The 58,574-nt window shown below is 43.9% G+C and overlaps 2 protein-coding genes across 4 annotated transcripts; both read left to right on the top strand.

Annotated features, from left to right (window-relative positions):
* The first annotated feature begins 3,490 nt into the window (after positions 1-3,490).
* Positions 3,491-37,742, top strand: grb2a (growth factor receptor-bound protein 2a). 2 transcript variants are annotated; one of them, XM_066704342.1, is made up of 7 exons: positions 3,494-3,646; positions 3,742-4,170; positions 5,614-5,926; positions 30,266-30,363; positions 33,977-34,099; positions 34,917-35,085; positions 35,528-37,742. In XM_066704342.1, the coding sequence occupies exons 3-7, from the start codon at positions 5,849-5,851 to the stop codon at positions 35,711-35,713; spliced, it is 654 nt and encodes a 217-aa protein (XP_066560439.1). In that variant the 5' UTR covers positions 3,494-3,646; positions 3,742-4,170; positions 5,614-5,848; the 3' UTR covers positions 35,714-37,742. The 2 variants fall into 2 exon arrangements, with proteins under 2 accessions (XP_066560438.1, XP_066560439.1); XM_066704341.1 differs by lacking the exon at positions 3,742-4,170 and having other exon boundaries at positions 3,491-3,646.
* A 3,912-nt stretch (positions 37,743-41,654) lies between these two features.
* On the top strand, positions 41,655-48,669 carry slc25a19 (solute carrier family 25 member 19). Of its 2 annotated transcripts, none has more exons than XM_066704339.1 (7): positions 41,655-41,864; positions 42,394-42,536; positions 43,355-43,510; positions 43,965-44,135; positions 44,343-44,526; positions 46,873-47,003; positions 47,288-48,669. In XM_066704339.1, exons 2-7 carry the CDS (start codon positions 42,405-42,407, stop codon positions 47,504-47,506), a joined length of 993 nt encoding a protein of 330 aa, XP_066560436.1. In that variant the 5' UTR covers positions 41,655-41,864; positions 42,394-42,404; the 3' UTR covers positions 47,507-48,669. The 2 variants fall into 2 exon arrangements, with proteins under 2 accessions (XP_066560436.1, XP_066560437.1); XM_066704340.1 differs by having other exon boundaries at positions 41,656-41,708.
* Positions 48,670-58,574: the final 9,905 nt, after the last annotated feature.

Raw genomic sequence — 58,574 nt, 5'->3', positions numbered from 1 at the left:
CAATACGATTCTACCTGTTTGGTTTCTGGAGGAGTAATTCCTGGGGGCGAGGGACGAGTTTTCAGATGCCATGTTGTCAAGAGAGAGGTGCGATTCAGGGTAACGCCATGGGCTGCACCAACAGGTCGTCTAAATAATACAAATAAAAACAAGAGCAACAATGATAATGATAACAATATCACCAACAACAATAATAGCAATCACAACAATATTAATAAATGAAACTATACACAGATTATCTTAAAATATGTATTTTATGAAGTCTTCACTTTTGCTGAAAATTATAAGGAAGGATTACTTGATTTCTTAGCAGACACCCTTATCCATTATATGACATTAGATGAGATTAAACAGTATTTCCACATTTTGGTTTTCATTTCTAACTTCAGAAACTGGGCTGTCTGCACCATACATCTTAGACATATAGCCATGGATCGATACTGCGGTGTTTGGGTATGCTCACCTTTTGCCTCCGATGTGTGCAGTAGAAGCAGATGTCAGAGCACAGCTGCTCTCAAAGTAGCGATCTCTCGCATTGCCTCTTCAGTGCACTGTCCTGCAGCAAGACTCGCAGACTTTTCTTGTGCAATTCGTTCTCAGAGCTCCTTGTATGCACTGCTCTTTTCCCGCCCTCTCTCCCTCTCTCATTACCCACCCCAACTCATCTTGTATCCCTAGCACTGCTGTCGAGGATGCATTCAGCACTACATATCCATATTTTAGCAAATGCAAAACTGCGGAACCTGCTAAGGTACCACCCTAAGTGGCCACTAGAGAATATCTCCTTAATCCGAGACTTCAACCCACTTCACGGGGTGCCCTGCATTCACAGCATAATGGCTCGATAGTCCGCAATCACTGTGTCTCATTTTGCAATTAGCTAGCAATCGATCTTCTGTTGTTTGGTCATTTCATGAAATGGTCTTTCTAATTGGAAGTGCGACAGAAAGCGTGATTACATGAAGACGATTTCATACGAAGCGATCAATAGAGTTCAAATCAATCAATAGTGTTTTTGTGACATATCTGCTTCCACACCACACATCAGAGGTAAAAGGTGAGCATACCCAAACACCGCAGTATCGATCCATGGCTATATGTCTATGATTTATGGTGCTGACAGCCCAGGTTCTGAAGTGGAAATAGGTATTAATCTCACCTATAGAGGCTCAGTATTTCATTAATACAACTATAACAACAACTATGTAATTTCATTAAATTCAATCTGCTATTTATTACCTGTATCTTCTTTAGAATTTTAAGCAAAAGTGAAGACTTTATTAAATATGTATTTAAAGATAATCTGTTTATTGTTTAATTTATATGACTTTAGACGTGGTGTTTAATGCGGTGGACATTCTCCTTTGTTGCTCTTTGAGTTATTATCAGAGTATTGGTCAGCTTTTTAAGTGTGTAAGTGTGTGTGTGTGTGTGTGTGTGTGTGTGTGTGTTGGGTTGGGGTTGGGAGACGGGATGACATTTTTAGACATTTTTCAAAGGCTTAAATCATACTGAACTATTCTTTCCGTAGAAAATACGGACATCAGCACAATACCTTTGTTTTGCGTGAGGCTGGCGAAACTCCTGTCTGATGCAGAATAAAGTACATGTTGGAGAAGTGCACGGTTTCTGCTTTTTGTTGTCAAAGCACACCGGTCATTTCTAATGTTGCAGAAGTTGACAGTCAGGTTGAAAATCAATTACAAGGACAAAGTGTTGAAGCTTGGTAGCATTCAGTAGACGGCAGGCAGTCTGCAAGAAGAACGAATCAAGGTATCGTAATGAAACTAGTCTTGTCATCCACAGCTTTGTACGCTAGGTGGAAGTAGAGGACAGCTAATATGGACCCAGATCGGTCCTGCATGTGAATGGTGTTTAAAGAGGATGGGTCAATACCTTATACTACAGTCTACAATATAGTACAGTACAATGAAATATACAGTACAGAAATTACAGGACAGTGCAGCATATATATATATATATATATATATATATATATATATATATATATATATATATATATATACATATACATGAGTCTACTTCCCACAATATTTTTCAAAGGTATTAACAACATAACTTTCAAGACATCCTGGACATTGATCAACCAAGAGAACAAGCAGGATTCACAAGTGGATATAACACGACGGTTCATATACAGTTCTGGAAATTAAGTCAGAGTGGTCTCTTAATTTTTTCCAGAGCTGTATATGTATTACAAGAAGTAGTGGAAAGATGTAGAGAATATGAGCTTCCACTGTGCCTGAGAAAGGATTTGATTCAATATATACAGATTCAGGCATCGGGGGTCTAATTTTTGGAAGTCTATATAAATCTTATTAAATACATCGGCAACATTGCCACATCAACAATCCAACTCTTCCAATGCACAGAACAGATCAAGGTCTGCAAAGGAGTACGCCAAGAAAACACAATCACTCCAGAACTCTTCACAGGAACATTTGAAGTGTTCAAGACTTTGTACTGGGAAGAAAAACACATTAGAATAAACAGAGCTTACTTGAACAAAACTATCTGATCAATGCATAATTCCATGGCCATGAGAGATGGTCACTAAATGCAAAAATGATACACAAACTGGAAACAACACAAAGAAGTATGGAAAGATGTATATGTGAATAACAAAAAGAAACAGAAAAACAAATAAACAAATCAGAGAACAAACAAAAGCATGTGACATCATTGAAAGAGTAAAAATGTTAAAATGGCAATGGGCCGGGCACATGGCAAGAAGAACAGACCAGAAATGGACAAAAGAAACTATCAAACGGATCCCAAGAGATGAGAAAAAAGCACACATTGTAGATAGGAAGATTAAATAAGAAGCATTGCTGACGCAATGTGGAAATGAGATGCTGTACATTAAAACAAGTGGAAACATCTTGGGGTAGCCTTCTTCCAGCAGTGGATCAATATTGGCTGCTGCTGCTGATGATGATGATATATAGCGTATATAATGACATCTGTTTTTTTTATATATTTTTTTAATATATATAAATATATACACACACAATACTAATAATAATATGATTGGTTATGATTTAAGCGTGCTAGACTTATAACCGTGATAGACTTATTTCTATATATTGAACTATATTTTGTTTTGGAGTATAACTATTTTATATTGTATACATCTATACAAGATGCAACCTTTGCTCTGTGTAACGTCTGTATAGCATTTTGTTGAATGTGAGTCAGCCTAGACAAAGGCAACTACAAGAAGAAGCATAGGAAAACGACAATGAAGAAGATGGGCCTGAATATAACAGCAGATCATGTAAAAAGAGAAAAAACGTAATCTATTTTAAAAAAAAAACGTGTCTATGTGGCCCTAGACGAACACAAAACACGTGGAGGAGGTGTGACAATCGCGGCCCCCACGACCCTCCGCAACAGGCCGGGCCGAAGCATCGCGAGAGTTCGCCAGAGCCGTGCGAGAGGCTGCCGCACAGCGCATCTGGAAGGAAGCGGAAATAAATAGTGGATTTTTTTTTAGGCTGAGGAAAGAAAAAAAAAAGGGGGGGGATACATCTTAATAATCTCTTCATATAAAGTGTCCATTTCACGGCAGGAGGAAGGTAAACTTGCACCACGGCGCTGGACTGACCCGGAGAAGCCTGAGGGGGTGAGTTTGTGTGCTCGCTTTAGAAGAAAAGAGGGCTTTTCTTTTCTCTCTCTCTCTTTTTTAATAAAGTGTTTTCTTCGCTTTTCGCCCGTGAGGCCTGACGGCTCCTGCTCGACGAGGAAACCGACCCGAGGATCCGAGTGCAGGGGGGGAAGTTGACGAAACGGTACTGTGGGCTGGGGTCACATGGCGGACGGTGGCCGACACTGGTCCGATCCGGGTCCATTAGCGGACGGACGTGAAAAGGCGAGGGAGCGTGTTTAGGGAGCTGTACAACGCGGTTCAGTGACACAGGACAGGCGACTACACGGTAACTGGCTGCTCCTCCATTGGACCCTGTCCTGCACCGGTTTTACCGCAGAAGAGGGGTAAACCCGTAGGCTGTCCCGGCGCTGTTAACTCGCTTTATACTGGACTGAGCGCCACTGTCACGCCAGAAAACGCTTAGGATTCAGAGAACAGACCCCGTCGAAGAACAATCTGGAACAAACACTGCGAATCAAAGTGGCATGCTTTGTTGTCAGGTAAACACCACATATCTGTGATTATTTCAGTGCGTTTAACATATGCACACACACATGCTAAGAAGTATATTGACTAATTGATCCTGGCACAGAGGCGGACGAATTGGATGTTTTTTCCGTGTGATTGAAATGCGACCAGCTATGTAGGCTACTCTCGGAGAGGAGTGGGTTATTAAATGTGCCTCGATCGACCCTTCCCTTGGTACCAGTTCTTGTATTTATTAATTTAAAACGGCAGCTTGGTTTTAAGATCTAACGTTGCATTACGTGGATCATGTAGCTACTTGAATTGAAGCCACGTGTATTTTCAGTAAAGAAAATAGTGTTAAATAATAACAATAAAACACATTTGCATTTTAGACACGCTTTGTAATGTATTCATTTTCCATATAGATCGGTGTAGAAATAAAGCAAAGTGGGTACGTTTGCTTAAGATTGATATATGCTTGTATTGTTGACGTGAAGCGTAGTAATAAGGCAAATATTATTATATGCACACTTTATTTGACTGACTGCGCAAGGCTAAATGCATTACCATTACGTTTTCAAATTGACGACACTGAAAAAGACAGTACAGTATAACTTGTATGGAATTGTTCATCCGCCATAACCAGGAGGTATGAGCCGGTGTTGTCCGTTTGTTGCCTGTGATATACAGCTTTCACATCATCTTTAACTGAGAAATGTACTGTACGGGCGCACAAACGACTAGCAGGGTTCATTAATGTCATATTTGTAGTAAGATATGATATGGAGCATTAGCCTACATGTGGAATTGATGTGCAAACTTTGTCGTGCTAGTTCATACGCTGTGTGCTGGATTGTTTTTTTTTATTGTGAGGACATAGAAAAGCACGCCTTTTATGTGACCTGTCCATCTTCCCTTAAATAATAATACTAATGCATGCCATGGAGCACAAAACGTTAAAGTAAACGGGTAACTGGCATTGAATTGAGTCCCCGTTATTGCAACTTTAGTGCTACACAGCGCCAGCAGCAGACGGTGATCGATGCCATACATGATAAATATGGCAACAGCTTCGTTTACCCAGCGCCGAGCGGGGATTGGCTACTTCCGCGAAGGCAATCCTAACGTTTCATTGGCGCTGTCGAGCTGCTGGCCACCGATTGGATGACACGGCCAGACTCGGCGTCCCATTGGTTGTGTACGCTTACGTAGGCGCTTATTGGCAGCCGTCCTTTTCCTGTCTCTGATTGGATGTTCGGGCCAGGGTCGTCCTGTGATTGGCTGGGGGAAGTGTCAGCCAGATGGTTTCCTTCCTCTTTTGGGAAGCATTTGCCTTCAGTGCAAGTAGGATCTCCAGGGCGCGGCTCCATCAAACACTTTAAACCCAGCACCTTGTGATTATAATCCCTGTGACGCCGATGACACGGTCGCCATCCCCAGCCCGCCGGTCACCGATTTACCTTTTTCCTTTGCAGGTACGCGGCCGCAACCTGTATGTGAGGACCTAACCCCGGAGGAGCGGGTCAGCCGGGAGGAGAGGCTCGGAGCGAGTGCACCCACGATTGTTTCTCCCCCTTTCTCTTGCTGATTATCCCCGCACCGGCGTTTCGACAGGAGGAATAATCGACTCGATACAGCGGCATCGATAGACTACCTGTCCGATACTGTAACACACAGGTGGCAGAGACTCCCCCTCCCCTCCCCCCCAGCATGGAGGCCGTTGCCAAATACGATTTCAAAGCCACTGCCGACGACGAGCTAAGTTTTAAACGGGGAGATGTCCTAAAGGTAATGGCTGTCTTCTTAATATTGTCCCGTTGTTTGCGACAGATCTGTGTAATCATGTGCCGAGTTCTTAGTCAGGGAGAAATCTGTTGCATGTTGAACCAGATTCAGGGTATGCTTGGCTCTCATCCCCCCTGAGGTTTTTCACACTTTATTTTGGGATTTGTCCTGTTAAAATTTCCATTACACATCCTCTCATACTGTCTTGCTGCTAAAGTCATTTATTGTGTTGCAGTCTCTCTATCCCCTGTGCCACACAGGGCTTTCTTTGGATTGTTTTCTGTATGAAACGTGATGACAAAACACAAACTGGGATGGACACACACACCACTGTGTCCCATTGTCTGTCTTCAATGTCTTATTCTTCACATACAGAAGACATTTTCTTTTTTTAAGATTTTTTTTAGACGCACTCATTGGTCTGTTTGTGCTTCTAGGAGTCACTTTTCAAAATATTTATAAAACAACTTATCTCTGTATATACAACAGTAATTCTCAGTTTCAGGAAGGAAACCCACAAAGCAGTGGCCCAGGATAGGTAATTGCACTGCATTTTTTAACTGATGAGTGCATGGTCAGTAGCCTTGCTAAATTATATATAAATGCAATTTATTTTTATCAACATCTAAGATTTCAGAGACTGTCCAATTTAGCAGCATTTTGCAATGAAATGTATTCACAGTATTGTATGAAATATCAGTTTTTCTCCCCTAAGCTTTACTGTGCTTATAGAATGTAACTTGATAACGAGCTTAATCAATCTCGATCAACCTATGGTATCCTTAAATGTGAATTTCAAAATCTTTTGATCACACAATTTGCTTCTGCTTATGATTTTTTAAATTATATATTCACTTTCATGGAATGTAAATGATTGTTCTTTTAATTTATTAATTAATACAGACAACCTGTATTATATTGAGCCATTTCTTTAAATGAAGTGCTGGAAAAATCTGCTACTTTTCACAGCCTGTTTTATCAAAAACAAATGAATTCAGACATTCTCAAGCGATCATGCATTATTGTCCCGATTGATCACATGGAATAACATCACCCAGTAGCTAACTGTCCGTGTAATTCTTGTGGGTGGGGGTACATTTTCATCATTGATCTTTGCTGATACAGAAATATGTTTTTGCAGGAAGTGATGTCAAGAACATGTTGTATTTCTTAGCAGTATGTGCTCGACCTGTGTTGCAATTTACAGGTCAGAGTTGTTTCAGGTTTCCCCTACAAAACAGTTACGGGGAAATGTTTGTCATATGATTTCAAGGAACGTTGTTTAGATGTGACCAGTTAAATATCTAGCAAAACACTGGCTTTGCCTTCCAACAAAACTACAGTTTTATCCAGTTATATTCAGCGGTGCTTGTCACCTCCCCTTGTAATGTATTCGGCCTACATCCAGAGTAATGTTTGAACAGAAGAGGAAATGCAGGCAGGCCATGTTGCCTCTGCTGAAAGTGCCATTCAAAGCAACAATGTCTTCATTCACTTTGATCTCTTACTGTAAGCAATGTAATTTTCCCTGAGTGCTGTGTGTGGGGACAGATCGAACAGGATTGCCCTAAGATTGTGGCCAACTGAGTTCAAGCACAGGGCAATTTCTCCTGCACTTCTGAGACCTCTCCTTGCCTCTGATACCCGATTTAAGGCAATGTGAACTTCGAACCTGTGTAACATGGCTACAGTGACAGTCTGTGTAGACCACTATTTATTCTGCTCAACTGTGAGTCCAAAGCCCCGGCTTTTCTCATTAATAAATACAAATAAAACCACTCTCCTTCCCGTCTCTGAAGCGGTAGGCAGGACAGGATATTAAGATGCTGCTCGTGGGTGCTTAGGACAATTTTGACGCAAGCACTGGGGATTTGGACGTAATCATCTTAGTCTCTATTCCTAGACGTCAGTGGAAACTCGATAGGCATTTTTATATATATATAATTTTTTTTTTTTTTTTTGGTCCATCTGTTTGTTTTCACATACTGCAGAGTTTATTTGTACAATCTTGGACGGTCGAGGGTTAGAAAAGCCATGGCCACGTCTCCCTGATCCACCTGTGAATGCCTCTGGTTTTATTTTGATCACAACAAAGCCTTGTGGAGACATTACACAGGCCGGTCATGTACCTTGTATGTGTAGGACACTGGTCAAGAAGGAGGAGGTGTTTCTGCATCTCTTAAAGGTGTAAACCTCATTGCTGCTGCATGTTAGTGTGGGGTTGTTGTGAATTCATTGTGTGGGGTTGCTGATGATTTTGAAACCTGCACGGCTGTGTCCTCTTCAGAGGAATAGTCATTCTGGCAGAGGGCAGGGTAGAAGGCTTGCCAGTTTGCTCTGCATTTCTCAATATCTGGGTGATGACCATCTTCCATGGAAAGAGATTTGGGGAAGTGCCTCAGTCACATTATAATATTATGAGAATGCTTTTCTCTGCTCAGTGTAGTTTTTAAAGTGGCGAACCGCTTCTCAAACCTGAAGTGGATCAAAAGCAAATCTTACTTCTGTCTCCTATTACTACAGAGGGTCTTGACAATTGAAGAATAGATCCAAACAGCGCTGTTATTATGTGGAGCAATGTGTATTGTCCCGGGGGGGGGGGGGGTGTTGTAGCAGTCCAGGTTACTTGGTTTGCCTGATTATCATGTTGGTGTGTGGACATGAAGGACTCTGGGGTTAGGCCCGATACGCTTCCCTGTTCTCTTGAAGCCCACCATGATGTGAATTATTTTCATGTTCGGAGACAGGATGGTGATTAACGCGCCATAATTATCGCCAGTGGTTCCTGTCGTGGGACTTCTGGCTGTGAAATCCGCTTTAATGTGCCAGCCTACAGCCACCTGCAGCCAAGACCGAGGTGTGAATTTGGGTAACCTGCATGTCTTACCCCTCCTCTGGGTCTCCAGGACTGAAACTATGAGCCCAACATAAATATTAATCAGTGAGCGCAGTGCTAACAGCTTGATTGTAATACTCTAAGCCTGCAGCGCTGTGATACTTAAAATTTAATTCCTGCAGGAGTTACATAACAAGCAGTCTGGACAGACGTGTACAGGCCTTAGAAATCATCTGCCCCTCAAGGTTGTTGAGATCATAAGACAATATAATTCAAAAACATTTAGGTTAGATTGTTCTGTTTTCTCTCTCTAAAAGTCATTTCCTAATTTAATTGAAATGGCAGGGTTGTGGGCTGAGGCCCTGATTCGTCTGTTCAGACGCCACGTTTCGGAGCCATTATCAACTGCTTCGCTGCATTAGTCTTGCTCCCTGATCAGAAGAAATACCATGATTTGGGCATATGAAACCATGCCATGGTAAAGCTTTGTATTTAAAGGGGAGGGAAGTGCAGATGTATATCCTACGTGTGACTATTGCATATCCTCCGAAAGCTTTGTGATGCTCGCATGTGATTTCCTGAGTCTTGTCTGTCTTCCGGGGACTTATAACTATCTGATATCTGTTGTAATTGAAGGTGGCTGGTGTATACATGATATTAAAATTGCAGAACTAATTCTAGTGAATTGTGTGGGTGTAATTTTTTCAGGATTAAAAGCAAGATATATATATTTTTTTTTTATCCTTGACGTCGATCTAGTTTTTTTTCTTATCTTGAAGTAACTGAATTAATGTGATTTTTATTTTTAGAAAGTTTAAAAAAGGGAAGAGTCCAAAAAAGATTTAATCTCAAGGGCCACTGACATGGAGGGCAGAGTTTACAGTGGAATAAATTGCAAAATATATTGGAGTTCCTGTGAATTCTGAATAGCAGAAAAGAAAAAAACAAATGATAGTGTTAATTTCCGTCCATTTCATGATGTGCGTACATCTGAAAGTTGAGCTCGATATGAAATGTAGAACAAAGTCGATGGCTGCAGATTTGGTTCATAGCCTGAGTAAAGAGGAACCAATTCTACAGCTGATTCAGGGTGCTGCATTTATCAACCTTAAAATGTGTTTTTACTTGAAGCATCCACCCTTAAAGCGCTCGGGAGATGTTTCCAGGAACTGAAGTCATCGCGCTGCAATTCAGCTGAATCGGGTCTGGTTTTAAACCGAGAGAAAATGTTAACAGAGCAGTGCTGTGAAACCTGTCATTTGTTTTACTGGAGCCACTTGAACGTTTCCTGTAAGATTACTTAGTCGGAATGTAACATTTCTGTAACGCAATAATAAATGACACGCATGCCTTGCATCTTCCTGTAATTTACTTTTGATTTAACTTTGATGCTGTGGAGTGAACATTTAAGGCAAAATTATATTTATGTTGTTATGGGATATATATGTGTGTGTGTGTGTGTGTGTGTGTGTGTGTGTATATATATATATATATATATATATATATATATATATATATATATATATATATATATATATATATATATATATATATACACACACACAAGTTTGAAAATAGCTGGCGTTACAATAGTTTTAATAAATCTTAAATGCGGGGTGCCTTATTCCAGGGATTTTATATTGAACAATTATCCGTATTATATTAGGATGGTACAGCAGCTCCCGTCTAAAAACAATCCATATTCACCGATGTCTCAAATTATTTATTAGAGAAAAAGTGAACCATCATAATGCTTACGCGTTTCGACTTATCTTCCTCAGAGCACATATATACATATACACAGCATGATTTACTGTCACATAACAACAGTAACACAAGTAATAGTAATCACGCAACACATGCGCTGTAAAGGGTACAGATTCAGGAAGATTTAGCACAGCCGGGTTTTTAGTGGCGCATTAACATTTGCTAGACAGGGACATTTCTTTCTGACTGTCGCATCTTGATTCTACTTACAAGTACAGCACGTTGTTAATACAAAATAGTTATAATAATAATAATTGAACCACTTCACCATCTTAATAAAAAGAAAATGATACTTTCTGCATGTGTTTGCATTGCTTTCCAATTTATTAAAATGCAAACAAAGGTTATTATTAATTTTATACAAATGATATCAGTCTAAATTAGAGTGGGTGGGGGTGCTTGCAGATCGAGTTCAGCCCGGCGACGAGAGCGGGGCGCAGCGTGTGCGCTTGTGCATTAAAGCATCTCTTGGTTGTGTTGGTTATTCTGTGTCACTTCACTCTCCTCCATGTCTGTCTGTGTTTCTGATGCTCATTTCTTGCTGCATCCGACACGTGTGGAAGAACCGGGAAGAACGCAAAGCGTCCTAATGACGAAAACTACTGCCGTAAAGACTGCAATTTGCAACACAACGATCTAGCATAATATGAAACGATAGACGTTTTTCTATCGTCATACGATATATATCGTCATATCGCACAGCCCTACCGTGGATGTATTCAAGGTCAGACTGGTGCAAATTGCTCTGCGCTCAGTTTCACGTCAAGACAAATGTATACATAAATGCATGGAATTATTCCATGAGCATGGCTTGTGCTAGCAATCACTCTGAAAGAGGCACCAGGCCAAGATGAACCCTAACCTGATTAGTAAAGGAAGTCCTTCAAACTGAAATTGCTGTAGATCACTGTTGAGGAAGGCATCTGCTCAGGTGGCCAGTGTCAGGTGATCGTATGTGTGAACACGGGGTTGCGTGTAGTGGCAAGTTTACCATATTTGATACGTGTTATCAGTGCACGATTACAACATTGCTGAGCATGAGTCTGTAGAAGAAAGAACATACTGGCTGGCTGGGGGGGGGGGGGTGGTGAAGTCATCTCCTTCTGAAGCTGAACATAATGCTGTTTTGGGCTATGTGACCAAGGGAGGTCTTCTGTCCCCTTGTCATGGTGTGGTGGTGTTCTCTACAATGGTCAGGTGACCACCAGTGTCGCATGCCCCAGAAAAATAAATGTTCCAGTGTATGATTCCATCTCTTTTCCTAAATTTGCTATTCAATCGGTTATTTAGTGCCCAGAATAGGATGGATGGATGGATGATATGTAAGTTTGGACTGGTTAGGGAAGGCAGGATTAAAACTGACCACCGCTTCTGCTCCCGAAGCTTAAAGGAGCTGATGGCTCAGTAGGCTGATACAAGATCCCATCCTTTTCCGTCTCGGACCTAATTTTCGCTGCACCTCTCTGCTGAAAGTTGCAGACAAAGGGATGTGCTCACAGGCCCAATGCATTCAACAGGCCTTTCAGATCATGAATGTATTGGTTACAAGCATGGCTCTGAAACCTACTCTGGCTCCATAATCTACAGGACGTTTATTTTCTTCCTGGTCTAATTATTATCAGTGCCGTAGCCCCATTCTCACGTACAGGCTAGAATTTCCTGGAAACCATTCCTTTAGCAAGGATATGGCCTTTTTTGTTTGTCTTTCTCCCTCTCCCTCTCTTACATCATCATACAGCCATTATCTCCATCCACAGAGAGTGTGTTGATTGTGCTGTGGTGTGTGGAGAGGGGAGAGTCGATACAACAGAAACCTGTTCTGAAGCTCTCTATAAACTGCTTATCTGCAGTACTTGTTCACATGTCTTTGTTGTGTTGGAGCACTGTGGCGGGGATCTGGCCACGAATATGACATTGTGCTCCTTGTCCAGCAGTCCCGTAGTTGTCTGCGTCTCTCAGTGACTCAGGCTGACATTGTGGCAAATGGGGGAGTTTCCACTGACACTATTTTTGGAATTCAATGAAATGTAGGTGTAGGTGATGTAGACACCTGTTTGTTTCCTTCAATGTCATTGTTTTATATAGTATTGTCTCTTAAGCAAGCTTGATTTGACTTGTTTAATTCATTTGACTGCCTTTTTTTGTGTCTGGCAGTGGTGGTGCTAACTTCGTCATGTTCAATCCTGTGCCTCGGCTTCTGCAAGGTGACTTGTTTGAGACCAAATATATATTGCTCTTCTCCACCCCACATAGCCTTCACATAAGATCCTGTGAAAAAGAGAACCAAATCATAGCATTCAAAATAATAATTTGCATGGCATATGACCTTTTTAGTATAATTTATTTTTTGTTCTTGGGCCCCCTGCACTCTATATTACTCCAGACAGCTGATGTAAAACGTAAAATAAAATGGAATGGCTATCGCTTTTTTTTGCCTTGTGAATACACATCCTTGCGGTTATGAGAAACGAGACGATTTGTACGCTGTGGGGGACCGAGGAAATCGTTGTCGCTTCAAGCTGAGTGCTGTGACAGATTTTGTGCTGCTGTACTAAACCTTTATACGCTTCTGTCAGTTTCCCTCAACTCAAGATCAGCTCCAGTCTACTGAGGCTTCTGCTCCACCGTCGGCTGCAGAATCGAGCCGACTGAACGCGCTAGCATAGAGGGAGGATGACGCTGCCTCTTCGCGAGGAAGGTTTTGGCATCGTGGTTGGAAAGAGGTTTAACTTCAAAGTCCACAGACTCTTTTTGAAGTATATAAAATAAACCTACCGTAATCAACTATGCTCCTTGTGTCCTCTATCTTGGCTGTTAAGTTAAATAATTCTGATGTTTGTTAGAATGCCGTGACAACTGACTATTCGGTTTCCAAACACTTTGGTGCAAATGTGTGTCTTCCCCCACCCCCATGTATGTTTTTTTTTTGTTTTTGTTTTATAGCTTTACTTGCTTAATTTGACTGCCTTTTTTGTGTCTGGCAAGGAGATGGAGCATGGGGGATATAGCAGCTGCTCGGGTTCCTGCAAAAAGGCCATGGATCTTTAACTAGCACTTCATGTTTTAACAAGGGAGCTTCGGGGCTAAACATTTATGAATACAGATATGTGCTGGCTGTGGTCTTAAATTGGCCCAGATGACATTTTTGAAGCTGCGCTCATTTATATATATATATATAATTTTTGTGGGCAGCACTGAAAGCAAAAAAGAAAAAGAACATACATTGGGGGGAAAAAATTAAATCTGGATTCATGTTATTACCCCAGCCTGTGTGTATGGGGATGGGGGGCTAGGACCGAGAGGCGTTTCGCCCGTATCAACTGTAAATGTGTCCGTAGATTTGTGCTAATTCTGAGCTGCGATTCTTATTGTTCTATTAACACTCCAGAGATTAATTGTCTTTTTCAGGCCTGATTCCCTTTTGTGTCTCTGCTTGCCTCTGTGGGTTGGCCTTTGTTCCCGAATGGTTAAGGGCATTTCTCTGGTGTGTGGAGGAGGGGAGTGCCTCACAATGAGAACCCTAATGAATGCAGTCGTACCGGCAGCAGCAGCAGCCCTGTCTCATCTCCATCCACGACTTTAGCCCTGCAGATGGAAACCCATATTTTCCAATTGGCTCGGATATTTGGAGGCATTAGCTAAATCGCAACTGAAAGCCAGAACTGGAGAACAAACAATGCTTATCATTTTCAAGTTAACCTGACACTTTGTCCCCCCTGCCCCATAATCTTTATGATCTGAGTATTAATCTGAGAAGAACCTCTTGTATGGGAGCTATTGACAAATCTGGCCAAGGCTTTGAACGCCTTATTTGTATTATATTTTTGGGCTATAATCTTTCTGGACCAATATATGTTTTAGAAAAGTTCTCTAATATTGTTGATATCAATATTGTTTGTAAACTGTACTGGGCAGTTTATTGTGCAACTGAGACAAGTGAGGAGTTCAGTTTCGGTCATGACAACGCATAGTGCTTCCTAAAAACCACAATAACAACAAAAACCTTGTACAAAATGTAGCAGTGATTGTTTAGAAAGGCCTTCATAACCTGTTTGGGAATTACCCTAATTTATGCTGTACTTCATCTTTGCTTTCTTGACTTGGTTTGGAAATTGTGGAAGACCCCTCTGCTTTCTCCCCCAAGACCTTCCGTTATTTTCATTAAGTCCCAGAAATACTTAATATATAGTCATCTTCTGGTTCCATATACCTCCCCTCCCCCCAAGCCCTGATGTGCATGTTAACATTTGTCACTTTGCTTTGCATCTGTGCAGTCGGGAGTGTTGTCTGTTTAGGATCTTTCAAAACATCAGCGCAGTCCACAAGGAAGAAGGGAGCCCCTTTCCTGACATATTAAACAATGAGGGGGGAAAGGACAGGCCAGAACTGATGAAGAATAGAACAAAATAATGAACAGACTTATTTTCAATTAGAGAGATTTGTAATTCTGCAATTTACTACAGAGCCATGTCAACAATCCAGCTTTGGCCCAGATTCTTTTGTCAAATGTCTGTCCCTTTTTAAGCGTGCCAGAGCACATATTTTATGGATTAATTTCCGCCACTGGACTCAGCGTCTCATTTCTGGAGACAGTGTGACCATGTGGTATGACCGATCCCAGCCCTGACACCACAAACCGGGCAGGAAACCAGACTTCACACTGGCCTTCAAATAGATACTATAGTCTCCTCTGGTAGTTGTAGGGTATACGTGCAGTTTTTACTCAGCCTTTCACAGATGTTTGAAAGTTATTTTCCTGCCAAATATCCCCCTAACTAAATATAATTGGTTGACTAGTCACCCTCCATGTATATCTGTCAGTTGAGACCTCGGGTTCAGGCCCGCTGTTTCACAGAGGAAAAAATGTAACCAGGGTTCGCAGTAAATATTTTAAGTAGTTCTTCAAAAGCTCCACAACACCATCCTGCTAGTTTTTGTTCCGTTTCCTTTAGGTGTTATCTTTTTAGTTATCATTGATTTATTTCTCCTGTTTGTTCTTCTATTTCCTGTAATATGTGCCGCTGCTATGTCTTTGTGCTGTCTGTCCTCTCCCCCCCCTCTTCCCCTGGTGGTGGTGGTATAAGAAAAGGGGAACAGGAGACCTTGTTTCAGATTTAACCCCTTCTATTCTGGATATAATTTTTGAATACTTTAAGTCTGGGTTACTACAGAAAATCTGATGGGGAGAATTTCTGAATTGGGCTACTGGTGCCAATATTGCAAACCAGTGTCTTAAAACAGCCCCTGCAGTACCCCCTGTTAAACTCTCAAGCTAAGCACTGTTGTGAATCTAAAAAAACTAACATGCAACAGCTGAAGTTAGTATTATTTTTGTCACATATCCCTCAGTCTTGTATCCTTGCAAGTTTTAACAAACTTCTTGGAAGAAGTAATAAACTGAACAAGCAAATACATCCACACTCCATGGGAAATCTGCATTTCTAACAGCAAACTTTTCACTCTAAATGGACTGAATAGGGATGGGAGTACTCCTTTAAATTTAGATTGGGACTACGGTTTCACCAAAAGGAAGAACAATCTCAACGCGTACAGCGAAAAGTAATACAAAACCTTCTTGGTTTACATCTGTGGTTGCCAAAAACACAAAGCATTCGATCTCATCTTATTAGAGACTCTCACTTTCAAAACAGTTTATCCATCGCAAGATTTTAATTGTGAATTCTTCTAGTTCACACAGCTTCTTTGTTTAATATGTTTATAGAGATGGATAGTGTGTTCAATAAAGATAAATTGAGGAGAGATTTGAAAGGTTTTTTTTGACATGCTAATTCAAGCCTGACCGAAGTCATTGAAAGGTCTGTCTGACAAACCACAGTGCTGTGTTGTATCTTAATTTCTTTGATCTTGACCACAAACTTGTGATGCGCAGTTCTTGGGGAAGATTTGGAGTGGACGAGAAAAGTACACTGTTGTCACTGGGGATAGCTCTTCCTTCAGTACTTTTACCTTTCTATATTAGCCTTTGTTGATGCTTTTAATAGTTTTAACTGTTGATGAGGACCGTAATAATTGATATCTCCTTTTTGTACTACACTGATGAGCGGTAACAGAAACGCAAATGTTTAAATCTACAAACTTAAACCCATGTTCAGGTATTGTGACATGCTTGGCCAAAGAGAGCTCTTCTAACTGTCCCACAGGTGGATGTGTGTAGTGCCTAGAGATCCATACGGTTAAATCTCCACCTCTAGGTCATTGTCAGTTTGCAAGATGCAGGAGGTTACAAGAGAGTGCGGTGTTGAAGCAGACTTGCAAGTTGAGTACAGTCATCCTCTGTATTTTGATTTCTGTGCTTTGAAATAGTTCTATTGGTTTCAAAGTGTGTGTGCGTCTGCGTGCAGCTTATCAGCACCGTGCATGCACCACACAGCATGCACTCCTACCTTCCTGTTTTCTTTGAACTTCAGATAATTTGCAAGATGTTAGAACAGTGCGAGAACTAGTGCAGAGAAGTCTGGAAGTACGGCAGAGGGTTTCAGAGATTGCTGCTGTCGAACCTGTTTCAGACCGGCAAAAAGTAAACTGTCACCACCCAGGCTGTCAACTGTGTATGCGCAATGGCTGGCTTGGCCCTGGCTTCAGTTAGGCCTATTTAAAAACAAGGTACCACGCTGTTTTGGCCAATGTTTTGGCACTGCAGATATGTTGGTTAATCGCAAATCAAGGCCACCAGATCATCCAGTTTCTGTTTCAGGCAATTCAGCCATTGCATTTGGCAACACTCCGCTTCTGATGTTCTCAGTATCAGTGACGTCCGTTGCAGATTCTGAGAACTTGGTGGTGAAGGAATGTGGAAGAAATGAAGAGAACCAAGTAGTTTTGAAAGATTTGTGAAATGTTACTTAATCGCACTGAGAAGAGGAACTGGGCAAGGCAGAGGTCGATTAAAGTGATGATTCTGTCTGGTACATTTACATGGAATCAAGGGATTGGTTGTTTCCTGAAAAGAAGCCAGTTGAAGTGAGGAGTCTAAATGTGGAAAGGGTTTCTGCTTACATTTGAATGAACAAAATAACTTTGCAAAATTGTGCTCCTCGCAAACTACGGTTCCTGGTCTTATGAATAGGATTCACAAATTCATAAATGTAGCAAAGAACATCTTTAAAAGCATGTGCATTCATTATCCCTTATGATAAATTTATAATAATCTATGTTCAGTTGAAGCCCTTATGTATATTAATTATGTCTACTCATTAGGTCAGTGATGTGTAGTTGTGGTGCAGTGATAGGGCGTGGGTTCACCAAATCTGTGGATGAAGTAATGGATTCTGTTCTTTGCAAAATTAACTCATCCGATTAAAGCCCAAGTTTCTGGGATACCGTAGCTTGTCTTGCGGTTTTATTTGCAAAGATTATCTTATTGAAACCACCGTAATTCTACCGAGAGTATCATGTTGTTTTAGGCAAATGCCATTAGCAAGATCTGATTCCTAGTTTTGTAGGAGCCTGAAGGCCTGCTTCCTGTTACTGGTGAAACCTGTTTGAAAAATGCTGATTTTATATGAACATATAAATATTGAATGCATTGTAATGGAGAAACATCACTGGTGTAGTGCCGTCACAGAGATCCACTTTGTTCCCGGGCATCCCTGCAGGCAGAGTGACACTTCTGACAGCTCTGTTAGGATCACAAACACAGGATGACCTAAAACAGTTTAGGTGATGACCTCACTGGGAATTAATTAATCTGATCACATGTGTATGGACCCTCTACTCAAAGTAATTCCTGTTTGCATGTTTTAAAGGAACAGAATTGCTGTGTGTCCAAATATATGCCAACCATCCCTGCCGAGGCAATGTTTCAGAGAAGCATAGCTGGTACATTTACTGTTTTGTAACGTTTCTAAAGACAATTACTTTAAACTAGGAACTTGTGAAAAGCAGCCTTTCTAGTTATTGAAGTGAAGCTGGGAGTTATTTTAACATACTGAGAGATACTATCAAGACTCATTCTCTTAAAATTTTAAAGACTTGATCAGACACGTTATCTTTCATGGAAAATCAAACTAGTATTTTGGGGGAGTGGCTCACTTGGCTGGTGTTACCCGTCTTTTGTGGATCTCTATCTATATATAAAAACATACAGGAGAACTATATTTTCCATTGTGTTTGTATCTACTTGACTTATCAGGTTGGGGTACTATTCTGTAAAGACGGAAAAGACCTGTAACTGTCATTTGCTTGCAAAGAGTACAGTAAGCAAATTAGCCCAATGTGCAGTCTTTGAACAAGATTTCTGCTGTGCATCTGTGGGAGGAAGTGAGAAGGTGGGGTAGTCTTTCTGTTTTACCAACTGAAACAATTGATTCAACTTTCAGGCTTTTTGGTTTGTGTAATATGAATTGCCTTCCCCTCCACTGTTCCAGGCAAAGCAAAGTATTTGCATTTGACATACTTGCATGAGCTTTATAATGAGGCACCAGGATATGAAATGGAGAAACGGTACAGTGGAAGTGAACACTGATGCTTTAACTACAATTTTTTTTATCTTAAATTTTAATTCAACTAGTCATTCCAGTAGTGTTGTTGTACAGGTTATTACAGTCTGTGTTGCCAGTGATGAAGGCACAGCCAAAATGTTTAGCGTTTACAAAAGCTCTCGATTATCGTTGTGTATTAGGAGGTGGGGCGGGGGGGTATGTACAATGCAGGTGAATGAGGGAATGCTGGATCTATAGATCGGCTCTGGTCCCCATTGTCTGGGGAGCTTGGTGTCGTCATAGTTCTAGTGGGTCCCACTGTAGCTCATTTAGTCACCTTAAGTTATCCTGAAGTTAGATATACTATGCAGCTTGTTTTTTCTTGTGTTTTCATCACATAAATTTAATCGGGGCCCGATTACTTGGGTCGTTAACTGGACGGAAGAGTTCATGGGTGGTAATGCAGTTTGCTTTCACCGCCTTGTCCCCCAGAATTGACAGAACTTTGTCGTGTGGTTTGAGGTGTGCCGGAATGCTGAGCTATGGGTTGTGTTCATTGTGTGCTCAGGAGACAGCGGAGTCAGGTACAGAGTTGCGAGTCCAAAGCCACACACCTCTCTGCATAACAGACCAGCTGCATGACAAGGTTTGTTTGTCTTGGAGTATCCAGGGTAATTTGTCCGAGGCTGTTTGTGAAGAATGAACAGCCCTGTTGTCATATCAGAACTCCACGGTAGTTGTTGCCAGGCAAATTGTTTTTATTTATTTATTTCTGTGGCCCTTTTTTTAGTATTTTGCCCTGCTGGAAAAGGAACCAATATCTGAACTTTGTCCTGGCAGTTTTTTCCTTTCATTTTATCTTAATTTTTCTAATTTGTTTCATAGTTTACATGTTTGTGCATATGAGACTCCTGTGCTATTAAAATAACATGTAGGCCCATGTCCTAGCACTTAAAGTTTCCCCTTTGATGGGCTTACTGAAAATGGGAAGCTGCTTTTTGAGCAAAACACGATTATGGATTTCTGCAAGTCACTATAGATATTCATCAGCCGGTTGGGATGCTGATACAAGAGTGGCTGGTGCTTTCCTAATGGGGGGGGTGAAGAGATTCATTGACCCAGTTTTTGTGAGGCCGCACAGTCAGTCGTTCGCCACGGGGCATGGGGTCTGTGGTGTACAGTGTGAAGAAGAAAAAAGACTGTCCCCTCCTCGCAGAAATGTGACACATTATATTTCAGTGTAGACGAATGTACTCATTCTAGCTGAGCCCTTTTCCTGTCTGCTGGGAGAGCATTTCCTAGTGTGCTTTCAGTCTATGAGGTCGAAAAGACACTTTTTGGGGCTGGATTTGTATTCAGAGTTTTTCTATTGCTTTTGCACCAGCGAGGTGAGATTTATCATCGCATCCGGCTGGCTGCTTCGTCTGTCCTCAGCTTCCTGTCACCAGGGAGTATAGGTGTATATTTGTTTGCAGATGTATTTGAGAATGCATTTGAATCGGGCCACTTTATTTCCCTACAAAAAACAAGTGCGCACAGTGAATGGTTTACAGCTTTTTTTTTTTGTGTATATTGATATCTTTTACTTCAAAGCCCGCTCCCTGTTTTCTTAACTTTCTGTAAATCCTAATTCCTGAAGATGCAAAATGAGCAAGAAATCAACAAGATAGAAATCGTTTGATCTTCTCAGATCTTTAAAGTCTTTGGGCTTTTCTGTGTACTGTACCATCTCACCCCAACTCTCTTTTCTCTGCTATCTGAGGACTGCATGGCTAGTTTAATTTGTTACACTCCTCTACAACTCTCACATTATCTTGCTTTCCTTACAGAAGGTACTGAATTATCTTGGCAATTTGGCAAAGCGGTGTATTGTTGCAGCCATCTTATTATGATGCGTATTTATTTTTAAGTGTTTGTGTGTCTAGGCAATGGATGAGAGAGAATCCCAAAAAGCTTACTCAATATTTTTGAATCCCGCAGGAGGTGGGGGTGGGGAGGATCACAAAACTGACAGCAAAGCTCAGTCTTTTGACCAGCATTTTCTCTTTCTAAGAGAGCCCTATACTTTTATCCTCTCCTTCTTCCAGTCTTCGGCAATTAGCTGTAATTTATCTGTCTCAGAAACACTGCGTAATGAATCTTAAAGTAATAATAATCATTAAGGGTTTTACGTGCTGCTCAACATGCAATTTTAATAATGTTTAAGCACTCTGCGCAAAAAAGAAAAAAATGAAACTGGTTTACGCTGCCAAAAGCTATACAGATATTCTATCCCAATGTCAGTAATAGTAGTCAGCAGAATGCCACATGTTGGGCTTTCTCCTCTTATTAACATCGTCGGCTCTGAACATTGAAGTCTTGTGCAGTTAGTGGTTCGTTAATTTATTTACTTGTTTATTTTTAACAACCTACAAAGAAATTAAAATCGCAGACTTTTTTTTAAATCCAAACGCCCTCTTAATGCTAGTATGGATTACTCTATGAATAGAAAGCAATGGTTAAGACGACTGACACAACGATGTGGTTATTCGAATTCTGCTCTTACCTTGTCGTTCGGAGGCTGACGTGGAGGATAAGTTTTTTTTTTTGTTTTTTTTTCCTCCCTCTGCAGCAGCTGACATGGCTGCGAATCTCCACGATCATCTGTTTGAAAAATGAAAGATGGATAAATTAAATAAGCTGAGCTAATAGTGCCACAAATCCCCGCCTGCCCCTGACGCGAGCAGCAACGCTCATAGTTTGCTGCCGATTCACAGCTGACGGCCAAGAAGTCTGAACATTTTGCTCGGTATCATTCTAGATGGGTTATTATATTATTCTGATCAAGAATTTAGGAACAATCTTAGTGTGTATAGCGTGGTCCTGGGTGTTATCTGGTATGTGACTTTGCACAGTTCCTCACACTGTGGTATAAAACTGCCAGACTTCTTTGCTCAACTTGTGTCCTTGCTGATGGCTGGATATGTGTGCAGAACTTTTTCTTTTTCCCCCCTATCTGTCTGTCTCTGAGATGGGGGATGTTCACTTGTAACCCTGCAAAGTACCAAACACGTGAGATGGGTGACGTTGGAGATGTTCCTGTTAAGTGTTGCATGGGGGCGGGAGCTTTGTCCTGAACTGTGACGCGCGGTGCACTGTGTGAATGATGGACACCATGGTTCCGTGCTGTTGCAGTGCCGTGCTGTTGCAGTGCCGTGCGCTGCGGTGCGCCAGGTCAGAGCCATCCAGGCTCCCACCCCGAGCACAGACCCCCGGCCCGGAGTCGGCCTGCTCCTGCGCTCTGCATTAATTGAATTTAACGATGAGCTCAGCCCGGTCTGTGCTGATCTCATCATGAACTCCATTACACCCTGGCACCCAGTCTAGACTGGAGCTGGATTTCAATTATGTGCGGAGCAGCGATGCTCTCTAATGCTGTAATCCCGAGCAGGCAGTCTGTGAGCTCATTAAAGCGTCCCGCTAAAGCAGGGATTAGACTTGCACCAGCCCTCTTTATCACCACTAGCGGGTAAACACCCCAGAACTTTACTTTCACTGCCTGCACGCATCTCCCGCGTCTCCTCGACCAAAACAGTTCACATCTGCAACATGTCTTGCATTTTATTGTCTGTCCAATGGCAGGATTATCACAGTCTATAGGTAAGCAGTACAAGCAAAACAAACTACCCCTTGTCCCCTCCCAAAAAAAAAAACTCTTAATAGGCACTTGATTTTGTTTGTTGTTGGGGATAAGTTAAAGCAGTCCGTACATTTTAGCACCAAGCCATTACAGGCAGGGACTGGCCTGGGATGACTTTGATGGGGAAGCTCTTCCTTGGCTCTGTGCATTAGGCTAAATAACATCACAGGCTTTACTGTTGTCCACTGTGGCTGCTGCTGCTTTTCCAACATTAAGTTGGGCAAGTAACCTCTTGGAAAAGCTGTGTTGGCTGTCCTGGCTCGAATTGCTCTTAATTTGTGTTGATGGATATGATGTCCCACGGTTTTTAAAAGTGTGCATCAGGAGTGGGACAGCAGTGTGCTCTCTGAACACTAACAGTTCCCGTCACTTCTTAATGTTTTTTTGTTTTTTTTTTAATTCAGACGTCGCTCAGCGGATGCAGCCTTTCCGGTGCACTGCCAGAGCAATTAGACTGGCACAGCTTTGGGGGTGAATCCACCTCCTTTACTGACTTGTCTTTCTGCTGCTCAGAGGAGATCTCATGAGAAGGGAATAATGGTGTTCTGTGAGAGTTGTCGTCAGGGTCTATTGAGCCCTTACGGCAAAATCTTTGATTCGGGGAAGGCAGAACTGTTTTTGGTTTGTGTCCACGCCCCCCCTTCTCTCTCATGGGTAAAAAAAAAAAAAATATGAAGCAGGATCACATGGGTAAGTTTGTGGTATGTGGCAGACAGCTGCTGTATTAATGCGAATACAACTGCAGCAAACTGCGACTCGGCCTACACGCCCAGAGGAACTGCACTGCCTGCAAAACTGGCGAATTCCATCTTCGTTGTAGTTCAAGATGGATGTGAAAGATCGTGTTTTCATTTCTTAAAATATTTTTTTAAATGTATACTTTCCTTTTGCGTTCAAATTGGATTTTTTTTCCTCTCTTTACAAGCTTTGAGCTGCAAGCTGTCTCTCTATTTAAGTTTGCTCTGCCTCTTAAACATTGTAGTTCTAATGCCTAAAATTTGGTCTGTTAACATTGGGAATTCCAGGCAGCCGGCCAAACAGGAAGGTACGAGAATTTAATATCTGCAGCCAGAACACTCTTCGTTTTCTGTGACTCAAAAAAATAAGTAAAAAAAAAAAAAAAATGACCTAGGATTTGTTGTCCTTGCCTTGATGGGTCTTGGATGTTATTGTTATCAGGGAAATACTACTCGGTCACAATGAAGTAATCTGTGGTTATCTCAGCCATGTGCAACTCTTTCACTGTGGTTCATGCTTTATGGTCAGCGTCATTTTTGACCAACTGCAAGATGTGTCCGGGAGAACAATTGGAGACGCATTGGTCTCTGCAGAGATCTAAACATTGTGTCTTCATTTTGATGATTCCTCACACTTGGGTGAGTTGTTAGACACACCCTGTTCATCCAAGCAAGTGTCACGCACATTGCTTGCTCTTGCTCTTGCCCTTCAGCTGATTGGTGATCTTGTGTGCCAATTACAGAGACGTTCTTTGTCCCAGGACGTGAGGCGCAGCTGTTCAAATGCAACCTTGTAATGGTATGGTGCTCGGACTTCTCTGTATGCTGCATTTGTTTTGTTAGTGCTTGTAAAACGGTGTTTCCAGGTTGCCCAAAGACGAGAGAGCCTGCCGTGTACGCTGTGCATCTCCGTCCACTGAGTGGCATTGTCTGCACAGGTCTATAAATTACTTTTTTCCCTACCATCATATTAAAAGTCGGTAACGAGAATGAATGAAGGTGGTCACTTGTGAAATAAGGTTATGAACCAGCTCTGGGAAGGAATTCTGATGTCACGTTGAATTGAAACCTGCTTTCCCAATGCGTCATCTCATGCCTTTGTCATAATGCCATGGAAATGAAAGGGACTTACTCCATAATCACCTGATGTTTACATGCTCTGTAATCGGGCAGGATGCAGCATTGATCTCGCTGAAATGCCATCACATGATCGAGGACTTATCCTGCGCATCTGATTTTTTTTAAATTCCACACTCTCCTGTAATCCAGAATCATCTGTATTGAAAAATCCATTTGGGTTTCATTGACGTTTCAAACAGCAGGGTCTGTTTCTCAGAAATTTGTCATCACCCCCCCCACCCCACCCCTCAATGAACCATTAAGCAGAAGCACTGTCACAAAAGCATGCCACTTACTTCTTAATGACTCCACTCCAACCTAGGCACAGCTGGCCGGTTAAGACTTTGTGGCCGCTGAGCAGTAACATCGACAGATCCTTAATATGGTAATTGAGACTACTGTTCAGTTTTTTTTTTTTTCTCTCTGTCGTGAAAATGTAAGTGTGCTATTAATATGACCGCCCCCAGTATAATTTCAGAATTACTTGCCCGCAGTGTATTTTTAAAGAGGTTTGTCCAGGAGGAGTATTCCCCCACTGCTTGCCCACTCCCAAAATAAGAGCAGGACCGCACTGTCCTAACGCTATCCCACTGTGCCAGGGCCAGGCCGGGCGCTCGCTGGGAGACTGGCTTTAATTACAGAGATGGGCGCTGCTACCATGCACTGTGCAAGGGAAGCATGTGGCAGCTGTCGTGGAGATTATCTGTGGACCTTAGCCTTGTAAATAGAAACGCTGTCGTCTATTGTACTTCAGTCAGATGAAACGCACGCGCACACACACACACACACACACACACACACACAGGGTTTATTGTTAACCCAATGCAAACAGCGAGGCAAGATTGTTGCGTGACATTTGAAATGAAGAGATGGAGTTATTCTGTTCTAAACTGAATTCCAAGTGAAGCAGATGTTCGACCCCTCCCCCCCACTTCTCCTCCTTTCTTCCCAATGAGTTTCCTTCATTAGGTACCATTTTCACCTTATGTTGAATGGTTGAGGGGATTATCTGTGCTCGGTGTGATTCAGTTTTTTTGGAATTTTATAGTTTTAGATCGGTGGGGTAAAGGCAGGTCTGTGGACTGACCGGTGATTATGCATCTTTTTATTTTGCATGTCAGAACTTATCTGGCCTTAAAGTGATCGCAACATCAATAAGGAATCTCTGATCTACTGCTGACTGGAGGGCAGGGCTTGTCTCTCCAAGACCTAACGGACTCCTGCCCTGGTACGACTATTGGTATCAGAACGTGATAAAGGCATGATTTCTTGCCAGACTTTTTGTATTTTCATGGTATAATTTTGCGTTTCTTTTGGCAACCATTGAAAGCTTATATGTGCAGATCATTGCTACAGAAAGCGGGAAATGCACATGAGTTTTTGTGGTGCAGATTTACAACAACATGGAAAACTTGACATCACGGTTTGGGGACTGTGGTTGTGACCACATAGGAAAATCATATAGGATGTATTTTTAAGGCGCTGTAGCTTTCATTTCTACAAATTCTTTTTTTTCTTTCTGTATGTATTTGTGTTAATGTATATTTTTATCTGAATAAGGATGTGGTTTAAGGGCTTGGCGTGTCTAAATTAGTTTTTTTTTTTTTCTTCATCCAGGATATGTAACAAACAGGTCTCTTCATGCATAAAGTTCAAGGTACAGGCCGACCTATCGGGAAGAGGCTGAGCAGGAAGTAGGGCATAGTCCTGCGATGCACAGAATAACTTGGGCAACTAGAGCCACTTTAAAGTTTGCTCCCTGCACTGGACCTTGGTGCCAATCTGTATCTCGGTCACTAGTTTGACGCCTGCTGAAATCCTTCATCTCGGTGGTTTTAATGAACGTGAGAATTTAGGATTAATTTAGGATCTAAATGCAGAAATAACCTGACCTTCAGATTCCCCCCCTCCCCCCTCTTCCTTCAAACAAAACCAACAAGTGCAAAAGCAAGTGCGTCCTGCAGCTCGCCAATCTCTCTCTCGGGTTCATGTTGGACCTCCCTGTGTGCTCGGGCAAAGCTCCGATGAACCGCAGTGCAGTGGCCGTGACCAGGGTTGCTGTTTGGTTGTTCCCGGAGGTTCCTGGTCCTTGGCTACAACAGTGCATGCCAAGAAAGTGCTAGTGTTTCACACTCGACCAAAGAGAGCACAGCCTTTATTTTATAATATATATATGTGTGTGTGTGTGTGTATGTGTATATAATGTGTGTGTACATTGTATATACATTGTATGAGTTTTCTTTTTATACTTTTCGTATTCTCAGCCGTCATGCCTGACCGGGCATCAGTGCCCTTGTGACAGCTGTTCCGCGGCACACTCCACCTAACAGATATTCTGAGAATGGAAAGTGTCAAGCCAGCGTACAGCTGTGCTCACCGCTTGCTGCACACACATTAAACCATCTTCATTATCTCATTGCTTCTCTGTACTCATAGAGCGAGACAAAGGAGTGGCAGGTGGGGTGGGGTGGGGGGGGTTAGTTCACAATAGGACCTGTGTCCCTGCTGATGGCACAGCCAGTTAAACCACACTGGCCCTGGCACCCTGTCCTCGGTCTGCATGGGGAGATGGGCAAAGATGTCTTTCCATGTTTTATAGGGATTTTATTTTTCCTCGCCCTTTTTTTAAATACACCTCAGCTTGTGCCGACTGGGGATTTATCAGGGGTCGGAGTGAATAGAATGTTTTGCAGAAGCATGTTTTCACAACTGGGTAGTCTGAAGAAAGGAGGGTTTTTTGCAACCACCTCACAGAGATGTACTTTGTATTCTGGGTAGTTTGTTTGATTGTGCAGTCCAGTAGCTGGTTACGATTTACTGCCTTTGCAGTGCCAGAACTGTACTTTTGGTTGGTTATTGTAATTAGTAACTGGTGCACATGGAACAGTCCATCTCTCTCTCCCTCTCCCTCTTTTGTTTGCATATGATATGATAAAGCAACACTAAACATAAGCTGAGAGCCAGTGTTTTGATAGCAGGAAGTTTAATAAAGAGAAAAGTTGTTTAATCAGAAACCTGTGATGGGTTGCTTTTCCTGTTCATAGTCCAGAGAGTAAACACTCGCGCACACTCTCTCTCTCACATGTTAGCGCAGAGAAAATAGGTAATTTTTTACATTCTGCATTATCAAATAGCATCTCCACAGCTGTGTGTATCACTAATCAATACATTATCTACAGTAGCAGGCTGTCCTCGCTCGCCACCCCTCCCTTCTGTTCGGCACAAAGAGCACTTATTTTAAACTCAGAGTGCACACTGTACCTCCCCCATTCACAGCGCTGTGGCAGAGGTGGCTTTCTCCTTCACTGACATCAACTACCCTTTGTTCATTTTCTGGTTGTGTGTTTGTTATTTAGCCTTGAAAAGTAATTACACTAAACTCCAGTACACAACGCGGTGCTAGAATCTGCTAAGAGGCAGCTCAAGCAAATGAGGAAATTAGGTAATGGTTACATCAGTGGGGTTAGGGCAGGCATAATTGACAATTATGTCCTTTCGTTTGTCTGTTCTTTAGTTGACTATTTGCCTGACACATACAGACCCAACTGCTACATGTGTCCAATGGGGTCACTTTACGGATAAGCAGAGGTTCAGTTCAGTAAATTAGGCATCAGATGTCCATTTCCTTGATTTGATGGGCTCATGAGATTTTGGATGTTTGCTCTTTGTATTTCAAAAAACACATGTAACATGAGTTGGGAGAGATGGCCACATTTGATGGCGTTACCCTTACTGTCTCCACGTGCTACAGGCCTCTATTGAGACAACCGCCTTCATAAGTTGCTCTTACAGTGAGCGGAAACAAAGGCCTCACTCGGCAGCAAGGTGAAACTCCACTTTGCCGTCCCACCACTTCCCTTTCAAGTCTCTGTTCTTGTTTTGCCCAAGCCTGATTTGTTTTTTTGTTGTGCGGGCAAAATTGCCTACAGTCAGTGTTGCACTGCTTAAACTTCTCCATTCCAAAAATCCCTGGGGTTTTGTGTTTAGCGGTTGAGTTTAAGAGTCCAAAAGTGGGCCACACTGGGTTGTTTTCCAGTCATGGTGGGGCTGTGGAAACACCACGGATACCAGTGGGAGAAATCACATGGCAGGGGATAGTGCAGAGTCTGTCCAAATGCACTTCCTTCAGCTTTGCCGGGTGCTGAGTTACACAGATAGCAGACGATTATCTCCAGATCTGTCCACACTGCTATTAATTTCTCATTCCGTGCAAATGACGTATTGTTGTGGCAGAAGGTGTTTTCCTTTTGATGAAATCCACTTTACTGTTTTGTCTACAGAAGCTTTACTTAAGTTAATTAGAAAATCGACTAATTAAATCATGGCAGTCCAGAAGTACAAGCTAAATTCTGGTGTGAAAATGATGATCCTCACAGGAAAGCTATTCTGATATTGCCATATAGAATCATGTTGTCAGAAGCCGAGGAGGGCACAGTAAATGGGGTGAAATTGGTGCCCGTTTGGTCTGTGAGCGACTAAGCCTGGTGCAGCCCCAGTGCCTCTGGGGAGTGCGTGTAGGAGAGAGCACACTACCCCAGCTTCTGCTATCTAGATGCTATCGAGATAAACTAAAGTGTTGATCTGCGCCGGATCTCTGTAAAACCCCATGTTTCAGACGGGAGAAGCGAGCACCAAGTGTCACAGCGAGACACTCGAGTATCTCTCCCTCTGTTGCTGCTGCTGCTGCTGCTGCCTGGGCTAAACTCTCTCTGCAGAGGAAGGAAATTGCGCAGTCCACTTCCTCTGGAGGACTTGAGTGACTTTGAAAGAAATAATATATTTATAATATTCCTCTTTTGGTCAAACACTGGGATTTGTGCTCTGAGCGTCATGCCCTTCTTCCAGGTATTTGGCTTGCTTGCTCCTGACGATTTAGGGTTTTGATTTTTTTCACTGCCTTTTAAAGCGTATGGCTCATTTTTTCCCCCTGTATATTGCGTTTAACATTATACACGCTCTGTCACTGTACTGCTCCAGTGCAGGTCCCGGAAAGGTACTGCCAGAGTGCCCAAAACACCCCAACTTTGCATGAGCTGTACTTGGGTTAGATTTGTTTTTCCGAAGAAGATTGTGGTGAGTGGTAAAGAGGGCCACATGGATGTGAAGCACTTAGTTCTTCCTTGAATAAAATAATCAAAAGGATTTACATTTAAAGTTCTTATTTGATTTAGTTGATGTTTGCAAACTAAACTGAAAGGTGTGCAGCTTTTCTTTCTTGGGGGTGGTGGCTTATCACACCGCGGGCTGAGGGAGTCACCTGCCCGACCCTCTGCACTGCTGGGGCTGGCTATGCAAGGTGCAGTGTAGGTGTTTGGGAGAAGCCAAGGGGAACCTTTTGAGTTTTCAAAGAACTGCAAACCCTTTTAAAACATTGGTCCCGTGTACATCAGTGTTTCCCAGTTTAAGGTGGTGGTGCATAAGACAATGACATTCATCCTGTACTGTGCTGTGCCATAAAGTGCTTCACTTGGCCACAGTGAACATCTGTACGTTGTCTTTTGCATTTGCATTTTCATTTGCAGCTTAAGAGTCCTGACCTGTGTACACTGTTTTTTTCCCCCTTACCTGAGGTAGTTTTTTCTTTTCCTCTGCTGGCACATGACAGCCCCCCCACCATGTGCCGAATTCATCACAGAGGAGCCACCCTTAAGGAAACAGTTTCCCAGCATCTCATCTGGAACGATGTGCCTTGCCAGAGTGTAGTTGTGGTCTAACCAAACTGATTGAATTATAAATACTTTTCCTCTGTTTGTTTCTGGCCAGGTTTTAAATGAAGAATGTGACCAAAACTGGTACAAGGCAGAGCTCAACGGAAAGGACGGCTTCATTCCCAAGAACTACATTGAAATGAAAGCACATCCGTAAGTCGCTCTTGTTGTTCTCTGTTGCTCCTCTCTGGCCACTGAGCTAGTGCTTTGACACGGTCTGAGTTTGATTGGGAGATGTGTATAAACCCTTTTGGTGTGTGTTGGTGGATTTCTGTAACCATATGAATCTGAGACTTTAAGTCATGAAAAGACCAAAAAGAACCTGAAATGTTCATGTCAGACACCTTATAAACTTGTCTTTGTAAGCAGCTGGTCCCTAGTCCTCATGGGACACATTGGTTACCTCAGTGTTTACAGTAAGGGGCAGGGAGAATACAGGTTTTCCCATCCATGTGGGTCAATAATTAGTTATGAGATTATGGCTCTGGTGCGATAAAACCCCAGAGAGATTGAGGAAACGAGAGCTAAGCCACTTTTTTTTTTTTTTTTTTTGCTTTTTGCTGGCCTCGCCCCTGTGAACTTGTGTTTAAAAAAATAATAATAATTAAAAAGGGTACCTGTGGATTTATTAATTTATGCATATGTTGCAGCTGCCCCCCAACCCTGACCTCCACTTAAGCATGTTTTCCGTTGGACAGGCACAGCATAGAAGCACTTCAAGGGGTTCAGTTCCGTTTCACAGGAAAGGTTCTGCCTGCAAAAACGTTCTTGATGAGGGGAGACTAGAGCTCAGTACGTGCTCGAGAGAACGATCTTGGTGGTGCAGTTTTAAAGGGAGGACTTGTGTGGTTTCCAAGTAACAATTCTGGCCATGGTGGCTCTAATAATAAACCAGGCTGTGCTGTCTGTTAGCGCCTATAAAATAACATAAGCGAGTACAGTCGAGGTGAACTCTGTCCAGCACGGTTGACAGAGTTCATTTCGGCTGAACTCGGTTAAGTTACTTTGTTCCCGCACGTATTGCATATTTGCTGATATAGATCAGTCTACTGTGGAACGGTGAGACCTGTTCATTGTATTTATTAATTTATTTGCATATCTAGGTATGCGTCTACGAGCTCGTTTTTAGTTCACCCTTCCTGTGACGAACAGACACCTGCTCCCCACACTCATTCGCTCTCTGTCACGGTGCTACTTCCTGTAAGATTCATTTCAGGTTTGCCAGCTTTTTCGAGGGATTTTTTAAAGCTTTAACTTGTTTAGTTTTTACTCCGATCACCCGCCAGCACATTTAACTGCGTGTAACCAAGGGGGTGGCTTCACTGCGCAGTGGCTCTATTCCTCAGACCTGGTGGATTTTCTGCCAACCACCCCACCTCCCATCTTGTGTGTGGTGTGGGCGTATATTAAAAGCCCTCAAGACCCTGTCACTGCCATCTTAAGAGATATCAGTAAGTGCAATGCGCAAGATTACATCTCGGTTTATTAATGCAGCCAGAGCTTTTAGCGGGAATTAAATATTGACCCTATGACATCATCGCTAGAGCTCATCGGAAGCAGCTCTGTTGTGCGCTGTGTGTGGAGGGATGCAGATATACGGCTGTCGTTTGTCACTGTCTGTGGCCTGCAAGAGCCTGGCCCGCCTCTCCACACAGTGATGGTCCACAGGCACTAATCAGGGCTGCTTTTGGTCGGAAGCGATGGAGCACATTAAAGATTCAGGCCCTTTCTTTGTGTATGTGTAATATATATATCAATCAATCAATCAATTGTTATTTGTATAGCGCCTTTCGCAGAGTAGCCACAGAGCGCTTTACAGACTGGAAAACCTACAACAAAGTACAGCAAAATAAAATACATAAATACAATAAAGTAAAATAAATAAATATAGACCTGTAAACAGTTTACATGATCTAAAATAAAGTAAGTGAACATTTAAAAAAAATATATATATATGAAGGGAAATACTTTTAGCAGTGTCTGCTGTGGTTCTTTATCTCTAAAGCGAATGTAAATGCAGTGTCATTTCATGTGCCCATGTGAGGGAGGAAAGATGCTTGTCAGGAATAAACGAGGCAGATGTTTCACTGAAGCACAGTGGATCTGCCCGCAGCACGTCCCTGCACATTCATACGGACATCTCGTAATCGTCTCTGCCCAGAGCAGTGACATCAAAGGCTTCAGCTGTATTACCAGGATAGTTTTTTCCCCAGCACAAGCAGAAAGGGTTTCCTACATTTTCCAAGTGTAATTCAGATCTTAAATGACCCATCCTTCCTCTTACCACCCTGGTGAGGCTCTCGTTCCTAAAACTCACCATCTGAAGCAGAAATGGTTCCAACTTTTAAACCCCAGAGCAGACGTGTACACACCAGTCGAGAGACTAGTGACTTGCAGTGTGTGAGCGTCTGGGTCTGCACATCTGTCAGGCCACACTAATTGAAATCCTATATCTTAAAATTGCATACAGTTCTTCGTAATTAAAAACCTGGTCATTTGGAAAAAAATGTTTCTGTCCACTCTCCTTTCCATTTAAGTTTTCACTCGACAGTAAAATCACACTACGTCGCCTCACCTGACCATTCAATTAGTAAAATGGAGCCCCTAGTATTCATATTTACAAATATATCACACTTGTCAGAATTCTCCATCAAAGCATGTTTTTAGGCCCATATTCGATAATTTTGAATCAACATCACAAAATAAACTACATCAACCCCAAGCTATAACATCATCAGTCTGAAAGCCGATACTTTTATTGGCATATTGTGTTTACTTAAATATTTAAGTTTGAAGATGAAGTCCATCAGTCTTTCTTTCTGTTATGGGTGTGTTAAAGTCCTCAGCCTTGTTCTTCTGCAGACTCTCTCCTTTTCAACTAGCGGCAACACAAACTGTCTGTCCGGTTTCGACCTCAATGCTTTAATATACATTTGTCCCATTGTTATTGTAATATTCGCAAAATTTGGGTTCGATGAGAATTTCATGTTTGTTCTGTTGCGTGCATGCGTGTAATGAGTGAGTACCAGGCTATGTCAGCATATACAACTTTGACAGCCAGTGGAACCGCTTGCTAGCTTTCCGAATTGACCTTCATGTCCACGTCAGCCCGTCTCGTATCGCAATCCTCTGTCCTAACCAAACCGCCAGTTCTCTCTACGCTTGGTTTTGCAGTAAGACTGGGCGTCCTCCTATCGGTGCTTTCCCTGCTGTCTCAGCCCATATTAAACTTCTCATTTCTATCAATTCTGTTCTTCTCTGCCGCAGTAATGTTTTTGTCTGTGAAAACCTAAACCAAAAAAACAAGAGGAACTTGCAAGTGTTGGATTAATCATTGACGGAGCTAAGCGGAGCTGTCGCCAATGTGTAAATCACCCAGAATGGCACATTTGTATATTCATATCGTTTTCCTCAGTGGCTTGTTGTGTATGCAGGATGAGCGCGACATCAGTGGAGCACAAAGCGGGACTTTTTTTTTTGTGTGTGCGTCAGTGTGTTTTGCCATTTTATGCCCTGCCAGCACTTGTATCAAACCAGGAACTGAACCCAGCTGTACTGAGTGACAGAACACAAATGCAGCTCCCCACCTTCATGCAAAAGAGCCAATATGCCTGTTTTTGCCTGTACTGTTTCATCCTGAACGAGGACCGCCTTGAGGCACAGTACAGGCAAAAAGTTCTGTTTAAGTGCTGGAGACCCATCTCCCCCAGTCTCGAGTGCTGGTCCTCACGCTGTGCTTCTCTCCCCCTCTCTCTCTCTCGTACAGGTGGTTCTTTGGTAAGATCCCCCGGGCAAAGGCAGAGGAGATGCTGAACAAGCAGAGACACGATGGCGCCTTCCTCATCCGGGAGAGCGAGAGCGCGCCAGGAGACTTCTCGTTGTCCGTAAAGTACGTGTCCAGTGTTCCCCCCAGCAGGTCTGCGGTTACTGACCCACTGGCTCCCTCCCGGTGTGTGAGGTCTTGGCCTTGGGAACGCTACGCACTCAGACGTCTGTTCTTCTGACGGTGTCCTCTTTTTGTACAAGTAGGGCTGCATTCTGGGAGGTCAGCATTGACAAGACCGCAGCAGGTGGCAGTTGTCCAGCAACAGCCTCTTATTCCTTCCTTCTCTGTTCTCGGTGTTGACATCTTTTAGACTTTATAGAACTGATACATTAAGTAAACGAGCAACAGTAGAGTCCCTTTTTCCTCCACTGCTGTTTCTTATACAAAAGACTCCCATTATCCCAGTATTCGTGTGTAGCAGTGCCGCCCCCTGCTGGTGTGCTGGTCCACTTCATGGCCCACACATTCAGATCTCTAGCTCTGACTTTCCGCTGCCTTATTTTTTGCACAACGATTCCCGTGCGATTCCCTGACGCCGCAGCAGATTAATTGGTCTACTCATCCAAGCCCTACCTGCACTGTGCTAATGTAGTCCAGGCTTTTATCGGACCCACCTCTGTGACCGTAAGCAGTCATTAATATTTTCCCAGGCAGAGTTTTCTAACAGTTGATGTCTCTCCAGTGCCTCTTCTGCTCAGAGGAATGACTCAGCATTTCTATTATTACTACCACCACCTCCTCCGGGCTTTTTATGGTCGAATCTTAAAATAAATATTCGATAGATTTTCACAGTTGAGTGTGTGGGGAAGAAAGCAACGCCTAGATTTGTGTGATTTTTATATTTTCCCTTTATTCCCTCCTCCGCGTCCCGTCTCTCTAGGTTTGGAAACGACGTCCAACACTTCAAGGTCCTCCGTGACGGGGCGGGGAAGTATTTCCTCTGGGTGGTGAAGTTCAACTCCCTGAACGAGCTGGTGGACTATCACCGGTCCACGTCGGTGTCGCGGAACCAGCAGATATTCCTGCGAGACATAGAGCAGGTCCCCCAGGTGAGAGACCGTCCGCTCAGCCCACCCCCAGCATCACAGACACAAGGTCTTCGCCTACATTCAAACCAGATGTTAATAATACAATGACACACACCTAATATAATTTCCACCCCTCCTCCTTCCACTTAATACAAATGACACCCCCCCACTCTTAATACAGACGGTATAACACCCTCTCCCTCTCTCCTTTCCTTGGTGATTGTACTCTAGCAGTGGAGTTGTCCACCCTGCCCTCAGCCTGCAGCAGCAGCCCACTCGTACTGTGGGACCTGGGACTGTAGGATTGAGGATTTAGAGAATCTGTGTCTCTCTCCCTCTCTCTCTCCCCTGCTGTCTGTTGCTCGCTCGCTCTCTGTTTGCTTGTGTCTTTCAGTCTCCCGATCTTGTCCCGGTGTCTCATAGTGTCTGACATTTAACTGTGGTACTCCCTCCACCCCAACAGCATCCAACGTACGTGCAGGCCCTGTTCGACTTCGACCCACAGGAGGATGGAGAGCTGGGCTTCCGGCGCGGGGACTTCATCCAGGTGCTCGACAACTCTGACCCCAACTGGTGGAAGGGGGCCTGTCACGGCCAGACGGGCATGTTCCCGCGCAACTACGTCAACCCGGTCAACCGGAACATGTAAAACACGGAGACCCGTCACGCCAGGAACGGAGGAGGAGGAGGAGGAAAATTGAAAGGAGAATTAAAAAAGAAAATAAAAAGGTGTGGATCCCAGAAGCCCACCTCTGAGAGGCTGAGAAAAACCAATATAATACTGAGAATGTTCCCCATTACGGTGAACGCTGCAGCCGGGAAGGAACTGTCATAAAGAGAAAAAGGAAAAAAAAGAAAAAAAAATGTGTAGAGTACCAAAATCTAAGTTAAAATAAAGGAAAGACAAATTTTATCTCTAGATTCCCATAGCTGCTTCTGCCTTCTGAGTTTCCCGTTTGTTTGTCTGTTTTTTGTTTTTTCTTTGCGCATGTTTTATCCTCTGAAAGAAAAAACAAACCCAACGCTGTCTGAGAAAATAAAATGAATCAATAAATAAACCGCTTGATGCCAGTCGCACCAAGTCTCCGTGTCAGGGGCCGAAGGATGGCCATTCCCATTTTTACATTGACCTTGGTCTCTTTAAATAAGTTAGTAAATAAATATATATAATTTTTTTTTTTTTTTTTTTTTTTAAGAATATATATATTTGTATGTGTTTGTCTGTTGATCTTTCTCTGCATTTTATTTCTTATGTAAATTATGTTCGGCTTCTTTTGTTAGTCTTGTTTAAAAGAAAAAAAACACAAAAAGAAAAAAAACAACGCAACACCTTAGCAGCTCTGGGATGAGATTGTTAAATTGTGAGTTTTAATCGTCTGGACTATCTGACTGCTTTCAAATAACATGGCATGATTTTTAAGGCATACAAATACCCCTTTTAAAATGTTCCCCATCTTGGAAAACCTACAGGAAAGAAAAAAAAAAAAATCAAGGATGAAATCATGTGTGCGTCTGTAAGACACGAGCTAGGAGGTTCCCTAAGTGTGTGGCTGAAATGACCGGTGCAGCCGGAGGAATGGACTATGAAGCGGTTTATAAAGAAGCCACCTTGTAGATAATATATTTATTGCAGCCATGTTGCCATTGGGTCACGAATGTAGTGGCTGTCAAGTCTTTGGGAGAGGAGCAAAGCATGGTCAGAAGTGAGGTGTGTTGCTGCAAATATATATGCATATATACATGATATAAATCGATATCTAGAGATGTATCCAACAGGGCAAATGGGGTCATTGTTTAAGAACTGTCTGTATCGAACTGGCTTGGAGCAGATGCAAAGGAGAGCGTCTTTCAGATTGTGAACATCGGCTTTGTGTGCGTGTGGTCTTACAAGGTGTACGGTTTAGCACTTTCTGATGTGATTTTGTTTTTAGTCTTTTTCTTTCAGTCTCCTGTTTGTTTTTTGTTCTCTCTTGATAGTGCCTTTTTCCATCCCCTCTGTTTTGGTGTCTCCAGTGTACTGTGCTATTTCCCCCCCCACCCCCTCCGAATCAGGACATCATTGTAAATACTCTTGTTTTGTTTTTGCTTCCCAGGTGTTGCATTCTGTTAGATGTCATCATGGAAAAATGAATTCAATTACTTTACTTTTTTATTTAAATGTTTTGCCTTCTTACTTAATGATACTTAATGTTATCTCCTTGTTTTTTTGTTTTTTTTCAATTAATAAAAATGAAATTATACAAAAAAAAATACAGAAAGCAATGATAGTGTTTTAGTGCAAAGGGATGGTGCATAGTGGTTGGAGAGTATTTCTGATGCAGTGTCAAAGACTGAAAGTGAATTTCTGTTAGTGTTTTAATCATTGAATGTAATGAGGTCTCCAGTAAGTGTAATGCCAACAGGCAATACAGCGACTCTGAATGCAGTTCTGTTGTGTTTCTCCTTTTTTTTTCCTTTTTAATATATATAAATAATTTTATTTGAATGGGATGCTGCATCACAAATGTGGTCTCAATCACTTTTATCCACTACTGCAAAGAGTTCAGTCTACTGTTGTGTGTTACCCCTGTATTGTGTGTGGCAATATGCTTTATCTACTCTGCAGTAATTCAGGCAAGGACTGGCATTGCAATCTCTTGATTTGGACAAATATCTGAATAAAGACGCATCGGACAAAATCTGGTCATTTTCTCCGTATATGCTTTCCAACACGTATGTGGCTGGCTTTGGAGGTGCCCTGGGGTCGGGATCTGCAAGCTTCCTTAAAGTCAAAGCAAAAATGAACAGTGTTGCCCCACAATTGGGTACTTGGAAGCTGCAAACAGCATCTTAAGTCACAGCCCTTGTTTGTCCACAGAGACCACTTCACAGGGTATACACCATTAAGGGCAGGCTTTTGTTTTTTGTTTTCATTCCTCAATTCAGAATAGTAAATCCAATCCTATACACTTGAGACCTTTTCTGGCGTGTGCAGATGTGCTGTGACGGGGGGACCAACAAAGTCAGGAGTTTTCACTAGAAATCAGTAATTCAGCAACCTGAGTATGGACTCCGGTCCTGTGAGGGTGAAACAAGGGTCCATTTTGACAGTGTTGCATTGCAAAGCACTGTCTTGTCCTGTATTAGTTCACAGATGGGTTGGGGGGGGGTGGGGGGTTGTATTTGTAAGCATCTTAACTTCTTTACAGGCTGCTTACATGTCTCCAACAGTATTTTAAACTGCTTTGACTGTGAATTGAGCTGAGGTGGTGCTTGGCAGGATGAGAGGACGACTTAAAATGGCTATATGAAATGGATCCATTATATATTTGCTAAAATGAGTCCTGGCTTTATTCGCACCTTGTGTCCAGGACCATTAAGAGCCCTACAGTAGAACGACCCATAGGCGACTGGGGGGGGACCGAGTATTACCCGGTTAACGCCGGATCCAAAGTGACTGGGATTAATTCTCTGTCCTAAGCTCACTGTGCTTCGCCTGTTCCTCTGAGACCCAGCAGTCTGTGTAAAAACATTTCCTGCGCTGCAGTGGAAATGGGTTTAAAACATTAGTCTTGAGATTTTTCAACGAGGTTAGTGCTGAATTCAGATGTCCTGTAGGATTCAAGACCACTGTTACTTTTTGTGCATGGATCTTCAGGGTGAACTTTTAAAATCAAATGTAAGCGGTGCTGATGGACTGAGACACAGTGTGCATGTTCAGGATCTCTTGTTGGGTCAATGATTGGGGGTGGGAAGGTGTATATTTAAGTTTGCAGTTATTTTACATGCTCCTCTGGTTTAGAGATTGCTTAATTGTACATTGTTAATCAAATTCCTGCCAAGACTACGCAATGGCTTCTGCAGATCTCTGCTGTCACCCAACCAGAGAGATTTCCTGGTCATCCCTGGAGGTCTTTCACAAGCTGCTGGTTCCCCTCTATTGTCCACTCTCTTGTAGCGTTAATACTTATATGCATCTCAGAATTCTAAAAAAATCTAAATATATATTTTAAAAACGTTTTTTATTCGTTTTCTTAGTTTTATTTAGTTTTGTGCAAAATAATTTCCGAACCCCGGGCTATCTTACTGTTTTCCAGAAATGTTGAATCTGTGCCACCTTCTGAAATGCTGCACGTTTCCGTCCCAGAATCCCCGGGAGGGCAGGGTTGCATTTCAGAGGTCTGTGCTCAGGCTTAAATGAAGAGACTGCTGTCCTCTGAATATAAATAAACTAAATGTTGCACGATGTCCGGAGGGTTAAAGAGAGACGCCTCTGTTCTGGGTTCGGTGTGAGCCCGTACTTGCAGGAGGCTGCCCAATGAGAGGAAGTCTCCAGAGAGTCCAAAAGCCTTCATTATTCAATGCTGGATTCTGCTGTTGATTTTGTCCCCAGTTCAGGATGAAAGTGTGGTTAACAGTTTGATCAAGCTCTTGTAAATGTTCCCCCCCCATTTCCAAGTCTGTCTTTTTCCTCACGTCTTTATTCAAGTGTGAAACCCTGTATATTGCTTACAGTTAGACTCTGTTCTTCCTCTGTCTCTTCTCTGTCTCCCTCTGGCTACTTCTCCTGAAATTGCATTAACTAAAGTGGCATCTAACACCTGGACCATGTGATTGTTGACTCTACTGACGTTATGATGTATATCAAGACCGTCTCAAAGACATTTCATGTATATATACATTGAGAGAGAAAAAAAAAATCTGTGTCTAAGTGGAAAAACAAAATAATGTACTTATCCCTTTAATTCTGATGCAGCGTTTTGTTAGGTAGAGGATAACTGTGAATAATAAAATAATTGCAATGTAGTGTTTGCTGCTCATTTCCTGTTTTCATTGTCTCTGTGGCTGGAGTGCAATCTGTGTCAGATAGCAGCTGTTGGAGGTTTATGATTTCCAATATTATATGTCAATAATCATACAATCAATCTTAAAACTAGTTCAGGTATTTACTGAGATCCTTACCTATAGTGTATGCAAGGTAAAATAATGTATCAAAAACAAAAGTGAAAAAACTGAATTTATGTTTTCCAAACTTACCACCAACTCTGTGTGTTTGTAAACATCTTGGAGGACATAGTCAATATTGCATAAAAATGGTAAATCTTATTTTCTGTGCAATTGAAACACTATATACTATCAGGATTCAAGATCATGAACTCTTTGGGTCGAGGAGTGTGAACTGAATTGGTGTGTGTTGACAGTTCAGCACGTTCGTTGGTCACAAGTACAATACGAAGATCAAACAAGCTGTGTTCTGTGGGACCCCGTTTAAATGCCACAGGATTGATCTCTGAGGCACTGCAGGGACCTTGTCAGGACTGCCAGCAGGGAATGGCTCTTTGAAACGAGAGCGCATCACTCACACTGTGTGATTGCTTGGTCGACCTTGTGCACCTCGTTTGAGGTACCTGGGTGCTGAACATGTTTCCTGTCTACCTTTTCCCTAAGTCTTTATTAAAGTGAGAAACCCCTGTTTATTGCTTACAGTAGGGGCCAACTCTAGCCCTCATTTAGCAACAGCATGGATCTCATTTTCACCTAACAAAGTCCTAGGCTAACATATGATACGGTTGCTTAATTGCCTGGTTGTGCTCCCTTCTATAGGGGGTTTCAGCAATTGAATGGCAATATCAGTTGTTGGAAGCTAACAGTGGCATTTTTTGGGGGGGTTTGTTTCCAAATGTCATTGAATTATGGATTATATCAGGAGGCTACATAGTTCTATTGGATGCATCAGAAATTATGAAAGCAGAGGGTGGTGGCACAGTGTACTCTGTGTTGATTTGAGGCTTAGTCCTTTCATAACAGACAAAAACATTTAGTGATTTATTTAATACAGCCTGTATTTCCGTGGGGGATGCTCAGTCTGCTGGAACTGGTGAAGAATTGACCTGGATTGTCTCCAAAATTACATTAGGAGATAATCTGTTGTGAGTAATTAAAGGTAAAATGGTTTAGGAGAAGAACTGGTTGTGGTATTAGTTAATTGTCATTTTAACCCATTTTAGTGAGATTAAAAGCAAAATTAAAAAAGTATGACATTAGCTGTACTGTTGTTTATGCAAATATCCCAATTGCACAGCGACTCATTGTAGCCCCCCCCCCCCATTCTGACCTGATGTTCAGCACAAGTCTGTTAGTGCACACAACCACCAGTTTAATCTTTAGAATGCACATTAAATCAGAGTCTATTAATTTCCACACAAATTAGTCGTTTATCGTTCATTTTAGTTTAAAATAGCAATTATATTCATGTTAGAAATAGGTTATTGTAGGACATTGCGTTTGTTAAACACTATGGATACAAGTATGTGTACTTGAGAAAGATAAGCACCAAATATACTTATATAATAATAATAATAATTATTATTATTATTATTATTATTATTATTATTATTATTATTATAATTCCTCCTTCATGAGCAGGGTTTATACTCACCCAAGATGGCGGAATTAAACCTTACACGGCGGCACAGCAATGACGGCTGAAACCCTCTATTTCTCTCACACAGCTCTGCTATCACCTCCACCGACCTTGCTCACAGTAAAGTCCCGCCCTTCTCGACGCCCGATTGAGTGTCAATGTCACACACCCTCCCAGGAAAGCCGTATGAATGGTTATTAAGACGTCAATCAAGTAGAAGCCGGAAAGTGGAAATGATAGCGTGAGTGATATGTAATGCAGTGTAGCATCAATGTATTACTAAATAACCGAGCGATGTGTTTATTTGTGTCTTCGTCTGTGTAAGGGATTTTCTCACAGTTATTGTCTCGGTGCTTGTGCTTTCTTCAGCCATGCTGGTGTCGCTTCTGTCCTGAAGGTGAGTCCCTGACGTGCACACGATATGTTTGTGCGCTGCTGAGTTTCCTCAATTTAAAATTACAGTACCTATTTAGGTATGGGTCAAGCCAACACCTTTAAAGTGATGTCAGCCGAGTGAAATAGTCTATCCATGTGTGTAGCGTTAAAGGGTAGTGGCATGTTATTGAAGCAGCGGTGTGTTCATACAGTTTGCATAAGATTGTCTATATATTAGGCTCATTTGACAGCACGTGTTTCTAACAACCTATACAACCTTGAACTTGTAATGATACTTTATACATTTTGCTTAAAAAAAGGCTTTTATTTTCTCAATTTCTTCTATCCTGTTCTCCGATTTGTAGTTTTTCGCTGTTATGATTTAATTATATGGGCAGTGTCTATATGTTTGTATACATGCATGCATGCTTGTCTGTGTCTATGGAAGTTACAAACCAAACCCCAGAGTTAGAGCTCTTTCTCTCTCTCTCACACACACACACACACACACACACACATACACACAATCCCATGTCTTTCCTCCCTGGCAGGCCAGGCAGTGATGGTGGGCTATGACCCCGGGGTGCGGGGGGACAAGCTGACCACGGGGGAGGTGGTGAAGGCCGGCTCGGCGGCAGGCATGGTGACCAGAGCCATCATCAGCCCCCTGGACGTCCTCAAGATCCGATTCCAGGTTTGCTTCGGGTGGAGGGTCTCGGAACCGGCTGCGGCTGTGGTACAAATGACAAAGATGTACACTGACGCATACATGCACACAGACATGGAAACGTGCTCACAAACACGCACACACATGAACTGGAGCTTATTGTCCTAATTATTGTGAAAGCTGCATTTTAAAAACAGCCTTTGAGATGCTGATTCTCTGGGGAAGGATGTTGTTCCTGGGTGATGGCAGACCCCTACAGATTCATGATTTGGAGGTGGAGAAAAATGCACAAATGTCTTTCGATAGTAACCTCTCAAACTGTTAATTCACATGTGCCATTTGAAATCCTCACTGAAGAAGTTGCTTTTAAAAGCCAGAAAGTACTCTTGGCAGCTTCTGTGTTGCTGCCTCTACTGGGAAATCCTTTGAAATCGGCTGGTCTTATTTTTCTGTTGCATTCTGGATGAGTGAGTCACAGGACCACACCCTCGCCAGTGGCGCTGAAGTCAGACTGAGTCACGAGGAGGGGGGCGCTCTCAGTTTTGCAGATGCTGATGTTCATCAACTAATGTGTAAACTTTTGATTGGTCCAGGCATAAGCCCTTTTATAAACATTAAACTCTCTCTATCTCTAATATAATATATAATAAATGTGTGTAGAGTCGTGTGTAAGATGTTTTTAGTTTAGTTTAGTTTTTAAACCCTTCCTACTTTGAAACCAATTTAAACATGAACAGTACTGGAGATGCTAGATGTTTTTAATGGCCAAGATGATTTCTAGCTGGTCACCCAGATGTGAGTGCCGTGTCTGTGTTGAGGCCTGTTCTCGTGCCTGCCCCCCCCAGCTGCAGATCGAGCAGGTGTCTGTGCGCTGTCGCCAGGCCCGGTACCAGGGACTGTGGCAGGCCACCCAGCGCATCTTCTCCGAGGAGGGCGTGCAGGCATTCTGGAAGGGCCATGTTCCCGCACAGCTGCTGTCAATCTGCTTTGGGGCGGTCCAGGTACTGTGGCTGCTCTGCGCTCTCGGTTCACTCCCTCTGTTTCTCCCTGACCAGATTCTGCATCAACCCAACAGCCTGTCCCTCCCTCTCTCCCCGTCCACCTGCCTTGAGGCCATGCTGCACCGACATCTCTCTCTCTCTCTCTCTCTCTCTCTCTCTCTCTCTCTCTCTCTCTCTCTCTCTATCTCTATCTCTCTCGTCTGTAACACTCCACCCTGTCCCTCCCTCCCTCCCGTTTGGTTACAGTTTCCAAAGGCATGTGTCAATAAAGAATCTCCAAAAGACCCCCACGCAAAACGTTGTTTTGTGTATCGAGTCCTTGAGGAATGCTGCTCGTACGGCCACTGCATGTCAGTCATGTATCGGAAGGAAAATAAGTGCATCATAATCTTTCGTTAAAGGAAAGGGAGAAGCCGGGCGGTGACGGGTCTGTCCTTTTTCCATGTCTCTGCAGTTCGCCAGTTTCGAGTGCCTGACGGAGTTCGTGCACAAGGCCACTCCCTACAACAGCAGGACGGCGGGTGTGCACTTCGTGTGTGGGGGGCTGGCTGCCTGCTCCGCCACCGTGGCCTGCCAGCCGCTCGACACCCTGCGCACCCGCTTCGCCGCGCAGGGGGAGCCTAAGGTGAGGGGATTTTGCTGCAGGTCGCGTCCATAATGAACTCCACGTGATGAAGGATTTGCACATGGTATATTTACAAAAGCATCTGAACCAGGCAAGATATTGGCTGGTGTCCTTAGCCTTCGGTCATTTTTTGACAGATTGCACGGTGCCTAGTTTAGATATAATAACCATTTTTTTCCTTTTGCTATTGGGTTGTTTTTGCTGTAGGTGTACCGTAATCTGAGGCACGCCGTGTCCACCATGTACCGCTCAGAGGGCGCCCTGACGTTCTACCGCGGCCTGACGCCCACTATGATCGCCGTCTTCCCCTATGCTGGCATGCAGTTCTTCTTCTACAACATCTTTAAGAAAGTCTACCTGTGGATTCTGCGGAGGGACGCCCACACCACAGGTCCGAGGTCACAGCGGGGGTGGAGCTGGGCCTTCAGTGTGGATGCAGGAGAGCCGGCCTCAGACAGAGGGAGGGTGTCAGAAACTGAATAGCCATATTAGTTGGTGTGATGAGTCCAATGCATTGGCAGTCATGCCAACCGTTATGATTTAGGCGTAATGATTATATTTTTATAATGCTGATCATGCTATTACGCTAAAAAAAAATTGTTTTTGTTAAATTGGTATTTTGTAATTTTGTCGCAGGAATTAGTGCGGTGTGGAAACCCCTGTAAATGATGTCAGTCGGTTTAAAATCGATTTCTGAATACATTTTAGAGACGTGGTTGCTGATTGATTAATCAGCACAAGTTGACCAATGAGAGCGCTATCTTTACTCCGTTCTCATTATACAACGAGAAGCATGGTGGAGTCTTTTGAGATTTTGAGTGAGCTGTTGGATAAAAACAATGGAGCAAAACGAGCAGGAACAACTGTCATCCAGAAATATGAGGAAGACTACCATAAGCAACTCTCCGTCATTTATAAAGCATAATTAACCATTGCATAAAACTAAAATATAACACTTATGCAATGTGAAGTGCTTTGAAATGTCTCCATCTGTCAACAACTGTGTACATTGTGCTGGAAAAAGTTTTGGAGTCGGGAGTTCTAATCAGAATTTATCACGTGCACGGGAGGAACCGCGCAACACAGAACTCAAAGGATTTCAGGCTAGCATGACACTGTTCCCCAAGAGTTTTAAGATAAAATAAAGCTTTTATACTCTGGGACATACCCTCAAGGAGCCATAACATATTATAATCAGTGTCTGAATGGTCATTTCTAATAGCTAGCAGTGATTTCATTGGCATTCTAAACTAAGCCTTCCCATCTAATCAATATTATTATCAATACTCATGAATAATAATCATTAACCTCTACATTGCCAGTTGCATTGGAAGGTAATTTGCAGATAATACGTTGCAAGAAAGGAATGTGAGCTGCTGATAACCAAGTTAGGAGTAACAGCACACCAAGGACAAAGGCAGGATAGGATTTCTATATTTTCCCCCCACAACATCAATGCAGAAAACACACTTTTCAACTAAGTGAGTTTGCAACAGGGCTGTTTGTGTTGCATTTAGCAGCCTGGTAGTGTCTTTATTCCTAGTGCCCGTGGGCAGCGCTGACCTAAGGCTGAGGGGCATCTTCTCCATCCTGTATAGATGCTGAATTGTAGTGCCAACAGCAGTCTAATAAACGCTAAATCAACCTGACGTCCACCCTACACCTAGTGTAGGAATTGGAATTGAAACCAAAAAGAATTGGCATAGGCCAATGATCAAACTAGTGACTGATCAAGGCATTGATCCAATGACCTGGGTTTGCAAAGTGATCAGGATTGAATTACAAGGAAAGCTGAGCCGATCAGAGGACAGGCAGCTTTATCAGAGCTTTATCAGGTGCGATTCTTCAATAGTTAAAATTTTGTAACATCTGCTACAAAATAATATATCAATATATGTTGTGTAGAAAATCACGTTTCAGCAATGACCATGAATATCATTTTCACAATGACTGATTTTATTACAAAGCCCAGATTTATTGTCTGTTTTATATTCAGTATAACCTACCACATAAACTCCGAGTCCGGCGGTTGAAGAAGAAAGTATTTAAAACGTATTATTTTTTACGAGTTAACAGCTGAAACGCTGTATAGGTATTTAATTTAAATATTTAGTAACCTACAAGAACAGGTATGCAGGAGAAATTCACAGATATTTATTTTTGAATTGCAAAAGTACAGAGTTGTTTTTCTAACTTTAATAGTGTCATTATACGTTTGATGTTGGTGTAATACACAAGGTTTTCTAGTGAGACAATTACAACACAAATCAGTATTAGGAAAGTTCTAGATATACAAGACTGTTCCCTGGTAGTCAGAGTGTTTGAGTCAGTGTTCAGCAGATGACAGTAAAGAGTGAGAATCTTCAAAGTATGTCAGACAAAATTATTGTTTCTTTTATTTTTATTTAAATATTTATCTTAAAACAAAGTTTTTCAATACAATCAAGTTCTTTGTTTTTATATTTTGGTTTAAATGATGAGAAAAAATAACAAAATTACATTCTGATATTACAGGAAATGCTATATTTGAGGATCTTATTTTCAAACTTCTCTTGCCCTTAAGTCAATGTTGGCATGTCTACATCGGTGCAGGTCTTCTGTAAGCTTGTTGGACAGCTTGTGGTCCAGTTGTTTGGATCCTCGGGGGGACAGACCCTGGTGAAGAGAAGGACAGGTGGCCAATTTCTCATCCTTTCTCATCATTTCTGGATTCTTCTGCTCCTTTTCCTCCCTGCAGATAACTTCGGTAACCTGGTGAGTGGCAGCTGCGCCGGGGTCATCAGCAAGACCCTCACCTACCCCTTCGATCTGTTCAAAAAGAGGCTGCAAGTGGGGGGATTCGAGGAGGCCAGGACACACTTTGGGAAGGTACGCCTCGACTGCCCGATTACAGCACCATCTTGTCTTTGTGTTGTAATTTGATGTACAGGCAGAAGTGACTGGCTTCAGAGTTATTAAGTTAAAATTGTTAAGATATGTCATTCAGGAAAATCAATGTCAGCTTCGGGCTAGGGTTAGGGTTTTATTTTCATTATTTAGAAGACTTTCCTTAGCATTGGAAGTGTTTCTACTTGGTTAACCAGCAGCTGGCTGGAGTTTGGGTTTTTGTTTGGGCTCAGGGCTGAAGCGTGTGTGTCCGTCTGTCTCTGCAGGTGCGGTCGTACCAGGGTCTGGCGGACTGTGTGCTGAGCATCGCGCAGGAGGAGGGTCTCCAGGGCTTCTTCAAGGGCCTGTCCCCCAGCCTGCTCAAAGCGGCTGTGTCCACCGGCTGCACCTTCTTCTGCTACGAGTTGTTCTGCAACATCCTGTTCGGCCTGCGGCGCAGAACAGAGCCCAAAGAGCAGAGCGGAGGAGGAACGAGGGACGTGTGAAGCGCACAAACCTCCACAGACTTGAAGCCAAATTGCCTTGATTTCCCTCCTCAATACTATAAACTGGACCACCTCTCCGCATCCTTTTGCGGCAGCACAGCGTCATCGTGACTCCGTGGCTTTGTCGTGCCAAGTTACTGACTCGTTCTGTTCATGAAAACCTCAAACACCGTAGGATCAGGGGAGTGTCAACCGGTCAAATCGGTTGGCTGAATTTCAAAATGTACTGACAATATTTTTTCATTCTTAAGCTTTAAAGTCTGAGTTATCTTTCTAGTTATTTAGTTAGTTATCCTCCATATAAAAGTGTGGTCACAATCTTCGGTGGGGGGGGGGCTTGACTGGTTAAGTTATTTTCCGATGCACTGCACCCTGTACTGCATTAGAGACACCTCTAGTTTTCACATAGACCAACGTGTTTTAGTGTGTATTTAATGTGTGTGTCCATGTTTGCCCAATAAGTGTATCACAGAGACTCCTGGTGTTCAACGGGGCAATGAGCGAGAACTTGGTTACTGAGTTCGTGTTTGATCTGCACAATCGCAGTGGCACTGAGCTGTCTTCCACACACCTGTTGTCGTTTATAATGAAGAAGGGAGAGGTGTGCTGGAGAAGGATGGGACGGGAAGTTCTGAATTCTGAATTTCACTGTAGGCAGTACGGGGATGTGGGGTTTTTGATTTAAATGTACTGTGTGCACGTGGTGGGGGGCTTGCAAGCTTATCTCTGAGGATGTTACACTAATTATGTGAGTTGAATATATCATTGTCTCTCTTGTCCACGAAACACACGGCGTGCTAGCACAGGATGTCACTTGTTCACATTTGAATGGCAGCTATGAGTTCAACCATCACGTTTAATTCAAATGTAATGCTTTGTCGTATTAAGACTCTAAACTGCAGCAGCCGTCTCGAAGAGCACATATCGCCAAAGTATTTTTATAGGCGTCTCCAGTTCCGATCAGAGCGATGAAAAAACACAAAGCAGTTTCAGTTCTCACACATATTGAAGAAACCTGTCCTGACTTGTTTGTTTTCTTTAATAAAATGCATATATTGTGAATGTTTATTGCTGAACACACGCCTGACCAATAACCTCTAATGAAGGGACTGCAACTTTTTACTGAGTGTTTGACGTGACAATAAACACTGCATTGTTACTGACATTTGAACCATTGTGTTTGTTGTACCTTGTACCCAGTTTTTGTGTTTCTGACTCAGGGTCTGACATAATAGATCAATTCTGTTGCCTTGAATTGCAGTGCCATGACATTTTTACTTGTCCCACCTAAATGTAGCTGCCCAACTTTTCACAGGAAGGTTATGCATGGTTATAAGCAGTGGTTTAGTGGTACAAAAAGGGTGCGCATATATATATATATATATTGGAGGTAAACGTGAGAGTGATGCAATTAAAAGAACTGACATATTACAAAACACATACGTTTACTATGTAATACTATGATTATTGTATTTTTTTGTAACTTGCGATTTGCATAGCAGGAGTGAGGGGAGTTGTGTTTCACAGTAACCGGTTATCTTTATTTTGTGAGTAGAAATGCGCCTTCGCCCCTGTATTATTCGGCCTTAAAAGACTAAACGCCCCACAAGCCACTGCGCCAGAGTCAGTGACCAATAGGAACACTGCATTCAGACACGACGCGCCTGCGCTGCTGAGCCTCGAAATAACGGTCTTTTGCTGTCTGTGCGATATTGGGCTGACGGGCAATGGAGCTGTTATTTCACAGTATAGACTTGTTATTGTAGTTTTATGACGAATAATGCCTGTAGTATCAGCCTACAGTGATCATTGGGTTTCTGTTTTGATCTCGGTGGCGCGGTGCTAGCGCTGCTGCACTCTCGGGGTGTTATGGTGGGGTTGGGGAATTAACTTTGGACAAACTTCATCAAATCCATTTTGAGTTTCTGTCTTGTGTGTGACATCTGTGTATGTCATGTGTATAGTGTATACTGTATACTGTATACTGTATAGTGTATTAGTGTTGCCAGGTCGGACCCGGGTCTGATCGGTGACGTCACTGGTGATGATGTAGTTGAACCATGACGTTTGAGAGACTAGTTTAATCCCCGACATGAAACTTTAGTGCCTGATTGACACCCATGCGAAAGCAGCTGTGAGTATGATTTAGTGAAATGAAAATTCGCCATTGCATTTCTTTTCAGATTAAATGTTAATCGTTAACTTCATTAATCGCCTTTTTAAATGTCTAGTCTAGTAGGCTATACTGAACAATTGTATTAAACTTACTATTAGACAAAGTTCAGGCGGGGGATAATAATAATAATAATAATAATAAGATTTAAACATAAACAATTGTGCAATATACATAACAAATGACTAATTACAGTCAGAAAACCTGTGCTATAGGTAAGACGTATTGTGATTTCCTGTCTGCTTGCGTGATACATTTAAAATGTATGCAATTAATAATTACAACAATAATAACAGTATTTAAAATCTAAGAATATAGTAAAGCATTGTAATATAGTTTAGTATGGGCAATTCAAATACTAATCCCAAACATCAAAGACATTACACTGTAATGTTACACATTTACTATATTCTTAGATTTTAAATACTGTAATTATTATTAACACAATTTTCTTCACTTTAATGCTAATGGTCAGTGTACTATGTTTATACACAAAATAATACAATCAAATCCAAATGAAATGTAACCCAGAATTCCTGTTTTATTTCAGTATAAATTAATATGCAAGATGGATAAATCTGAGACCAGAGGTGAGTATCTGTCTTGAGTACTTTTTACAGACTATAGTAATAAGAAATCATAAGATAATATTCAGACTGGAGATGAAAATCTGATATTTTGATTTTATCTGGAAATCTATTTGCACAATATCCTACAGAGGACTTACAGACCTCATGAATAATTCAAGACCCCTGTGACAGAGAATATTCGATTTCCTATCGGGTGTTCCCTGTGAGGAGACCCCGATTGTCACATTGATTGAATTGAAGTCCCTGGGTGTTGCCAACCTGTTGTCTTTCTGGAGTAAAAGTACCTGGGAAGTAGTGCATTGTGGGAAGATGGGACTGTTCCAATAGTGTGGCTCTGCTCATGTTAACGTGTAGTTTGAAGGCAAGACTGAGGGATGGATTCAGAGCCAGCAATGGTCATGAAAAGCAAATATAATCTTGTTCTTACCTGTTGCTGTTGTCCTAGAAGGATGTGCTGGACTTGATCTTGACTATTTTGACTGCGATTTGTGTTTGTATTTTCTGCTCAGTGAAGTTGTTCGATCTCCTGGAGGCCCTTGATGCTGCCGAGCAGCCACAAAAGGAGCACACCCAGGTGAGCATAGTGGCTCTGTCCCACATCCTACCCCCAGACAGCATTTATTGTTTCTGCCTCAGCTACTTTCAGAGGTACCGCAAGGTGAGACTCGAGACACTCGGTGTGTCTGTTTGTCAGCAGGAATAGTACCAAAAACGACATGCTCCTGAAAGAGTGCAAGTGAACTTGCTGTTTGGACAGTTTTTAACTATTTATGGCTATCTGAGTTTTCTTCTTCCACTTTTATTTTTTGTGGAATTGACCTGAAAGCTTATAAAGTGTGTACATTGTATGATTGACTTCTTCTGAGGTATGCTGAACTCAGTATTTGGGTGCTATGTTACATAGCTCATGAGCTCTTTCTCCTGTGTTCCTCTGGTCAGGTGGCCGATCAACATTACACCTCCATCTTCCAGGCCATGGAGAAGGTGCTGAGGAGCCAGACTGAGGCCATCAGCCCCTCCACAGCCGCAAAGGTCATCTTTGTGGCCCTCAGAAAGATGGGTGGCGCTGCGGTGAGCCACTTCCTCCTGTCAGGCACTATGAAACACGTGCATCAGCGTCAGTGGGGGAAGGCGGGAATTGTCTATTTCATGGGATGTACTCCTCTGGAGCATTAGTGATGCTACTAACCGTTAAGCTGCCCCTACTTACACGGTGACTTTCGGCGGGACTATTTGTATTTCTTGACTATTATTGACCTTCCTGTTTTTTTCTGTAATAGTTTATAATAGCTCACTCAGAAAAGTGCCAGAAACACTGCTCTACCCAGAAAGCCTACTCAACCTCACCCTCCTCCTCTTGTCTTCCCCTGACCCAGAACGTGCCTCCCGACACGCGGCAGGCAGCCAGCGACGTCCTGGTGGCCCTGGGATGCAGCTTTCCAGGGGAGGTGATAGAGAGCATGGAGTCTGTGTTACAGGGAGACGGACAAGCAGACCCCATGTGGCTCAACACCCTGGCCCGCTTATCACGAGCCAACGGTAAGTCTGTAAGTCATTGGAATCCTGAATCCACTGTGCTTTGTTAAGGTGGGTTTCTCGCAGTGGAGATTTGGGGGCTCCAGCTGTCGTGGGGCTGTCATCTGTCACCCTATCCTTGCATAGCCTCTGTACACTGTAAGGGAACTGATAGGTAGCCTGTTTTTTAATCTATTAACCTAAGCCTGTTGTCTGTGTTCGCAGTGTGCGGCATGGTGCCCCGCCTCAGGGCCATCCTCGACTATGTGATGCCCGCTCTGGCCCAGGCCAGGAGTGACGAGGTGAAGCTGGCGTTCTGCTCAGGTGAGGAGGATGAGTGTCACAGCTATGCCACAGATATCCCCCAAGGCAACATTGTTTCTGTCTTTCTCTCATGTCGAGTTCAACCGAGCCGAGACATGAAACGTGTCTAAAACGGGGAATGATCTCTGCGTCTGTTCGTCACCTCCCAGTGCTAACCAGCTTCAGCCGCAGTATCGTTGAGTACACTTCTGGCCCCGGAGGGAGCGCTTACCCCTTGGTCAAGACGGAGGACTTCGCTGCTGCCATGGAGTCAGCCTTCAGAACCGTGTTCATGTTCTGGCGTGCGCCGCAGGTATGGACCGCCGGGAAATGTCGTGAGTTGGGGGTGATTGCTCAACGTGAACTGGTAAAACATCACCAGTCAGGCTTTAGAGCCCAGTGATCCTCTGCCAGCTGGTTATGAGTCCCTGTGTTGGAGAGGATGAGGCGAGTTATCTACAGGGAGCGGATTGCCGTGGTATAAACAATTGTCATCCTCACCCTTTTTACTGATAATCCTCCCAAGTGTTCATTACTGACACTGATGAGAGCGTCATAGTAACACTTGTTCTGAGTTGTTACTTCTGTAGTTGCACTTTCTTCCCTCTTGACGTTCCCCACACTAACCGGGAGCCCGTCTCTGTGTCGGTGCTGAAGCTGCGGGAGCCTGTTGTTGATGCCCTGGTTGCCATGGCTCCCCTGCTGCCCCTCGAGGCTATCCACGCGAATATGCCCCAGCTGATCTCGGCTACATTGGCGCTGTACAAAGACGGAACCTGCGGTGACGCCCTCGGCAAGGTAGGGCTTTTTCAGCTCGCTGGGATGGCAGGGGTGGGATAGATGTGAGACAGGCTCAAGATTAAGGAGTTGGTTTTCTGTTTAACATCAGGATAAAGGCTGGGTTTAGCTTCATAGATAGTTACATTGTTTTAGAGTTCATGTTAAAGGCTCACAGCCAGATTGCCAGACGTATATTGTGTTGCCCATGAGCAGTGCTAATATGGGTCTCTGAAACCAGCTCATAGTGTCATGTGTGTTAGCGTTTTTTCTTCTTTATGGTTTAGGGCGTGTACCAGATCGTGGTGCTGGCCCTGGAGTCAGGCTACACTTTGCACGACGTCTCCATTGATGGCTTTCTGGACATCCTGCACCAGGAGGTAGGTCTTGCTCTACGGAGCGGCCAAGATCACACCAACACCAGGCCTCTGTGCACCTCCTTGGTACGCTGTGAGCGTGTCTTTCTCCTTCAGATCCGCTCCTGTCAGGAGAGCCGGCTGGCTGTAGAGGAGCACAGTGAGGTCCTGGGCTCAGTCACATTCCTCGGTACGTCTCGCGTCTTTCATTCTCCAGAACCTCACCTCAGTAGCAGTGCGGGGTGCTGTCGGCGGCACATCAGCGCTGAGCAACCAGGCCTGTGTTCGGTGCTGATGCTGTCACTCTAGTGAAACCACTCTGGCACCAGGAAAGAGTCCCGTTGACCTCACTGCTCTGTGCCACCTGCCTTTTCCCAACAGCGAACGCCTTTCCATTGCACGTTGCCCGCTTCATCGCCGGGCAGCTGAAGAGCAGCAGTGCGGCTAACCGAACCACGGTCCTGCTGATACTGACCCACCTCCTCAGCGCTGCTGCTGGACAACATGAGCGTGAAGACCCCCAGCATTTCTTCTCCCAGAGCTCCTGCTCCAGCCTCTGCTCCATCCTGGGGACCGGAGCGTTCGAGCTGAAAGAGCAGGTAAGGGCCACGGGGCCAGACTGCAGCAACAACCAGTCTGTGCAGTTGACGGACAGCAATATAAGATTAAAAACAGACATATTCGTATAGAGGCACCCAAATTGTACATGAACACTTTGATACTTTTGTGCTGTATAGTTTTCCACTGTATTTGGTGGATGATGCTTTAAGAATAAGTTACGGTGCTGCTGATGCTACACTTTTTAATGTGCCCCCTTGTGTTCTGTATATCGTGGTATAGTTTTAGCGTGCTGTATTTCCTCTCGCTGTGGGGGGCGGCAGTGTAGTGTGCAGACTGAACGCCTGGCTCCTCTGTCCTCCAGGTCCATGAGATCCTGGGGGCCCTGCAGCCCTGCCTGCCCCTCTTGACGGAGATGCAGCTGAGACTGCCCATCAGCCTGGCCTCCCTTCACCCGGAGCAGGCCGCCGAGACGCTGCTGAGCTGGACCCTGCCCCCAGACAGGTGAGCCGGACACAGGGGCCTGCCTTTTACAATGCCTGGCTGCTGTAGAGTCATCGGATGGCTGTAGTGCTGATTGGCTCGTGTGTCTCAGCGTGTCACGGTGACTCACGGCGCATCTCACTTACCGCCCTGTCTTCCCCAGCTCCTGCTGTGCGCTGTGGAGGGCCTTGGGGGCCGAGGGCCACCTGTCCTGCAGGCTGCTGCGGATCCTCATGGGGAAGCTGAGCACCTCGCTGCACAGGGACCCGGCTGAGGACTGTGTGTCCACTGCGCGCCAGACCCTGGCTGTGAGTGTCCAGAGAGGGATGCTGTCAATTCATTGCACTTCCATGCGCTTGTTCACAGTTTAAACCATGTCTGGAACACAGCAGGGGTTTCATTCAATTCATTTCACTGACCTGCCCGTGTTCTGCTGATTATCACTCAGCACAGGGTTTTAATTCGACCTGAGCTTTTAGTATATTAATATTATAAACTAAACCTGTACAGCACAGGTCTGCAGTAGCTATGGATAGAGAGAGACCTTTATATCCTGCTGGACTGATTCCCTGAGAGACCTGCAGCTGAGGACTCTTGTGACTCTTTTAAAGATATATTTCTGTAAATGACTTCTCTAATAGTGAGTGTGACCCTGTGTGTTCCTCCCGGCGTCAGGTGACCTGTGCGGTGCGGGAGCTGCTGGCCATCCCAGAGGGGGCGGGGGCCTTTCAGAGGGTCTTTCCCCAGCTCTTGGGAGCCCTCCTTCTCCACACAGGCTGCAATGAGGAGATCTCTGACCTGCCAGGGACAGGGAGTGTCTGCAGGTAAGTGGGGCTCCTGGCCGGATGTATGCAGTCTTGGGCAGACTGTTCAAAGTCCTGTTTAGACAGTTGCTGTTAAGTGTGATCTCTGATAAATCCCTCATTACCTTGCTGTGTACATTGGCTATAAATGACCTAAGCCAGCAAAGAGGGACATGAAGCTCCCCAGTGTGAGACGCAGTTGATTCTGGTGTGTGTTGGTGTTGCTCTGGAGCTGCCCCAGTCCTGGGCCGAGCACTGTCCTCTCCTCTCCGCTCAGAGAGACTGTGCTGGCAGTGAAGGCCCTTCTGGTCCAGGCCCAGCTGGGGATGGTCATCGAGCAGCTGGATCAGGAAGCGGCCTGGGTGAAACTGCAGAGCCCTGAGAGCCACGCTGAGGGCATCCGTCTCCTGGCCAGGTACGGGTCTCTCTCGGAGCTGGGCGGCCCTGGGGCCTCATTACAGACAGCGCTGACGGGAACATATTCACACTGTTTCAGCTCCAAACTAGCTTGTGATCATTCAGGGCTTTCTGTATTCCAGCAGACGCATCACTCATGAGATGGAGTCCCCACAAGAGCACGTCTCAGTAGACTCGTGTTTCTAAACATCTTTAACCCTGACGTTATCATGCTTCATATGTACAGGGCAGGCACATTATTGATTGTTTCCTCATGGCTATCCCTTCATTCTCCAGGGCCATGGCTCAGCATGCCGGCCCACTGCTCCCCAGCATCGTGGAAGTCCTCGTCCCTTTCCTCAGCGCTGACCGAGAGCAGACCAGAGTGACGGTGATGCCCTTCTTCTCTGAGGTGAGCCCTTCTCCACCACAGCGCCCTCGTGGTCTGAACCAACTCTCCCCTGCAGCCCTGTACCTGCGCAACTTGTGTGTTTTCTATGGCACTGTGCTGGAGGGCGAGGGCTGCTCTCACGGTGCCTCGCTCTCCTGTCTGGCAGCTGCTGGGCAGCTCAGAGCAGCAGCTGAGGGCCATGCTGATGGAGATCCTGACGGGCCGAGCCCAGGACCCATCCGTGTGTGTGCGACTGCAGCTGTTCCAGGGCGTGGGCAGAGCCACTGGCGCCCAGGTAAGGACAGAAGGCAGTGCAGGACCGTCTGACACAATGAATTGTCCTGGATCTGGCAGCCAGTGTGGACGAGAACCTGGGGATGAAGTAGCTTGCTGTTGTGATGTTTGTGCTGCTGGGAACTCGTCTCATAGTGCGGCTGCTTCTGTGTGTAAACAATTAAGAGAGACACCGCTTTGTCTCTGTACTGACGGTTTGCTCTGGCTGTTTGTGTGCAGGTGGAAGAGCACGGCCGGGAGCTGCTGGCCCTCCTCAGCTCAGGCCTGCAGGACGCGGACGTGGCTGACAGGCAGGCGGTCCTGGGGGCACTGTCTGCCCTCTCGCAGATCCTGCCCCACCTGAGGCAGGACGGCATTGACCGGGATGTCGTGGCGGACATCTGTCAGAGGGTCACCGTGCTCTTGGAAAGCGTGAGTTATTGTTCTGCTTTTCTTACCGGCCCCCCTGCAGTGGAGACCCCTGTCCTCACTTTATTCCAGTCTTCCAGTCTTCCTGCTCTGAGAGGCTCTGGGTGTTTTTCCATTCAGACTCTATTCAAGACTTCCTGTTCAGTGTCTAAGTGAGAGGTTTAAGTGCCCAGTGTCTGCACTGCTGTTGTGCAGAAGGTGTCACAGGCTGTGTTGTTGGCCACTCTGTGCCTGACCCCCTACTGCTTGTCTCCAGGATGACGCTGAGCTGCGCTATTCCGGCGCTGCCATGATCAGGGAGCTGTGTCAGTGCCAGGCAGTGACGGCCCACATCAGGCAGCACCTGCAGGGGGCAATGGTGCGCTTGGCACTGCACCTCCGAGACCCCAACCCAGAGGTGTCCCAGGTAAGCGCAGCTCAGTGGCCCGAGCCATTCTGTAACCCCCGCTGGGGCTGGGCAAACACAGACGGGTGTCAAGCACCCGTGAGCTCTGGCTTTCAGGAGACATTCGGCTGTCAGATTGTGCAGCTGTGCCGAGTGTTGAAGCTCAGCTTGTGTCTCGTGTGCAGGCCTGCATCCGGTCCCTGATCCAAAGTGAGTCAGTACTGAAGCGGGACACTTTCAGGAGGCTGATCTCCCAGAACCAGGACAAAGGGGAGTGGAAGTATAACCACCTCCTGGATGACCTCGCTGCGTTCTTGGTAAGGACCAGTGTAGACATTGTGTGCGACGTGGCATCCTTGTACACGGCAGCCCTCACCCTTCAGCTGAATTGGCTGCTACACTATCAATCAATGTCAATCAGCGACATGATTATGACATTAAAGGAGCTGAATGCGCTGGTGATTTCTCATGGTGCCATTTCACTCTGTCACTCTAGTCTGACCACTCTCAGTAGATTTTCATTTTCAGATTTTCCTGAGACCCTGCGGTCACTCCAGTGTCCACTGTGCTCTATTCAAGAGACAAGTCCTGACAGACAGATGTGTATATGACACGGCACTGAGTACGAGACAGACGACAAAAGTAGTTGGACAGACAGAAAGATGCACCATGTGTGGTGAGAGTCCCATAATCTGACTCCATGTAGTTTTGAGCTAACGAACCGAAGCCTCCCTGTTCTTCTAGGTGTCTGATTTCCCCGAGGCCCTGGGCCGGTTCTTCAGCAGCGCCGTGGACTGCCTGAGCAGCCAGCTTCCTCAAGTCAGAGCCAGCGCCGCCATCTTCATAGGTGAGGAGACAGGAAAAACCTGGGCAGGATATCACCCCCTAATAGAGCTCACAGGGCACACTGTAGCATGGATCAATACTGCTCTCTGATCTTTAGGGTTCCTGTTTAAAAACACCCCAGGGACCCTCCTCGGAAGTCTGCAGATGGATAAGACCCTCCAAGGTAATGGAGCAGTCAGGGAGAATCAGTGGGTTACTACTGATCTGTGTGAGAGTAGGAGTGGAGTAGGAGTAGGAGTAAGAGTGGAGTAGTGCTGCACACATCTCAGACTTGGCTGCCTCTCCCTTCTGGGGATTTTAGAAAGTCTCTGGGGACAGTACTGCTCTCCACCACCAGAGGAGGCTGTGCTGTGATTGGTGCGCTCCACCTGCAGGTCTGTAATACTGTATAGCACGCTGCTGCTGTGCTCTCTCTCTGTCCCTCTCTGTAGCGCTGCCCTTTCAGCCTGTCCTCTCCCCGTGTCCCCAGGTCTGAAGCTGGCCCTGCAGGAGGAGACCAACGCAGAGGCGCGGAGGTACATATTGCAGGCCCTGGGCTACGGGACCGTCTCCCAGGACAGCCGGCAGAAGCCCTGGTGGAAGAGGCTCTTCTGATGCTGGCCATGAGTAGACGGCGTTGTTGCACCATGCTGACAACCTCTATGTACTGGATTATAATAATAATATATAACTCTATGTAATTGGATTGACCACCAGGACACTGCTTGATCGAGACCCTGATTCAATCACCCGTCCTGGACTGGAAAAGCACACTGCAACTGCTGACGCCCCACACGTCTCCCACAACGAT

This window comes from Amia ocellicauda, chromosome 5, assembly GCF_036373705.1.
Source record: "Amia ocellicauda isolate fAmiCal2 chromosome 5, fAmiCal2.hap1, whole genome shotgun sequence".
Taxonomy (NCBI): Eukaryota; Metazoa; Chordata; class Actinopteri; order Amiiformes; family Amiidae; genus Amia; species Amia ocellicauda.
This window is presented reverse-complemented; position numbering and strand designations above follow the sequence as displayed.

Coding starts and splice junctions, on each gene's coding strand:
- grb2a (XM_066704341.1), top strand. CDS start 5,849: ATGGAGGCCGTTGCCAAATACGATTTCAAAGCCACTGCCGACGACGAG. Junction 5,927..30,265: donor AACGGGGAGATGTCCTAAAG/GTAATGGCTGTC, acceptor GTTTCTGGCCAG/GTTTTAAATGAAGAATGTGA. Junction 35,086..35,527: donor ACATAGAGCAGGTCCCCCAG/GTGAGAGACCGT, acceptor CCACCCCAACAG/CATCCAACGTACGTGCAGGC.
- slc25a19 (XM_066704339.1), top strand. CDS start 42,405: ATGGTGGGCTATGACCCCGGGGTGCGGGGGGACAAGCTGACCACGGGG. Junction 43,511..43,964: donor TCTGCTTTGGGGCGGTCCAG/GTACTGTGGCTG, acceptor ATGTCTCTGCAG/TTCGCCAGTTTCGAGTGCCT. Junction 47,004..47,287: donor CCAGGACACACTTTGGGAAG/GTACGCCTCGAC, acceptor CTGTCTCTGCAG/GTGCGGTCGTACCAGGGTCT.